The 72,089-nt window shown below is 45.0% G+C and overlaps 1 pseudogene; it reads left to right on the top strand.

Annotated features, from left to right (window-relative positions):
- Positions 1-34,485: 34,485 nt before the first annotated feature.
- Positions 34,486-70,324, top strand: LOC139251824 (histone H2B 1.2-like; annotated as a pseudogene).
- Positions 70,325-72,089: the final 1,765 nt, after the last annotated feature.

The raw sequence follows: 72,089 nt of genomic DNA, 5'->3' as shown, positions 1-72,089 counted from the left end.
ACTACATAAAAAGATTCTGTACAAGGAAATGTTTATATGTCAAATGTAAGATTCGAAGCCACGTCTCCAGAAGAGACTGCAATCTGACTGGAGAGCCTTAAACCGCTCAGCATTCCTGAGTTCATCATCCATACATCACTATCCCTGGATTTACCCCCGAGGTTAATAAAACATATCATTCACTTCGCTAACTGTTGCTGGAAGGCCGAATGGCCAGTATAGAAACTCCCTTGATTTTATGAACCGCAGTGGTCACAGCACAGATCACTGTAGAACAGCACCTCGCATGGTTCACTACAATTACACCCTACTGTTTGTTTACTAATATATAACTAGCTGGCTATCCATTCTTCCATTTCCTTACTTTCTATCAGAGTTTTGCTGCATCTGTCTTTAAAGGGACAACATTTTCTCTTGCCTCTCCTATTCTCTTAATATACTCACATAAACATTTGTTGCTAACTTGTATATTCCTTGCACGTTATTTGACATCTGTTTTTATTACATTTGGCATCCCTTCAAATTGGTCGTACTTTGAGTTAAAAACGTGGTTTCTCACTCCATTATGTCTCTTAAAAACAGTAACAATTGTAATCATATTACCTACATTATTAGCAAGACGTTCAGTTTGATATCTGATTCTGGTCGATTGTACATCATTAAATCTAGTTTGACAGGTTCCTTTTTCGGCTCAAATACCTATTGTAGAAACTGTCCCATCGACATTAAGACATTCATTGCCTTTCCTGCTTAAACTTTTCTGCTTTTCTCAGGCTGTGAAATAAGCATCTCCCATTAACATGAAATAAATTTATCGTGGAGCAAATGTAATATAAATGTGCTACAGACTTAGCGATATTATGACAGATAAAGGAAATGTTTAGGTAATTGAGTTAGGCTAAATGAAGACAAAGTGCCGGCATCTGAAAGGTGATATCCCAGGATCTGAAGGAGATGAGGGAAGAAATTCCCACGGCCCCAGAAACTCTATCTAAGGACTCAAGAGAGTGTGGCTCTATGCTGGGTAATTCGAGTGTGGACAATGTAATAACAATGTTTTAACAGGCAGATAGAACTAAGCTGGTTAATTATAGGACAGTTGCATTAACAACTGCAGTATGGAACCTTTCCGAATCTCTATTTAAGAACGAATTTTCCCCTTGCCGAGATAAAGCGCTATGGGATAGAATTTGTCAATGCGAATTTCATAGGACAGTCATGCATTTCAAACCTCATATAATTCTTTGAGCAGGTTAAAGAAAAACACGGTAGCTGGGGAAATACAGTGGTTGTGATGTAATGGAGTTTAGAAAAAACTTTGACAAGGTACAACACGTGGGATAGTTGTCGACAATGGCGGGTTATGGAGTGAAGAACAGGTTAGAAAACTAGAGTAAAATGGGGTTTGAGGATAGAAAGGAGAATTTAAGAGTTAAGGACAGTTTATCGGGGTGGTTGTGGCTTGTAGAGTCCCATGTTTTCAGTCCTGTAGACTGTGTGTATTGATGAATGGAATATAGACTGAATGTATCAAGATACAGAGCGGTTATCGCCGAAAATTGTAGTCAAAACCAAACTGTCAAACACGAAAACTGCGATAGCAAAAAGTAACAATTTACCTTTATAATCAACAGTGAATTTCTATCCGAGTTAAAAATTATGAAAACTGTGACAAATGTACATATACACTTACACAATTTATATCTAAATATTCCACTCACATTTACACACCGAATGTTTATAATACAACAGTGCACTCCTACATACCGAACTCGTTTATATCTAGCCCATGTTCTGGTTGCAGTTTTGGCCCAAGGCCACACATTGACCATTTGCAATTTCCAGATTCTGTCTGTTCTGTTTTGCATATTCACCATTGGATGTGCTACAGTCCTTGAAATACTCAAAGTCTAAACACTGATCATTTTACTGTTTCCAGATACGGTCGGTCCTGATTTGCATTTTAGGATCGGATATGCTGCAGCCCGCTGAAAACAGGCGGTTAAACCGAGCAAGATTTCGGTTCTGGTGGTGAATGCTGCTTCTGACGGATTTCTAGGTGTCCTGATTGTTGTGGGGATTGGAAACCTCTTGTGTCACACTGAGTAAAAGTGGACGTCACCAATATAAGGAAGTCGCTCATGAATCCAATAGGGAGATCAGGAGAAAGAGAGTTTAGAATGTGGAACTAGCTACCACAGGGAGTAGTTGAGGTGAATAGCAGATAGGCATTTAAGGGGGAACTGGATAGGAACATGAGCGACATGGCAATCGAAGGATATGCTGCTAGACTTAGATGAAGTGGAGTTGGAGAACGATCCTGTGGAGGATAAACGCCTGAAAAGACCAATTGTGGCGAATGGCCTCTTCATGTCCTGTACATCAAGTGTAAAATTTCTGAATACTTCATAGATCCGTAACTGCTTTAGGCTCCAACCCATAATGCAATTATTTTCACGAAAGCCTGTTACTAACCTTATGTTCTTGTCTCTCGACGTCTCAGGTGCAAGGAGCACCTGCCTCAACAACCCACCGCCTCCCCCCTCCCCCGCACCCCCGAAACATCCAACATTTATCAATTCTACAGGAGCACTTATCGCGGGAGCAGCAATTCCTTCATTTTGTGATTTTGAAATAGGACGGTGATACTAATCTGTTTCATTCATTGACCATGTGGTTCGCTATTCTGCCGGTATTCGGGAGAGAGAGAGAGAGAGACGGATGCAAGGGGAGATATACTCTAAGGTTCCCATCCCCCTGCCATACTAGTTTAAACCCTCCCCAACAGCACGAGCAAGCACCGCCTTCCCCCGGCCCACCGCTATGCGAGGTTATTAATTTTGGCTCTGTTGACGTGCAACCCGTCCGGCTTGTACAGGTCCCAACTCCGCCAAATGTCTCAGAAAATTCAACCCTCCCTCCTGCACCATCTCTCCAGCCATGCATTCTCGTCCTCTATCCTCCTATTTCTCGACTCACTAGTTCGTAGCACCTGGAGTATTCCGCACATTACTACCTTTCTGGTTTTACTTTTTAACATCTCTCGTAGCTCCCCAAATTCTGCCTGCAGACCTCACCCGTCTTTCTCCCTATTTCATTGGTAACAGTGTGGACAATGACTTCTGGCTGATCACCCTCCTCCATCAGAATGGCCTGCAGCTGCTCGGTGACATCCTTGCCTCCAGGAATGCAAAATATTATTCTGGTGTCACGTCTGCGGCTGCAGAAACGCCTGTCTGCTCCCCTGATTATTGAAACCCCTCCCATTATAGCTCTTCCATTCTTTTCTCTCCTCCCCTGTGCTGCTGAACCACCTTCGGTGCTGTGGATTTGGATGTGGCTCCATTTGTCAGAGGCACTCTCTCCACACAGGTACTCAGAAGATAATATCTGTTGGCGAGCGAGATGGACTCGGGGGCTCGTGCACTATCTGCCTAGTCCTCCTATTCTGTCTGCTGATCAGCCTCTCCCTCTCGACCTGCACATTCTTAAGCTGCGGGGTGAACACCTCTCGAAGGGAATTGGGTAAATTGTTGATGGCGAACAGTTTGCCGCGCTCTGGGCAAAGGTTATCATTCCATGCTTTTGTGGTGCTACAATCCTCTCTCTCAGTGAGCTTGTATTTTTACCTGTAATCGTCAGTTCACGGATTTAATTCCCGGCCGTGCCGGCAGGGATTTTCTCACATTTAGTGTGCTGGTCTCTTTTTCTCTCTCTATCATTCATTCTATTTCTCTCTGACTCTAACTTTCTTTCCGTGTGTTAGTGTCGCTTTATGTCTATCTCAGTTGCAGTCAATTTCTGTACGCTTTTCTCATTGGTTATCTGTTTATCCGTCCAAAGATGACTTTCTCTCTGTCACTCTCTCCATCGCACCCATATCGGTTTACTCGATAGCTTATGAGTTATTCCTTAAGCGCTGGTTCAGTCTGAGATTGCTGATACTGGGTGGTTGACATGCATTTTAACATTATTCATTCAAAGATGTTCAGTGTTGATGGGAAGATTACATGTTCTGTGGTTAAAGCAAGGGGTTTTGTTGTCCAGTTACGGACGGCCAGTTCAATGCGTTATTTGCCGAAGTGCTGTGTTTTGTCGTTCAGCTTTTCACCGTCCACAGTTTTTACAAGATATATATCCTCCCATGTTTGCAGAATATGCAGCCGTGTAGTTTGCTCTGGGCTAAAAACTAAATTTTGAGTCTCCAAGCGATTTGCCGAATTTTCAAGCACTGCACTGCAGCGTGTCCATGACAAGGATGGCCGAGTTGTTAAGGCGTTGGATTTAATATCCAACTGATGTATGTCTGCGAAGGTTCCAACCCACTCCAAGTAAATGTTCAATCAACTGCTTTGACAATTAGACTTCATGCTTTTTTGTTATTAAAGCGTGGAAGCGGTCCATAAACTCTGCAAATGATATATTTGTAATTCTCCCTTTAAGACAACGTTTCTTTATTTATAACAGATGTTCTGCCAATTGACTGAACATAGGAACAGGATTAGGCTATTTTGCCCCCTGTGCCTATTCGCCATTCTGTTCTTTCTTGGCTGAGCTCTATCATAACTCCATCCATCTGCATTGGCTCCACAACATTTTAACCAGTGTCTAGCAAAAACTATAAATCTAAAATTAACATTTTTAATTGAGCTAGTCTATCCTGCTTTTTTTTGAAGATAAATCCATCACCCTTTGCGTGAAGATTTTCCTAACTTCTCTGCCGTATGGCCTGCCTCTGATTTTAACATTATGTCCTCTTGTCGTAAACTCCCCCACGAACAGTAAAAAAAAGCTTTAACTCTATCTATCTTATCAATTTGTTTCAAAACCTTAAAAATCTCAATAAAATCCCCACGTAACCTTCTATATTCCAGGGAATACAGGCCTAGTTTATGTAATCTCTCCTCATAATTTAACCCGTGGCATCCTGGAAATATTCTGGTGGGTAAATACTGTACACATCCCAACCCAGCCTGTCATTTCTATGTGGCCGTGCCCTTAAGGGAACGAGATATAACGAATAGAAACAGATTATTTCCCTTAACAGAGGGCTCAACAACCAGCGGGCATACATTTATAGTAATTGGCGAAGGTTTACAGAAGATGTGATGGGAAATTTCCACACGCAGATAGTTGTGGTTGTGTAAAACGCACTGCCTAACGAGGGTAGAGGCAGAAACCTTTAGCACATTTAAAAATCATTTGGATGTGCACCTGATGTGCCGTAACGTGCAGAGTTATGGAGCTTAAGGTGGAAAGTCTGATTAGGCTGGACAACCGTGGCGCAGACAGGATGGCCCGAAATTGCCTCGTTCTGTGCTGTAAACTTCTATGAATCTCTTATAAGCTATAACTTAGAGTACTCCAGATATAGTCTAACTACATCTCTGTGCAGTTGAAGAAAAACTTCAGTTGCTTTATAGTCCAACACCGAGTTATAAAGCTTAACGTGCCATTAGTTGTTTCGAATAAATTTGTAACTTGCTACTGCATTTTAGCGGTATGTGCACTTGGACTGCAAACCACTTTGAAACTCCATCCCTCCGAGCTGTGCTCCATTTAATTAGTACTCGGATCTAAACGTTGTAATCTAAAATGGATGGCCACACAATTACCTGTTTGGAATCTATCTGCCACTGAATCGTCCATTCATTTAATCTATCAATATATCTTTATAAGTATACGTTAACGTCTGCACTAATTACGATATCACCAATATTTGCATCATCGGCAAACTGGGATATATGACTGCCTGTTGTGCCTTCTTAATGTTTAAGAAATATAGAATAAAACAATTTTCTGAACTCTGATATTTTAAAACGTGCAATGCTTTTCAGCTCTGATAGGGTCTGTGCGAAGAGTAAGGTAGGAGTAAGATTTCAGCTCGATGATCCATTTGATCCGACAAATACACATCATGCAAGTGTGCGCTGTTTTCAAACAGTAAAGGCACGAGCTTGCATTCCCGTAGCATCTTTCACGAACATAGCATGACCCAACTGCTCGCCGTTGCTCAGTTTGAGCTCCGAAAGGACCCCCAGCCTCCAGACATCATTACAGCCTTAGTCCAAATATGGCCAAAAGTGATTAATTATAAAATGAGGGGAGAGAGATTGTCCTTGACATTAAAGCAGCATTTGGCCGAATGTTTCATCAAGGAGGCTTCTAACGTTAAAGTCATGGCGGGGTGAATCTCCACTGCAGGAGACATACCTAGCCTAAAAGAAGATGGTTCTGGTTGATCGACGCCAATCATGTCAGCCCAGGATATCGCTGCAGGAGTTCATCTTCACCTGCTTCGTCAATGACCTGCCCTTCAACATAAGGTCAGAAGTGGGCATGTTCGTTGAAGATTGATTTTTCCAACTCGAGTATCAACTCCGCAGATAACGAAACAGGAAATATATCGCCTTTCCATTATTGTGGTGTGGTGAAAATCTTGGAACTCCTTCTATAAAAGCACATTGGTAGTAACATCACCTCAGTGACTGAACCATTCAACCATCGAAATTTATAGCACAGAAGGAAACCATTTAGCCCATCATGTCCTTGCTAGTGGACAAATCACCAGGTTTTCAGGGGTGCAGTGTCCAAGTGGTAAGGCGTCGGTCTCGTAAACCAAAGATCAGGGGCTTGACGCCTATCTAGACTTTAACACATTAAAGGTGACATGATAAACCTTTTTTCTTTTAACCGTTAAAACACTTCATAATTTTGAACTTATGTCATAAATCGCCTATAAACGTTTTCTATTCGAAGGAGAAACATCTTTCTGACAGGTTCTAGTCCGATTATCCCAATATATAGGAAAATGTAAATCCCCTATTAAAATCACACTGTCTTGATTACACGCTTTTCTAATCTGTACATTTATATATTCTAGTACTTCACAGCTGCGACTCGAGGGCCGATGCACAACTCCCACTGTTGTCTTAAATCCTTTCCTATCTCTTAATTCTACCCATAAAGTCTCCATGTCTGGCTTACCTGTAGATCCTCGCTTAGACCTGAATCATAGAATCATAGATATTTACAGCACGGAAGAAGGATATTTCGGCCCATCCGGTCAACGCGGCCAACAAAGAGCTATCCAGCGGAATCCCATCTTCCAGCTTTTGGTTCGTAGCCCTGTAGGTTATTGCACTTCAAGGGCATAACCAAGCGCGTTTTAAATGTGGTGAGGGTTTCTGCCTCAACCACTATTTCAGGCAGTGAGTTCCAGACTCCCAACTTGCTCTGGTTGAAGACATTTCCCGTCAAGTCCACTCTAAACTTGCAACCAATGATTTTAAATCTATGTCCCCTGTTTGTTGACCATTCTGCTCAGAAAAATAGGTCCTTCCTGTCCACTCCCTCTATTCACCTCATAATTTTGAACACATCAATAATGTTTCCCCTCAGCTTCCTATGTTCCAATGAAAACAAACCCAGCCTACCGAATCATTACTCATAGCTAAAATTCCCCAGTCCAGGCACATCCTCGTAAATCTCTTTTGAGCCCTCTCTAGTGCAATTACATCTTTCCTGTGATGACGTCTATGCAGTACTCTCGCTGTAGCCAAAGTAATGTTTTATATAGCTCAAGCATAACTTCACTGTTCTTGTACAATATCCCTCGGCTAATAAAGGTAAGTATGCCGCATGCCTTCTCAACTAGCACGTTTTCTTTATAACCTGAAACAGGGAGACAATGATGTAATTCCTACAACAACAACAGCTTGCATTTATGTTGCGCCTTCAACAGAGTAAGACGTCACACGGCGCTCCACAAAAGCTTCAGACAAATGAAATAACGCTGACACGGAGCCACATAAAAGAGCAATTACGGCAGATGCCCAAAAGATTGCTTTTAAGAAGCAGCAATTTAGACATCTTTTTGAAACACACTAGGCCAGGAATATTAATCAGTGTTATTTCCTCCAGGTCTGAAAGTTGTGAGAAGTTGACTTTTGAATTGGACCCATTGGTGTCGATTTCATATGGTTACATAGGATATTCAATGCAAAAACAGGCTATTCAGCCCAACCTGTCAATATCGACGTTTGTGGTCCACTGGTGCATCCTCCCCTCTTTCCACATCCAGCAATATCAGCATAGCCCTCCATTCAGTTCTCTCTCATATATTTATCTAACAGCTACTTACATGCAACTATAATGTTTGATTCAACCACTCTGGTGGTAGCGAGTTCTACATCCTTACCACTCTCTGGCTAAAGAAGATTCTTCTTAATTCTCAATTTGATTTGTTGCTGATTTTTCTTATATTGATGGTCTCTAGTATAAAGAACATAGAACATAAAAATTAGGAACAGGAGTAGGTCATCTAGACCCTCGAGCCTGCTCCGCCACTCAACAAGATCATGGCTGATCTGGCCTTGGACTCAGCTCCATTTACCCGCCCACTCCCAATAACCCTTAATTCCCTTATTGGTTAAGAATCTATCTCTCTGTGATTTGAATACATTCAATCAGCTCGGCTCAACTGCTTCCCTGGGCAGAGAATTCCACAGATTCACAACCCTCTGGGAGCAGAAATTCCTTCTCAACTCGGTTTTAAATTGGCTCCCCCGTATTTTGAGGCTGTGCCCCCGAGTTCCAGTCTCCCCGACCAGTGGAAACAACCTCTCTGCCTCTATCTTGTCTATTCCTTTCATTATTTTAAATGTTTCTATAAGATCACCACTCATCCGACTGAACTCCAACGAGTAAAGATCCAGTCTACCCAATCTATCATCATGGGTAACCCCCTCCTATCCGGAATCAGCCTAGTGAATCGTCCCTGTACCCCCTCCAAAGCTAGTATATCCTTCCTTAAGTAATGTGACCACAACTGCTCGCAGTACTCCAGGAGAGGCCTCATCAGTTCCAGCAGGACCTCCCTGCTTTTGTACTCCATCCCTCTCGCAATGAATGACAACATTCCATTCAACTTCCTGATTACCTGCTGCACATGCAAACTAACTTTTTGGGATTCATGCACAAGGACCCCCCGGTGCCTCTGCACCGCAGCATGTTGTAATTTCTCTCCATTCAAATAATATTCCCTTTTACTGTTTTTTTTCCCAAGGTGGATGACCGCACATTTTCTGACATTGTATTCCATCTGCCAAACCATAGCCCATTCGCTTAACATATCTAAATCTCGTTGCAGCCTCTCTGTGCCCTCTACACAACCCGCTTTTCCACAAAATTTGTGTCATACTTTCCCCACAAGTGGAAACACTCTGTATCTACTCTATCAAAACCTTTCAAGCTATTAAAGAGCTCAATTAGTTCACCCCTCAGACTTCGCGTTTCGCGACACAATAAATTGAGCTTGTCGATACTTTCCTGATAGTAGACCATCTTCTCTGCACTCTATCCAGTGCCTCGCTAGTTTATTTTATAATATGGCTACCAGAATTGCACACAGTACGCCTAATGTTGTCTAAATGTAGAGAGTTCTATATTGGTCGGTTTTGAAACAGCCTTGGCCAGGGTGTCTGGTCTATTTAATAGGGGCCCGCACCTCATCTTTTCAGGAGACAGTTCACAGGCATCATGTAGTAACTGATGGCCGTTTGTTTATAGAAGCTGATTGTACATTTTCAACATTGTCGATCTGGGTGCACGGGCAGGACATGTCGTAAAGGGGACTTGTTGCAGCGTATTTCTGTATGGATGCAAAAAGCCTGAAATGGAATAGCTGAGTCGTGCTAGATGGCAGACGAGAAGTTAAGGCGATGGACTGCAAATCGATTGTGTTAATTGACTTTGTTAAGCGTTTGTTGCTGATAAACCTTCCAAGCATTTGACTGAATATTACATAAATTAAGCTTTGAATTCAAATCTCATCAAAACTGTAATTTCCTGGTAACATTATGGTAAATAGCATAAATAACCACCTTATCCATTATGCTGCGTGCTCACAGACTAAGTCACAGTGATTTCTTAAATTTTTCTTGATATGCCAAATGCATTTACTGACTGGAGGAATTGTATTAACTCCACATGATCGGATCGGCTCATCCTTGGGCCGAATTGCGAGTGGTGCGAGTAAATTCTGCAACTGAGTCATGACTGTTATTTAAGGAAGGGAAAAAGACCATTATACGTCCTGCTATACAAGTGGGCACAGTCCCATTCAACTCTCATGATACTTAATCCCCTCTTAGCGGGACTGGAGAACCATTTTCAAGAAGGAGGCTCATGGTCTGCTCAGCAGAAAGTCAATGTTCTGCATGTTCTTTCAGACAGCTTTCCAACTGGCATCCAACTCCCATGCGAGCATTGCTGACTATTGCAAGTCAACAATATTGGAATGTCTTTACAAAACTAGTTTTGAATACGTGACCTGTATTATCAAATAAGATTTTGAAACATTAAAGCTATATATTGTCTCTGTGTCGGCATCCAATTAAGGCACACTCTACGTTAAGACAACTATATTCGGTGCTGCTTTATTTCACTGCAAACGCGAAGGGACATATCTGTGAAGATATTTGCCCCTTATTTACACCATTCCTGTCCTATAGTCCACGTCTTTTTTGACCCATTGTTGTCCTTGTTGCACGTTATATCAGCCCAGGCCGTCCATTTAAACCTGAGACGTCAATCAGCGAAAACCAGAGAAATACAAGAGGCAGAGATAGGAACAGACAGAAAGAAGCATGCGAAGACAATAACAGAAAAGATCATTGCAGCTTGAGGGGAAATCCTTTTGCTCTCTTGAAATGTTGTAAAAGCATAAAAGATAATTGGGCGACAGTTTAAACGTGCCTCCCGCCCTGGCGGATCTCTCAGGCTCTGAGAGAGGGAAATGCAGCCCGGCAGCTACAGCTCTTTGTTATTCAAGCAGTGAACGGAGCTTTAAACAGTGTAGCGACGAACAGATAAGCCTGAGTAGATTTCAGGCCCAAAACATTAAACATTCCGGATATCGCAGACAGTTGCGGTTTGCTGCAAACAATTACTTTCCAGCCTCCGAACCAGCCAACCCTGTCCTGCAGGGCTATGGGGAAAGGACGGGGGAGTGGGACTAGCTGAGAGCTAGCACACTCTCGATGGGACGAATGGCCTCCTGCTGTGCGGTAACCATTCTATTAATTTACATTTGGACTTTGATGGGACTCGAATCGATAAGTTTGAATGTTTCCATTGAACAGAATCAGCGAGAAGTCCAATGCACGAGCCATTGCAACACGGAGCACAACATTTTTAGCGACATTTTCAGGAAATACTTGTTTCTGTTGAATGTGGTGTAGGAATTATATCGAGATAAACAATGTGTTTAAATATCTTCTCTTTGAAATCGAGTGTATTTCCGGCACATTATTATTTACATCAGAGTTATTAATTAAATGTCAAAACGCCTCCACTCCATACCACAAGTATGTACAATTTTCATCCTCCGTTGCAATATTTTGTGCTGGAATAAAACAGTGAATATATAGGTAAGGTTTAGGGATACATCAATTGCACCTTCGACTACTGTCGAAATGTCACAAGCAAAGCCATCAGCTATATTAGGGGAGGCGCGAGCTCACAACCTCGGCCTTCCTGGGTGCTTACACTGTCATGTAAGTACTGCGCGCTATCAAATTCCGTCGCTGGAACTGCATGCGAATGCTGTATGGTATCTGTACTCCCATCATACAGCTGCCTATTCCACCTGTCTTATAATTCCTCCTCTAAAAATCTATCAACGTTGGGGTCAATTGACATTTTCAAGTTTCACATTGATCGATTTTTGCTAGGCAAGGATACGAAGATTTATGGAATCATCGCAGGCAAATGGAATTAAGAATTATGTAAAAGGGACAGAAACGGAAACAGCTGCAAACAAACGTTGCATTTTATTCATATTTAACAGCAACAATATCCGTGCCGTGCGCAACAATTCTGTGGTCAGAGACAAATACGCTTAGCTTCCGAAACTCCCTTGGCTTTTCTGTGGCTCTCTTTCCTCTATTCCTTTCCTCCTGCAAGCTGCCAGTTTTTAAACCTTGTTTTAAATATTGGTCTGGGCGAGGGCATTCCACATTCTCAGAACCATCTCTACCGTTTCATTGCTTGATTGCTGTGTTTATTAATTATGAAACTCCTTGAGCTACAATGGTAGCGCTTACGACAATACATTAAAAGGCAGCTATTGGAAACCGTTGTGATCATAGTTTCGTTTTGTACAGAATTGAACCTCTATCACTCAAGAGGGAATGTTATATTTACAATAAATGTTGGTTCATTCGCTCCCTCGTGCCAGATGAGGAATTTTTTGATCACCTGATTTATTTCATGTGGGGAACAGGCACGGGTATTCATTCAGAAATAACCCACAGATTCACATTGAGATAACTGCAACGAGAGAGACAGACAGCACCGTGGTACATGGCGGAATGGATGAATAGAAAACGGCCTCAGACTCTGAAAATTACAAACATCACGTACAAAGCATCAGGTGCTCCCGGTGAGGCTCGAACTCACAACTTCAGCATTTCCCAAACAGTGCACTGTCATATAAGTACAACGCACTCACCGATTGCGCCACTAGAGCTGCATATCCAGTAATTTTATTGCTCCCGTCATACAGCTGCTTGTCCTACGTGACTTACAAGGAAGAAGACAAAGAATCATCGAATCATTCAACACAGAAGGAAACTTTTCATCCCATCGTGTCTATGCCGGCTCTCTGCAAGAAGCCTTCAGTTATTGAGACTCCATAGATTCTCGCCGTAGACGTGTTTTATTTTTTGTGCAATGTTTTGTTATTTGTAATGATTTTCAATGTCCATGCGGGAAATTTATAATATATATTTGTGCATCTATCTGTGAGTTGTAAATTAAATTTTGTGGAACATTGATAAACAATTTATTTGTGTTCATATATGTGTTATTATGAATGTATCTCTAAGTACCTCGGTGATATAATTGTATTTACATTTATTTGCGAGGTGTTTACAAGTAACATAGATGCAAAGATGTACACAGAAAATACATTTATAACAAACACATATGCTCCACAATACTATTATAAATAACTATGTTGCATTCAAATACATAAACACTAAAACAGATATACAAAATATATTTATAACCCACAGAACAATTGCAACTGAACACAGAGACACCAAAATATATTTAGAGCTATCGCTGATCAAAGAACATTTTACTCTCTACGGTCCTCAGAAAAGTCTGCTGTGCCTGTGTTTCCGCTGCTTGTGCTCGGTGTAAGGGAAGGTTTTGCCGAGCCGTGGTATATCGTTTCCCAAGGATGGGCTGAAACGCGCTATTTGAGGCCACGTTCACTGCTATAGTTGACATATAATAATCGCCTGGAATTGCGTATTATGCATAATTACAACATCTACAGATGTTTCATCCTGGTACACAAATCCACTGACAAATTAGTTCAACCCATCACCCGCCCCAGTTGTTAAACTTCCCGCGTGGACATTGGTCCAAGCTCTATTGATGTACAACTCCACCTACTGCAACAGGTCCCTCCTGCGCCAGAACTGGTCCCAATGCCCCGGATTCTGTAGCCCAACCTCGTGCACCTTTTATCCAGACATACGTTGTTTTTTTCAACCTCAATAGCGCGGGGCACCGGGAATAATCCATAGAATACCTTTGTGGTCCTGCTCATTATTTTCCTAAATTGCACCTGAAACTCTCACTGAAGGAAATCATCCCCTTGTTTCCTTATGTCAGTGGTTAGCACATAGATCACGGCTTATGCAGCTCCCCTTCGCCCCTCAAAATGTTCTGCACCCACTCAGTGATGTTCTTTATCTGGCAGAAGGGAGGATACACACCACGCATGATTCACGTTTGCCATTGCAGAAAGGTACTGACTTTCGAATCCCCAATGATGTCAACTTATGTTACTGTTTAGTTTCAAAAGCAAAGTACTGCGAATCCTGTAAATCTGAAATGAAATCAGAAAATGTTGGATATACTCAGCCAGTCAGGCAGCATCTCTGGAAAGATTTCTGATGACGGGGTTGTGATTAAATTTGATTGACATGAAGCGTCAACAATGCAATCCAGATACGGTCCAATATTGTAATCCTAAGCGCCAGTTTGTGGGTATTGAAACGAATCCGGATACCACGCATTAATCTGGTAGCTAAATTTTTGTTGTTGTTCTGGTAAAGTCGCAACAGCAGAGGACTGCAATGAAATATCCAAGTCTTTCAGATAAATCATATGTTTTACAATTAATAAAACGAGCCAGTTCCAAATGACATTCAATCTTCAAAACGGTTCTCTTCCGCCGTTTAATTTCCGCCATTTCAGCCGGGGGAAAACACAGGTTTTGGCTGGTTTTTTTTATTGCGGTTCGTTGCTGTTGCGACTAGTTTGCTTTGAACATTCTCCCTTTAAACATTCTCACAGAGGCCGCCTAATTGGTTCTCGAGTTCTTGACATCAACGTTTACTCACCCCTGTGACCGCCACCTAGTGGTTAGGAAGCATCGCTCTCTCCTCGTCGGTAGAGGTTCGATGCCCATTCCGGGATTTATTAAATTAAAATGAAGCTTATTAAATTAATTTCATCACATTCTGTGAAAGATTAATATTTATTGCAATCGCCATTGATAACTTGTCACGTTTGTTTCAGACTGAGGGAAATACATGGCAACAGAGAGCCTGCCAAACTTCCAACAATTGCGGTCTCTAAGGGCACATATGATGTCAGCACACACCCGTCGAGGCCTCTCAAGTGCGCTTCTCAGAGCGCGATGTACGTGCGCTGAAAACCGGCATTGGGAAAGTCAAAATGGCTTTTGACAGATCCAACGCATCCCTGAGAGAAAGGTCATTGCGGTCGGAGATTTGCGCTATTTTACCAACTCTTGCCTAGAAGATCTCCTTCAAAATCTTACGCCTGGTAAAGGTGACAGAGAGATAGATAGGCAGGGGGACACAGTTATATGCATGTCACAGAAAGAGAGAGACAGACAGGTGGTTTTGATGGAGAGGAGACAGTCCGGAGAGACAGAAAGCGAGGCAGACAGATTTTGAAAGAGAGAGAGAGAGAGCGACAGAGTTGGGGGAGGGGGCGGCAAGACCGACCGACATGGTGAGAAACGGATGGAGTCAAACTGGGTGGGTGGGAGATATGATGGGTGACAAAGAGAGAGATAGACGTGGAAGGCAGAAGGGAGGAGGCAGACGGCGGAGACTGATGGAAGGGGAAGTGCGTGACAGACAGGGGAGGCAGAAAGGGAAGACTGACAGAAGGCAAAAAGAGAGCGACAGACAGGGGCAGACGGGTTTGCATGGTGGAAGGGGACAGTAATTGACAGACAGTGGAGGCAGACGGGGGTTAGCCAGAAATATAACACACTGGGCTGAGATAGAGATAAAGAGAGAGAGACAGACGGTAGGCTGAGGCAGTGAGAGTGAGAGAGAGGGGTGAGACAGACTTGTAAGAGACAGATAAATAAAGAGTTTGGTGAAACAATCGGGGCAAACAGGGCAAAACGGCGAGAGATTCAGATGGGGCAGACAGCGACGGCAGACAGATGAGGAGACAGAGACAGAGAGAGAGGCATACAGGTGAGACAGGACCAGAAAGACATAGGAGGAGGCAGAATGATAGAGACATACGGCGGATCAGAGCGAGAGACAGAACCGGGTAGGTGAGCGGGGAGAGAGATAGAGGGATGGAGACAAGCGGTGGAAAAAGACAGATGGCAAGAGAGAGGCAGGTGGGGGAGAAAGAAGGAGGAGACAGACCGGGAAAACAGAGAAAGAGAGCGAGAGAAACCATACCGTAGCAGAGTGGGAATGTTACTGAAGTACTAATCCACAAGCCTGGTCTGAAGATCGCCGAGATGTAATTTCAAATCCTGCCACGGCAGCTGAAGAATTTAAATTGAGTTAATTACATGAATCTTGATTTAAAGAGCTTGTATCAGGAATGACCATGATAATACTGGATTGTCGTAATAATCCATCTTGTTCACTAATGTCCTTTTGGGGATGAAATATGCCGTCCTTTCCTGGTCTGGGCGATACGTGATTCCAGACGCAGAGCAATGTGGTTGACACTTCAATGCCCTCTACAATGGCCCAGCGAAACACTCAGTTGAATCAAACTGCAGCGACAAAGTCGATACTGTGGGAGTTCCTTCACCACACGGACTGTAGCGGTTACAAATAGTCTGCTCACCACCACCTTCTCCGGGGCAGTTTCAAAAGGGCAATAAAGGAAGGAAGGCCTCGGTAGCGACGCCCAAATTTTGATTTAATTAAAAAAAAAACCTTGGAGACAGGGAAAGAGGTCGACAGAGAGAGGTATAGAGACAGAGGAAGACGGTGGGGTAATCGATGGGTCAGAAAGAGTGAGAGTGATGAAGAGACAGCAGGGAGGTCGACGTGGTGAGAAAGAGGGAGAGAACCAGAAGGCGGAGTCAGATAGTCAGATCGGCGAGGTAAAGAGAGATAAACATTTGGCGGTGACAGAGAGAATGAGAGATGGGGATACAGCTGTGGATAGACAGAAGTGAATACACGTGTGGAGGGTTAGAGTGGGACAGACGTGGGAGAGAATTGGGCAGAAAACAGACCCGGAAAGTCATGGAGAAAACGACGTGGTAGACAAAGAAAACGAGGTGGGGGAGCGAGAGACAGAGAGAGAGAGAGAGCAACAAATTGGGTGTGGTGGGATAGAGATTGCCTGGAAGAATGGTGCATTGCGACAGGCTGCGGTAGATAGATGATATGTTACAAAGACAAAGGCAGAGACGGTGCCAGACGGGAACAGGCATACTGGTGAGCCAGAGGGGCAGCAGAGAGAGTGAGAGAAAGACAGGCGAGATATAGGAAGGAGACAGAGATGAGGTGTGGAGGGGGGTGGGCGGACAGAGAGAGATGACACACACAGGAGGTGATAGAGAGAGAGCGACAGACCGTGTGATGGAGATAACCGACTGGAAATGTAAAAGAAGGAGACAGAGTGGGTGAGGCTGATGGTGGTAGAAAGACGGGAGGATGTAGAAGGGGAGAGAGATACAGCAGAGGGAAACGGGGAAGACAGAAATAGAACAGACGATTCAGACAAACACAGAAAAGTTAGGGAGAGAGAGAGCCAGAATGGGGAGACCGAGAGGGTGACAATCGTCGGAGTTAAACAGGAGGGAGTCAGGGAGATAACGACAGATACAGACAGTGAGAGTGAAAGGTTGACAGATTGCGGGGCCAGATGGACTGAGAACTGCAAGGGACAGACTCGAGAGACAGAGGCAGAGGGCTGGAAGGGGATAGACTGATGGGCACAGATGGGGAGACAGAAATAGAGATAACAGCAGAGGAAAGTAAAAGACAATGGGAGTCAGACGGAGAGACAGGCGGGAGGGGCACAGAGAAAGACAGACGGGGGTTACACAAGTGGCGAGAAAGACCGCGGAGTGATAGGTTGGGCAAGAGAGTTTTGGAAACAGAAGGGGAGACAGAAAGAAAGACAGACGTGAGGAGAAAGAGAAAGAAAAATAAACGGGGAGACTCTTTTCAGTCCTGCTCTCGTCCAATTTTAGTGAATAAAAATGTAACTGGCAATGTAAATAGTGTCGTGGAACATAAAGTTGCAAAGAGACGCTTATTAAGTGTTTGTGAAAATAACTATGCAGATATAGGTCCCAGTGACGAAGTGTAAATTATTTCATATTGAACCTAAGAAAGATGAATCAGAGTATATTATATTAAAAACTGTGCCTGACAATGATATTTAGGTGTGCAAGTACTGAAATCTCTCCTAATCCCCCACTTTTGGTGGTCATAATTTACCTGTCTTTTGAAAACCAAATGCCCCTGTTTCTGAAACTCCTAATTTCCATGTACCCAGAGCTCTGTATTCCCCATGTTTCAAGAACTCCTAATTCCTCTGTTTCAGGAGCTCCTTATTCCTCTGTTTCAGGAGCTCCGAATTCCTCTGTTTCAGCTGCTCCTTATTCCTCTGTTTCAGGAGCTCTGAATTCCTCTGTTTCACGAGTTCCTTCTCCCTCTGTTTACGGAGCTCCTAATTCCTCTGTTTCTGGAGCTCCTTATCCCTCTGTTTCAGGAGCTCCGAAACCCACTGTTTCTGGAGCTCCTTATCCCTCTGTTTCAGGAGCTCCGAATTCCTCTGTTTCAGCTGCTCCTTATTTATCTGTTTCAGGAGCTCCGAATTCCTCTGTTTCACGAGCTCCTTCTCCCTCTGTTTACGGAGCTCCTAATTCCTCTGTTTCTGGAGCTCCTTATCCCTCTGTTTCGGGTACTCCTGATTCCCCTGTTTCAGGAACTCTTTATCGCACTGTTTCTGGAGCTCCTAATTCAGCTGTTTCTGGGGCTCCTTATCCCTCTGTTTCAGGAGCTCCTTATCGCTATGTTTCTGGAGCTCCGAATTCTCTATTTTATTGCATACCTCATTTTTCTATTTCAGCAGCTGCTAATTGTCCAGTTGCAGGTGCTCCTTATTTCTCTGTGTCAGGAACTCCAGATTACCCTCTTTCTGGCGCTCCAATTACCCTGTTTCTGCAGCTCCTCCTTCTAATGTTTCAGTCGCATCTTTCTCCCATGTTTTGGAGTAAATAATGCCCCTGTCACTGGAGCTCATAATTCCCCTGTATCATATGATCCTATTTCACCTCTTTCTTTAACTGCTAACTCTCTTTTTCTGCTGCTCCTAATGCCCCTGCTTTATAAGGTAAAGTACTGGAGCTCTTAAGTTTCCTCTTCCCTAATTACTCTATTTCTGGCGCTCCTACTTTCCCTGATTATGATGCCCTCTCCTAACTTCCCAGTATTTGGAGCTAAGAATTCCATTGTAACTGTAGCTATCTCGTAATTTCCCTGTTTATGGAGCTCTCTACTAATTTTCAGGTTTCTGTTACGGTCTCCTAATTCCCCCATACCTGGAGGTCCTAATTCCCCTGTTACTGTTGATCCTAATTCCCCGTTTTTCTGGAGATCCTAATTCAACTGTTTCTTGATCCTATTTCCAGTCATTCTCGGGCACTCTCATTCCGTTGTTTCTGGAGATCAACCAATGCTGCTGTTTCTGAAGCTCCTAATTTCCTTGTTTCCGGAGCTCCTAATTCCCCTGTTTCCGGAGTTCTTGGTTCCCCTGTTTCTGCTGCCCATCCCAATTCATTCTTTTTATGAACATTCTAACTCCGCTGTTTCAGCAGCTACTACTTATGCTGTCTCTGGTGCATTTAATTCCTCGTGTGTACACCACCTGATGTAATGAAAGCTGTTTGCGTTAAGAAGCTGTTGGCACATTTTCAACATTGTCGATCTGCTTGCATAGACAGGACTAGCGGTGAAGTGGACATTCTTGCAGAATATTTCTGTTTGGATGCAAAAAGCAGGAAATTGAATGCCTAGCGTTGCTTCAAACGGGAGAGGAGGTGGCCCAGAGTTTAAGGCGAATAACTGCTAATCAATTGTGATCTGCATGCGTGGCTCCGAATCCCATATTCGTCCTTACTGTGTAAAACGTTTGAAGCATCTTGTTGTTTTGTCAATCAATAAAACCTCATGGCCAAATTTGCCTTTTACTGTCAAGGATGCTGTACTTTGGTCATGTCAAATCTCAAATTAATATAGGGCCTGTAATTCCCGCCTCACTGGGTCTGTGCAGAGTACGTACGCAACCGGCAAGGACCCACACAAGCCGTTCTTTGGCTTACGAGGCGCATGCACTGAAAACCAGATTTTCCAATGTCAAATTCTTGCTTGACAGACCCAACGCTTCTTCAGGAGAAGGACATTCACGTGAGAATGCGCTATTCGCCCATCAATTGCCCAGCGAATATCCTCAAATTGCTAGCGCCTGGGAAAAGCAGGTGCACAGCCTACTTTTATCAGCGTAAGAGTTTTAAAACATGTAAAAAATATAAAAACATATAGAAATAAAATGAAATAACATTTTTATGTTTAAAAACAATGTCCACTAATGAAGATTTATTTTAAACCCTAAATATGAAGCTTTTTAAAAAATCCGAAAAATATATTTTTTTCTTACACATTTGTTAACTTGAATTTAAATTAATATTAAATACGTGAGGTGTTTTTTTTTCAATTTTATGTGTGTTTGGGTGATGAGGCGTTTTCATTCGTAATACTGAGAACCCCTACTTACGGAAATGCTATTATTATGAATGATAATACTGTACCTTCATTGGCTGTCCAGAGCCACGTGAATCCAGCATCTCCCTCCGAAGCTCCAAGACCTGAATGCGCTTCGAAGAGCGGGAAGAGAAGGCCTCAGAAGCGGACTGCTGGAGGGCGCAGGAGCAAAAGGTAGGTGTGGAACCTTATTCCTGTGTTCAGCCGAGCGCCTGGTGCAAGCCGAGCACAGTGACTTCAGGCCCAATATATACATCAAAGGGAAAATCTATGTTCGTATGTTCTTATTCCAGGACTATGGAGAGGGGAACTTATACGATCGCTCTCTCAGAGACACAGCACAGCCACGGTGGGCCGAATAGCTTTCTTCACTACCGTCAGAATATGCCGTTTTAATATAGAATGGGTTACGCACTTTACTGTCGGCGGCTCGTTGGTCTAGGTGCATGGTTCTCTCTTTTGGATTTTCACAGTGGAAATGCGAGAGGTCCCGGATCATTCTATGTCGATCTAAATCGATTTGCTGTCAGTCCAGGATCATTCTGTGCCTGTTTCCAAAAGAATTTGCTGTCAGTCCCGGGTCATTCTGGGCCGGTTTAAAATTAAAGAACTCTCAGTCCAAGATCATTCTATATCTGCTTCAGAGGGATTTGCATTCAGTCCCGGAAATTTATGTGTCTGTTTAAAAGCGATAGGCTATCAGTCCCGGATCATTCTGTGTCTGTTTAAAAGGGATGTGCTATCTGTGCCAGATTTCACATTCAAATTTGAAAAACAGCCTTTGGAGTGTGCAGGAATTTAAGTTTGTTGCTGAGTTTGTGTAAGAGAGGAAGAGAGTGCAAACGTGTTGTGCGATCTTGGTGGACATTTAATATCATGTGTGAAAAAAGGCATTACGTGGAAGTGAAGCCATGCCGATTTGATTGAATACTCCTTCGAGGAATATGATACAGAAGAACAACCTGCTGTGGGATCTTGCCATTCCACATCTGAAACATTGCAAAATTCCCAAGTTAGAAACATACGGATTTCAGCCAGGGCTTGCGTGTGGGCTTTGAGACATGATGACCTTAACCACCTTATTTTCAAATTCAAATCCAAACAGGACAAGACAAGACAGGACTCACTGACTGACTTTGTTTATATATATATGTGTGTGTGTGAGTGTATACCTATATACAATGTACACCTCCCCGCTTTTTAAATTTCACAATAAATCTGCTTTTTCTGATCTGTCTGCACTGGAATCTATTGCTTTTGTCCATTTTAACAGCACAAGCAGCTGCTGTCGGATCCTGACATTGCACAACTGAAAAACAGCAGACAGACACACGTCACTTTAAAAGATCACCATTGCATCCCACATCTTCCCTCGTGGCTTGTCTTTCACCATGGGCTGCCTGTGTCTGTCGGTATTTACTGCGTGCACACCCTTATTTACAATGCTAGCCATCCAGTCACACATCCTTCGTTCAATCAAAAAATAAATAGATTATTAATCAATGATATATTTATTTAAAACAAATCAAATTCAATTTTTGTTAAATATAATTCATATGTATCATTTTTTTTAAATTATGTATATATATATTAATGAATTGGCTTTTTGTCTGGTTTGGTTTTACGTCCCTCCCTCCTTCCTTCCTGCCTGTCGATCACCTGTGGCTTCAATCACCGTCCCAACCCCGCGTGCTCCTGAGCCCCACGCTCACTCACGCACCGCACAATTGACTTCAGGCATGACCGAAATCTCACTTTATTCTTTAAAATGGAACTGCTGTCAGTCAAGGGTCATTCTGCATCTGGCTAAAAGGGACGTGCTTTCAGTCGCGGGTCATTCTCTGCTTGTTGAAACAGGATGGTTGTCCGTTCCGGTTCATAATCTGTCCCTTTCAGAAGGATTTTCTCATAATCCCGGATCATGTTGTACAGTTTAGAAGGAGTGTGATTTCAGCTGCAATGACCGAATTGTTAAACTGTTGTGTTCCAAATGGGGTTGCTGCGCCGGTGCACACCCAAATCGCAGTGCATCTGTTCATTTGCTCGAAATATGCTCATCTTTTTCGAAATCCATTCCTTAATACAGCAGTTGGCCCGAATTTGCTCCCCATGTACACAACAACACATTTGGCGCAAATGGCAGAGACCGCGTGGCCTAATCGTGAAGTTATCAGAAGATTGCAGGTTTGAGTCCTGCTGCGGTCAATTAGTCCGCTCTGTGAAATTTGTTATTGTTTGCTGGGATTCTGCAAAAAAAACAATCATCTCGCACAGTCACTCATCAGAAGGAAAGGAAGGCTGTTTGCTTTAAGAATCCAATCGCACGTTTTCATCATTGTCGATCTTGTTTCACGGGCAGAGCAAGCTTTAAAGTGGATTTTCTTGCACTTTTTTTCTGTTTGCATACAATAAACGGGAAATTGAATGGCTGAGGCTTAGGTAAGTAAAAGACGAGGTTGCCGAAAGGTTCAGACGATCGACTGTGTTCTGCACGCATGGGTTCGTAATCCCATCCTCGTCGTTATTGTGTTACAACTTTGACCCCCCGGTCGTTTGTCAATCTGTCCCTTTAAGACGGATTCCCCTTTCGCTAACAAGAAAGCTGCACTTTGCTAATGTCATGTATCAAATTAATAATATATTCGTCAAAGGGATGACATGTGTAGGACTATGGAGAGGGGGACTAATTAGATAGATCTGGAGGGAGACGCACGATGCGCCGAATATCTTTTCTCACTACCGTCAGAATCTGAGAGCTGCGCTCTTCACTCTCAAAGGCTCGTTGATCTAGGGGTAGATTCTCGCTTAGCGATGATCACATTTGAAATGCGAGAGGTGCCGGGTCCAAATTCTGGACGAGCCCCGCCAGTTTTTACCCAAAGTTCTGCTTCTCACAGCCGGTCGCCAAATGAAACTTAAATTTAGGTATTTTCTTAAAATGTTTTATATATATTTTTTTTTAATTGGCTTTTTCTCTGGGTTGATTTTACGTCCGTCCATCCTTCCTGCCTGTCAATAACCTCTGGCTGCAATAACCATCCCAGTCCCGCGTGGTCCTGAGCCCCACGCTACTCACGCACTGCAAAATTGCCTTCAGGGATGATTGAAATCTCACTTTATTCTTTTTAAAGTTAACTGCGGTCAGTCAAGGGTCATTCTGTAAGTGGGTCAAATGGATGTGCTTGCAGTCCTGGATCATTCGGTGTCTGCTTAAACGAAATCGTTGTCAGTTCCGGTTCATAATCTGCCCCTTGAAGATAGATTTTCTCATAAACCCAGATCATCCTGTATAGTTTTAAAAGGAGTGTTATTTCAACTGCGATGACCGAATTGTTAAACTGTTGTCTTCCAAGCTGCATTGTGGTTGCCTGAGCCGCTGCTGAGGTCGCAGCGCATCTGTGAAATTACTCAAGACATGCTCATCTTTTCCTAAATCCAATCATTGAAATAGCAGTTGCCCCGAATTTGCTCCCAATATAAACAAAAATAACTACCCCGTTGGCGCGTGGCCTAATGGATAAGGCGCCTGCCTTCGATTATAAGATCGATGTTATCAAACGATTGCAGATTCGTGTCCTGCCGCTGTAAATTATCTCACTGCGTGAAATTTTAACTTCTTCGTTGTTAGTCTGCCGTAAAACCAGCCATCTCGTACAGTCACTCATCTGAAATAAAGGGAGGCTGTTTGCTTTAAGAAGCTAATGGCACATTTTCATCATTGTCGATCTGGCTGCACGTGGACAACAAGCGATGAAGTAGACTTTTTTGCACATTATGTCTGTTTGGATGCAAAACGTAGAGGACTGTATGGCTGACGTTGCTGTAAATAGGAGACAAGGTGGCAGAGAGGTTCAGGCGATGGACTGTTAACCCATTGTGCTCCCAACCTCGTCGTTATTGTGTTAAACATTTGAACGCTCTGATTGTTTTGTCAATCACATTTAACCTCATGGCCAAATTCACCTTTTACTGACAAGGATGCTGCACTTTGGTCATGTCATGTCTCAAATTAATAATATATTCATCAAAGGAAAACATTAGCAGGACAATGGATAGGGTGACTAATTACGTAGGTCACTGAGAGACACCACAGACACGATGGTCCGAATAATAAACTAACGTTAGAATCGGAGAGCTTCGCTTCTCGAGGTTCGCGGCTCGTTGCTCGAGGGCTGTGAGTCTTGCTTAGGGATTATCGCAATTTAAATGCGAGAAATCACGTGTTCAAATCCCACACGAGCCTCGACATCTTTTATTCAAAGATCCACTTCTCGCAGCAGGTCGACATGTGAGAAAACAGCAATATTTCAAATTAAGTGTGTTATTTCACGCCGTTGTTCCCACAGCGTCCAAATCCCAGAGTTTCACAGGAGCAAAGTGAAATTACCCAAATGAGTAAAGTTAAAATATTTCAGATGTACTCGCGTCTGTGTCTCATTGGACAACCTAAACCCGTGTTTGGTTCCAGAAAATACTTGATCAGCATATATTCCTTTCTGCCGTATGAGCTCACCTCAATTGGGATAAGCAAACATTCAGCGTCAATCTCCGCCTCTGCCCTGAATATGAGTGCGTCCTGTTTCTCGAGAGCCGAAAATATGTGCGAAGCTGGCCTTTGAATTAGTCCCTTCGATGCCGAATTCAAACCGGACAGGAATCAATCCGGGGTGGCAAAGCTGGCTGGTCTGATTAAAAGGCGTTGACACCCTATATTTCGATTAGGCATTTTATAGTCGTCCGGCCTCAACAATACGTTCAACAAATCGGATCATAAGCCTCGCTCCCATTGTCTGGTAATGGTTCTGCTATTCCCACTAACACCTCCTCTGGACCATCCTGTGTTTCTTTATTGCCCGATTGCCACCCACCTTGCCTTTTCCCATTGTGCCATTTATTATTTAATCACTCCTGCACACCACTGTATCACAGGACCTTTTGTCCTTTCTCGTTGCCTATTTTTTCCAGCTGCTAGATTTTTTGAACAAATCTGTAATCTTTAACTTTTTCCTAAAATATCGGAATGATTATCTGACAGAACGTGAAACCGGGTTCTTCACCCACAGAATCTGCATGACCTGCTGAGTTTTGCATAATTATCTGTCTTTTATGCATTCTGTTTCCGTATTCCTTTTACGCGACTGTGCTCTCAGTCCCGGATCATTCCATGCCTGTTTAAAAGGGATGTGCTCTCTCTACCGGATTTCAACTTTGAAATTTCAAAAACTGCCTTTGGAGGATGCAGGAATTTTAGTTTGGTTGTGTGTTTGCGTAAGCCAGGGTGTGTGCAAACGTGCTGTGCGATCTTACTGTCATGTGAGAAAAATGCATTACATGCAACTTGAAGCCATACTGATTTGATTGAACACTCCTTCGTGGACTCTCTGACGGTGCAAGCATCTGCTGTTGGATTTTGCTATTCCACATCTGAAAGAAGGGAAAATAAGGAAGTTAGAAATAAAGCGATTTTAGCCAGGGCTTGCGTGTGGGCTGAGTACATGATGACATCTTCGACCCTTATTTTCCAATGCAAATCAAATAAAATCAAGACATGACAAGACATGACTGACTGACTGACTTTGTGTATACAGATATATAGATATGTGTGTGTTTATTTATATACAATCCCAACTTTTTAACTTTCAAGATAAATGTGCTTTTTCTGTTTCCTGAACTGAGCTCTTTCACACCAGAAACAGCAGCTGTCAGATGTAGCAGAAAGACACTCGCAAGTTTAAAAGATCGCATTTATAGCCCACCTCTTCCCTCCTGGCTTGCCTTCCACCAAGGGCTTACGGTGTTTGGATATTTGCTGACAGCATCTGCTCATTTCCAATGGAATTCTTCCAGTCACGCAGCCTTCGATCAATCAAAACATATCTTGATAATGATCAATTATTTATTTGTTTAAAAGAAACCAAATTCAATTTTTTTCAATACATTTCTTTTTTCTTAAAATGTTAACTGTATATATATTTGTAAATTGGCTTTTTGACTGGCTTGGTTTTACGTCCCTCACCCTTTCCTGACTGTCTCTCACCTGTGGTTTCAATCAGCATCCCAGCCCCGCGAGTTCCTGATCCCCACGCACACTCACTGCACAATTGCATTCAGGGATAATAGAAATATCACTTTATTTTTTTAAAAGGAAACTGCTGTCAGTCAAGGGTCATTCTGCATCTGTGAAAAATGGGTTGTGTTTGCAGTCGCGGATCATTCTGTGTCTGTTTGAATGGGATGGTTGTCAGTTACGGATCATAATCTGTCCCTTTAAAACGAATTTTCTCATAATCTCAGATCATCCTGTATAGTTTGAGAAGGAGTATGATTTCAACTGCAATGACCGAATTGTTAAACTATTGTGTTCCAAGCTACATTGGGGTTGCCTGCGCCGGTGCGAACCCAGATCTCAGTGCATTTGTTAATTTACTCGAAATATGCTCATCTTTTCCAAAATCCACTCCTTCATATCGCAGTTGCCCCGAATTTGGTCCCAATATAAACAACAGCAAATTTTGGACTGATGGGAGAGGTCGTGTAGCCGAACGGATAAGGTGGTTGACTTCCATTACGACCGAGGCGTTATGAGAAAATTGCACGTTCCGTTCGACTCCTGCCGTGGTCAATTAGTACGCTGAATGAAATTTTATATTCTTTGTTGTGATGCTGCCGAAAAACCAACCATCTCTTGCAGTCACTCACCTGAAGTGAAGGAAGGCTGTTTGCTTTAAGAATCTAATGGCACATTTTCATCATTGTCGAACTGTTTGCACAGGCAGAACAAGCTGTGAAGTGGACTTTCTTGCACATTATTTCTCTTTGGATACAAAAAGCAGCAGATTGAATGTGTGACTTCTCAGTAAATAAAAGACGAGGTGGCCGAGTGGTTAATGCGATGAACTGATAATCCATTGTTCTCTGCACGCATTTGTTCCAATCCCATCCTCGTCGTTATTGTGTGACAGTTTTGATCCCCTCTCGTCGATTGTCAATCACATTCAACCTCATCGCCAAATTCCCCTTTTGCTAACAAGAATGTTGCACTTTGCAAATGTCATGTCTCAAATTAATAATATATTCGTCAAAGGGATAACATTTGTAGGACTATGGAGAGGAGGACTAATTGCTCGGTCTGGAGGGACAGCACACGCACGATGCGCCGAATATCTTTTCTCACTACCGTCAGAATCTGAGAGCAACGCTCTTCACTGTCGGCGGCTCGTTGGTCTAGGGGTAAGATTCTCGCTTAGCAATGAACACAGTTGAACTGTAAGAGGTCCCGGGTACAAATCCTGTACGAGCCCAGCCAGTTTTTAATGAACATTCCGCTTCTCACAGCCGGTCGACATGAGATAAAATTAAAATATTTCACATTAAAACGTGTGATTTTGCGCCGATGATCCCACAGCGTCCAAATTCCAGAGCAAAGTGAAACTCACCCAACTGAGTAAAGTTAAAGTATCTGAGAGGTACGCGGCTCTGTGTCGAGTTGGATAACCTAAACCTGTGTTGAGTTCCGGTCAATACTTGATCAGTATATATTCCTGACTGTACGCATAACCGCACCTCAACTGGGATAAGCATACACTCAGTGTCAATCTCCAACTCTGCCCTGAATATGAGTGCGTCCTGTTTCTCTCGAGCTGAAAAGATGTGAGAAGCTGGCTTTTGAATTAGTCCCTTGGCTGCCCAATTCAAACCGGACAGGAAAACAATCCGGGTTGGCCAAGCTGCCTGGTCTGATTAAAAGGCGTTGAACCATCGATTGCAGGCATGTTTTTGTCTTCTGGCCTCAACATTAGGTACATATGTATCGGATCATAAGCAGCGTTCTCATTGTCTGGTAATGGTTCTGCAGTTCCCACTAACCCCTCCTCTGGTCCATCCTTTGTTACCTTATTGCCCGATTACCACCCACTTTGCCGTTTCCCATTGTGCCATTAATTACTTAATCACTCCTGCGTTACACTGTATCACAGACGTTTCCTTTAGACCTTTCTCGCTGCGTATTTTTTCCAGGTCCTATTCTTGTTCAAAAAAAATTGTCATCTTTAACATTTCCTAAAATATCGGTATGATTATCCGACAGAACGTGAAACCGGGTTCTTCATCTACAGAATTTGCACGACCTGCTGAGTTTTACACAATTATCTGTTTTTATTCATTCTGTTAGTGTATCCCTTTTAAGGGAATGGGCTGCCTGTCCGGGATCTTTCTCTGTCTGTTTAAAATGGTGTGCTATCAGTCTCGGATCATTCTGTGCCTGTTTAAAAGGGATGTGCTGACTGTCCCGGATTTCACATTTCAAATTTCAAAAACTGCCTTTGGACGGTGCAAGAATTTTAGTTTTTTTGTTTGTTTCTGTAAGCCAGAGTGTGTGCAAATGTGCTGTGCGATCTTACTGTGCATTTCATGTCATGTGAGATACTTGCATTACATGCAATTTGAAGCTATACTGATTTGATTGAACACTCCTTCGTGGACTCTCTGACGGTAAAAGAATCTGCTGTGGGATTTTGCTATTCTGCATCGGAAAGAAGGGAATATACACAGGGCTTGCGTGTGGGCTGTGTGATATGATGACATCCTCCACCAGTATTTTGAAATGCAATTCAAATCAAATCAAGACAAGACAAGACATGACGGACTGACTTTGTGTTTACATGTATAAATATATATATGTATAATTATATACAATTCCAACTTTTTAACTTTCACGACAAATGTGCTTTTTCTGTTCTGCCTGCACTGGGCACGATTACATTTGACCTCTTTCACAGCACAAGCAGCTGCTGTCAGATGCAGCAGAATGACACACGCGACTTTAAAAGATCGCCTTTGTAGCCCACATCTTCCCTCGTGGCTTGCTTTCCACCTTGGGCTTACAGTGTTTTGGTATTTACTGACTGCACCCCGTCATTTCCAATAGAATTCTTCCAGTCACACAGCCTTCGTTCAATCAAAAAATGTCCAGATAATGAATCAATTTAAATAAAATTTAAATATATTTATTTTCGTTAAATGTTAAATATATATATATATTTGTAAATGGCTTTTTGTCTGAGTTGCTTTTACGTCCCTCCCTCCTTCCTGTTTGTTATCACATGTGGCTTCATTCACCATCCCAGCCCCGCATGGTCCTGACCCGCACGCTCACTCACGCACCGCACAATTGCCTTCAGGGATGATCAAAAACTCACTTTATTCTTATCAAAGGGAACAGATGTCAGTCAAGGGTCATTCTGCATCTGTGTACAAGGATTGTGCTTGCAGTCGCGGATCATTCTGTGTCTGTTTAAACGGGATGGTTGTCAGTTCTGGATCATAATTGTCCCTTTAAAACGGATTTTCTCGTAATCCCGGATCATCCTGCAGAGTTTGAGAAGAAATATGATTTATGCTGCAATGACCGAATTGTTAAACTGTTGTGTTCCAAGTTACATTGGCGTTGCCTGCGCCAGTGCGCACCCAGATCGCAGCGCATTTGTTGATTTACTCCAAGTCTGCTCATCCAAACCAAACCCACTCCTTGATATAGCGTTTGCCCCGAGTTTGCACCCTGTCATATATCTCACATTACTGTATATAACTGTATCTTACCATGCTAAACATGACTGTAACTGGATATAACCTGTAACAATAAGCATACCTTACCACCAGGGGTGCACTTGCAGGAGACACTCCATACCTGTCCCACTGAGGTACATAAAGAGAGGTCTCAGGCAAGTGCAGCACAGGAGAGCTGTGAATTAAAGGTGCAGGCCCTGAGTGACCTTGACTTCAGCATGTGTCTCGTGTAAGTCAGTACATTAGACGAGGATGGGGTCACAGAATCCACAGAATGGCTACCAACAGCTCAGATGAGAAATACAATGCTGGAGACAATTGGGATGACTTTATAGAAAGGCTCCAGCAAAGCTTTGTGACCAAAGACTGGCTGGGCGACGATAAGGCAGACACGACAAGAGCCCATCTCCTGACCAGCTGCAGATCGAAAACATATGCTTTAATGAATGACCTGCTGGCACCCAAGAAAGCAGCAAGCAACTCGGTTGAGGAGTTGAGCGCACTGGTGAGAGACCACCTGAAGCCAGCGAACAGCCTGCACATGGCCAGACACATGTTCTACAACTACAAACGCTGTGTGGGCCAAAGCATACCCGACTTCGTGGCGGAACTTCGGAGGCTGGCTAGTTCATGTGAGTTCCCCCATGAAATGAGGAGAGAAATATTGAAATACTTTTTTATTGAAGAAATAGGCCACGCAGGCATATCCCGAAAGCTTACAGAGCCTAAGAACTTGAATCTAAAGGCAGCAACACTGGTCGCTCAGAAGTTCTTGGCAGGGGAAGATAAAACGAGGCTGATCTATACTTCGGGTATGACATACAACTAGGCATCGGAACAAGGGATTCACATTGTGAAACAAACCGCTACCCCCACACACAGACAAAGGCCGGAGAGCAGGCCTTCGACGGCAGATAGTGGCGCCAGAAGCCATCAAAATCAAGGGCCACATGAACGGCCGATCACACCTCATCAACCCACAATGCGAGCAATCAACAACAGATTGAGAGAAGCTCAAGGGAGATTAGCCAGACGCAGCTCATCCTTCGGAAATAATGGAAACGCTCTGCATTGGAGATGTGGGGAAGGCACTCAACCAGGGTGTGTCGATTTCAGCATTCCATTTGCAGAAACTGCAACTACACACAGCACCTAGCTCGTATGTGCAGAAAAACAGCAGCTCGGTTGGTATACGAATTGGAAGGGTCAGAAAGCGGACCAGAAGATGGTTGGAACGTTGCAGGGGACGGCGGCGTACAGCGTGTTAACACGATCAATGTCCACTGTTCTTACACCAAGACGCCTCCAATTATGATGAGGGTTCTACTCAACGGGATACCCGTCAACATGGAACTGGACACGGGGGCCAGTCAATCCCTCGTGAGCGTTCAACAATTTGAACAGCTGTGGCTGCACAAAAGCAACAGACCAAAACTCACAAAGATCGACACCGAACTAAGGACCTATATGTGATGAGGGGAAAGAGACAAGATGAACTGGATCGGCTTCTGCGGGAAGGCATAATTTCTGCCGTGGAATTCAGCGACTGGGCAAGCCTCATCATCGCCGTCCTGAAGCCTGATGGATCCGTACGTATCTGTGGAGATTACAAGTCTACCATAAACAGAGTCTCCCTACAGGACCAATACCCACTGCCCAGAGCGGAGGACCTATTTGCCACGTTGGCTGGAGGAAAACATTTCTGGAAACTTGAACTCACATCTGCCTATATGATGCAAGAACTGACCGAAGAGTCGAAGCTACTCACAACCATCAACACACATCGAGGCCTTTTTGGGTACAATCGATGCCCATTGGGCATCAGGTCGGCGGCTGCTATTTTCCAGCGCTACATGGAGAGTCTGCTCAAGTCTATCGCGGGGTCAGTTGTGTTTCAAGATGACATACACATCACGGGCAGGGACACCGACTCTCATCTCTGTAATCTTGAGGAAATACTCAGTTGATTGGATCGGGTAGGTCGAAGAGTTAAACAAATCCACGTGTCTTTTTCTCGCGCCTGAGATTGCATTTTTGGGCAGAAGGATTGCCGCTGATGGAATCCGCCCAACCGAATCCAAAACCGAAGTGATTCACCTTGCATTCAGGCCCAGGAATGTCTCGTAACTGCGTGCCTTTCTCGGTCGACTCAATTACTTTGGGAACTTTATGCAAAACTTGAGAACGCTGCTGGAGCCTCTCCACATACGACTCAGAAACGGGTGCGATTGGTTTCGAGGGGATGCCAAAGAACGCGACTTCAATAAGACACGCAACCTCCGATGTTCCAAGAGTGTTTTAGCCTTTTTTGACCCAGGCAAAAAGTTAATCCTTACGTGTGATGCGTCAGCGTATGGGGTCGGTTGCGTTTTACAGCACATCAATGATGCGGGAAAATTGCAGCCCGATGCTTATGCCACCAGATCACTTTCGCGGGCAGAGCGCGGGTACGGTATGGTTGTGAAGGAGGCACTTGCATACGTGTATGGTATCAAAAATATGCAGCAATATATTTCCGGGGCCAAGTTTGCGTTAGAAACTGACCACAAATCCCTCACGTCCCTCCAATCCGAGTGCAAGGCAATCAACGGCAAAGCCTCGGCGCGCATTCAGCGGTGGGTACTCATGCTGGCGGCTTACGACTGCATGATGAGGCACAAACCAGGCACAGACAGCTGTGCCGACGCGATTATCTGGCGACCACAGAAGGGTCCAACAAAAGGATTGTGACATGGTCATGGCAATCAATGCCTTTGAATCCACAGGTTCGCCCATGACGGCTCGCCAAATCAGAGCCTGGACGAGCAGCGACCCCACGTTACCTCTCGTTAAAAGATGCCTTTTAACACGTGACTGGGCAGAGGCTCGCGATGCCTGCCCCAAGGAGGTCAAACCCTTCCATAGGTGCATGCATGAACTCTCACTATAGGCACACTGCCTGATTTGGGGCAGCCAAATAGTTATGCCCACACCAGGAAGGGAGGCATTTGTCCGGGAGCTCCATTGCGAGCACCCGGGGATTGTCCTTATGAAGGCCATAGCCAGATCTCATATCTGATGGCCTGGCATTGACGCGGACTTGGGGCTCTGCGTCCGTCGGTGCACCATTTGTGCCCAACTCAGTAATGCCCCCAGGGAGGCCCCCCTAAGCCCCTGGCCCTGGCCCACAAGACCGTGGCCGTGGGTGCATGTAGACTATGCGGGCCCATTCATGGGCAAAATGTTCCTCGTAGTCGTTGATGCATTTTCAAAATGGATCGAGTGCACCATTTTAAACTCGAGCACCACCTCCACCACTGTGAAGAGCCTTAGAATGCACGGCATTCCTGAAATAATGGTCAGTGATAATGGTCCGTGCTTCACCAGCGCAGAATTTCACGATTTTATAGTTCGCTATGGTATAAATCTCGTTAAGACGGCACCTTTCAAGCCGGCCTCCAATGGCCAGGCGGAGCGAGCAGTGCAGGTCATTAAACAAGGCATGCTCAGAATCAAGGTCCCACGTTGCAGAGGCACATGTCGTGACTGCTGCTGGCATGCAGATCTCGTCCGCATTCGTTGACTGGGGTTCCCCCTGCGCAGCTATTGATGAAACGAACCTTAAAGACAAGGCTCTCGTTAATCCTCCCAGACATGCATGAAATTGTTGAGGCTAAGCTTCGAAAGCTGATTGAATACCATGACCGACATTCGAGGGGGAGGTGGAATGAGATAGGGGACAAAGTGTTTGTGCTAAACTTTGGCCGTGGTCCCAAATGACTTGCTGGGACAGTAACAGAGAAAGAGGGAAACAGGCTACTGGTTGTACAAATGGACAATGGCCAAACCTACCGGAGGCATGTCGACCAACTAAAAAGTAGACTCACTGATTACACTGAAGAACCAGAGGCAGACTACAATGTGGAATTCTCACCACACCTGGTGGATAGATAGGTGGAACAACCTGAGGAAAGGGCAGTCTCAACAGACAGCCCAGGCGAGATATCAGCAATCACACCGAACGAAACACAGGCACCAAGAAAACAACGGAACCCCTAGTTATATAGCCTAACATGCGATTAGTTGTTTCGAATATATTTGTAACATGCTACTGCATGTTAGCGGGATGGGCACCTGGACTCCAAACCACTTTGGAATTCCATCCCTCCGAGCTTTCCTCCATTTAATTCGTACTCGGATCTAAACTTTGTGATCTAAAATGGGATGACCACACAATTACCTGTTTGGAAACTATTTGCCACTGAAGCGTCGATTCATATAATCTATCAATATATCTTTATAAGTATACACCTGCCCTATTTACTTAATCACCATTATTTGCATCATCGGAAAACGTAGATATATGGCTGCCTGTTGTGCCTTCTTAATCTTTAAGAAATATAGAATGAAACAATTTTTGTAAAACTGACACTTTAAAACGTGCCATGCTTTGAAGCCCTGGTAGGGTATGTCGGTAGACGAAGGTAGGAGTAAGATTTCAGGTCGATGACCCATTTGATCCTACAAATATACATCATGCAACTGTGCGCTGTTTTCAAACAGTAACAGCACGGGCTTGCATTCCAGTAGCATCTTTCACGAACATAGTATGACCCAATTGCCTGCCGTTGCTCAGTTTGAGTTCCGACAGGACCCCGGGTCTCCATACATCATTACAGCGTTGGTCCAAATATGGTAACAGTGATTAATTCTAAAATGAGGTGAGAGTGATTGTCCTTTAATTCAAAGCAGCATTTGACCGAATGTTTCATCAAGGAGGCTTCGAATGTTGAAGTCATTGCGGGGTTAATCTCCACTGCTGGAGACATACCTAGCCTAAAAGAAGATGTTTATGGTTTTTCGACGCCAATCATCTCAGCACAGGATATCGCTGCAGGAGTTCATCATCACCTGCTTCATTCAGGACCTGCCCACCATCATAAGGTCAGAAGGTGGCATGATCGCTGAAGATTGATTTTTCCAACTCGAGTATCAACTCCACAGATAATGAAACAGAAAATATATCGCATTTCAATTATTGTGGCTGGGTGAAAATCTTGGAAATCCTTCCACAACAGCACATTGGTAGTACCATCACCTAAGTGACTGAATCATAGAACCATAGAAATTTACAGCACAGAAGGAAACCATTTCGCCCATCGCGTCCTTGCTGATGGACAAAGTACTCTCCTGCCAAATCCAATTTCTAGCTCTTGGACCATAGCCATCAAGTGCATATGCAAGTACTGCAGTGGTTCACAAAGTTTGTTCCTCACTACCTTCTCAAACCCAATTAGGGTTGGGCAATGAATGTCAGCCTTGCGAGCTACGCACACATCCACTGAATTCATATTTTATTAAAACGTGCTTTGCAGAAAATGAAGTAGTTCTTGAAGTGTAGTCACTGGATGTACTGCAGCGCAATACGGCAGCCAATTACCACACAGCAAGATCCCATCGATGGTGGGATACAGATATGTGCAGGACACAAAAGAGCATTCCCCACCTCTTAGAATCAAAGAATTGTTGATGTTTGCCGCAGAGAAGGACGGCATCCGTCCGATCCTGTCTCCGCCAATCGAAAGAGCTATCTAGCCTAAACCCACGTTCCAGCTCTTGATCTGTAGCGTTGCAGATTAGGGCAATTCAATCCCTATGCAAGTACTGCTTAATTGTGATGAGGGAAAGTGTCTCCACCAAGATTTCAGTCAGTGAGTTCAAGACTCAAATTCATTCTGGGTGAAAATAGTTCTCCTTGACTCTCGTGTAATCCTTTTATCAATTACTTTAAAACTATGCCCCCTGGTTATTGACCTTTCTGCTCAGGGGTATAGATGTTTCTTATGCACATTACCTCGGCACCGCATAATGTTAAACACCTCAATTATGTCACCCATTATCCTCATCTGTTCCGACGAAAACAACCCCAATCTTTCCCTATAACCAAATCTAACCAGTCCTGAGAACATGTAGAGCACAGCAAAGGAAACAGATGTAAGTGGAGGAGAATTGTTTGTTTTTAAGCTGTGAGTTGTTGTGATCTGTAATGCACTGCCTGAAAGGGTGGTGAACCATAGAGTCATCGATTCATAGAATTGTTACAGCACGGAAGAAGACAATTTGGCCCGTCGAGCCCGTGCTGACTCTCAGCCAGTCTCACCCCCTGTCATTTCCCCGTAGCACTGCAGATTCAATGTTTACCCTCAAAATGAAATTTGATAAATGCTTGAAGAGGCACATTTTGCAGGGCGTTATGGAAAGAGCTGGGTCTAATTGGATAGCTCGTTCATGAGTAAGATTGACCAAGTACTCTCCATCGGTAATGTATGATTTTATGAAATGTTTTATGTTAGTTTCATATAAATTATGCTGATCATTTGCCCGTTCCACAATCCCACTTTATTTTTTTGTATATGCTTCTGTGCTCAGACAACGGAATTGAAATGAATTGGATTCGGTAGCAATGCGACGCAAATGATGTTGCTAATCAGGGAGCGTGTGCCAAGTGGTAAGGTGTCGGTCTCGTAAACCGACGATCATGGGTTCGACCCTCCTCGGCGCTTATTGAGATTTTATCACATTAAATGTGATATTTTCAAGCTTTTTCATTTTTAACTATCAACACACTTCATAATTTTGAACTTATATCATAAATCGCCTCTTAACGTTTTCTATTCGAAGGAGAAAAATCCCAGCTTCTCCAGTCTCTTCGTATTAGTGTGGTTCCCAACTCTGGCAGTATTCTCGTAAATCTATTCTGCACCCTCTCCAAGTGCTTGAATTCTTCCCGAAAGCATTTTGCCCCGAACTGAACGCAATATTCCAGCTAAGACCACATCAGTGTTTTATAATTGTTTGGCATAACTTCCTTGTTTTTATACTCTATTCTTCTATTAACAAAGAAAAAGTTCCCACGTCTTCCAGATCCTCCCCCCTCTTTAAAATTGTACGATTTAGAGCTGGTTAATACAAAACAGGGAGGGTAATCTGACCGGTTTCGGGATCATTGATCTCCAGAGGCAGATGCTAAATAGGGGATTAAAATATTCATATATAAATCTGGCCCCGTTAAAATATTATCATTAATTCATATTGCCTCTCCTCATCCTACCAAAATGTATCACTTCACAATTCTTTGCGTTAACTTACATCTGCTTTGTGTCTGTTCATTTCACCAGTCGGTTATTTTCATACTACCTCTTTGTAGCACTTAATACCTGCTTTGTGCCCCTTTGATTTTCTTTGTAGCTTTCCCATTCACCAGGACCTGTGCTATTTTTTGCATTTGTGTACGCTTTTATTTTTAGTTTAATGTGTTCCCTTACCTCTTTAATCGTCCATGCCTGTTTTCTTTGGGACCCTCAGGGGTATACACTGATTCTGTATCACTTTTAATTATTGTTCACACCTCCTGTCGTTTTACCCATTAACAGATTTTCCCAGTTTATTGTGGACAATATCTGTCTCCACTCTTTGAAGTCGGTCTTACCGAAATCTGGAATGGTAGCCGCTGTTTCGCGTTTCTCCCTGTCAAACGTTACTTTGAAGTCGATCATGTTATGATCGCTATTTCAACTACCCTTGTGCTGTTGAATACATCAAGTTCGTTACCCATTACTAACTGTAAATGGGCATGCCCCTTGTTCGTTCTGGAACATATTGTTGTAGAACTAGCCCGGACACGCTCAGGAAATTCACAATCTTTGTGACAGGTGCTAGTCAGATTATCCCAATACATATGAAAATGTAAATCCCCTATTAAAACCACACTGTCTTGACTACACCCTTGTCTAATCTCTACATTTATATATTCTAGAACTTCACAGCTGCGATTAGAGGGCCTATACACAACTCCTACTATTGTCTTAAATCCTTTCCTTTCTCTCAATTCTACCCATAAAGTCTCCATGTCTGGCTTACCTGTAGTTAGATCCTCGCTTAGAACTGAATCATAGAATCATAGTTATTTACAGCACGGAAGATGGATATTTCGAACCATCCGTTCAACGTCGGCCAACAAAGAGCTTTCCAGCGGAATCCCGTGTTCCAGCTTTTGGGCGGTAGCCCTGTAGGTTATTGCACTTCAATGCAAATCCAAGCGCGTTTTAAATGTGGTTTGGGTTTCCACCTCTACCACACTTTCAGGCAGTGAGTTCCAGACTCACAACTAGCTCTGGTTGAAGACATTTCCAGTCAAATCCCCTCTAAACTTGCTACCAATGATTTTAAATCTATGTTCCCTCGTTGTTGACCATTCTGCTCAGAAAAATAGATCCTTCCTATCCACTCTCTCTCGGCCCCTCATAATTTTGAACACATCAATAATGTTTCCCCTCAGCTGCCTATATTCCAATGAAATAAAACCCAGCCTATCGAATCATTACTCATAGCTAAAATTTTCCAGTCCAGGCAATGACCTCGTAAATCTCTTTTGCACCCTCTCTAGCGCAATTCCATCGTTCCTGTAATGATGTGTACGCAGTATTCTAGTTATGGCCCAACTAATGTTTTATATAACTCGAGCATAACTTCACTGCGCTTGTACAATATACCTCGGCTAATAAAGGTAAGTATGCCGCATGACTTCTCAACTAGCACTTTTTCTTTGAAACCATAAACAGGGAGACAATGATGTAAGTATCAAAACAGTAACAACTTGCATTTATGTAGCACGTTTAAGACGTCACAGGACGCTCCACGAAAGCTTAAGACAAATCAAATACCGCTGAAAACGAGCCACATAAAAGAGAAATTACGGCAGATGCCCTAAATCTTAGTCAACGAGATCGGTTTTAAGTAGCATCAATCTTGAAACACCCTTAGCCAGGAATATTAATAAGTGTTATTTCCTCCAGGTCTAAAAGTTGTGAGAAGTTGGCTTTTGAATTGGACTCATGGGTGTCGAAATCAAACGATTACATAGGATATTCAATGCAAAAACGGCTATTCGGCCCAATCTGTCAATATCGACCTTTGTGGTCCACTGGACATCCTCCCCTCTTTCCGCATCCAGCACTATCAGCAGAGCTCTCCATTCAGTTATCCTTCATATGTTTATTCGACCGCTCCTTAGATGCATCTATAACATTTCATTCAACCACTCTGGTGGTAGCGAGTTCTACATTCTTACCACTCTCTGGCGAAAGAAGATACTTCTTAATGCCCAATTTGATTTGTTGCTGATTTTTCTTATATTGATGGTCTCTAGTAATACTCTTCCCCACAAGTGAAAACAAAACACTGTGTAACTAGCCTATCAAAACCTTTCAAGATATTAAAGCGCTCTATTCGGTCACCCCTCAGACTTCTTGTTTCACGACAAAATACATTGAGCCTGTCGATTCTTTCCTGATAGAATATCATCTTCTCCGCACCCTATCCAGTGCCTTGCTTATCTTCTTTCATAATATGGCGGACAGAATTGCACACAGTACGCCTAATGTGCTCTAACTGTAGAGAGTTCTGCGTTGGTCGGTTTTAAAACGGCGTGTCCAGCTGCCTGGTCTAATTAAAAGGGGTCCGCACCTCATCTTTTGAGGAGACATTTCACAACCATCCTGTCGTAGCTGAAGGCCGTTTGCTTATAGAAGCTGATTATACATTTTCAACATTTTCGATCTGGGCAGGACAGGTCGTGAAGGGGACGTTTTGCAGGGTATTTCTGTATGGATGCAAAAAGCCTGAAATGGAATAGCTGAGTTGTGCTAGATGGCAGCCGAAGGTTAAGGCGATGGACTGCGAATCGATTGTGCTCATTTACTTGGTTGAGCGTTTGTTGCTGATAAACCTTCCAAGCATTTGATTGAATATTACATAAAATAAGCTTTGAATCTAAATCTCCAATTAACTGTCATTTCCTGAAAACATACCTTATCCTTTAAGCTGCGCGCTCACTGACCGAGTCACGGTGATTTCTTATATTTTCTTGATATGCCAACTGAATTTACTGACTGCAGGAATTGTATTTGCCCCACGTGATCGGCTCGGCTCATCCTTGGGCCGAATTGCGATTGGTGCGAGCAAATTCTGCAGCAAAATCTGAAACTGAATCATTACTGTTCTTTAAAGAAGGGAAAATGCCCCCTGCACTTTTGCTGCAGAATTTGCTCGCACCAATCGCAATTCGGCCCAAGGATGAGCCGAGCCGATCACGTGGAGTAAATACAATTCCTCCAGTCAGTAAATTCATGATGCTTAATCCCCTCTTAGCGGGACTGGAGAACCATTTTCAAGAAGGAGGCTCGTGGTCTGTTCAGCAGAAAGTCAATGTTCTGCATGTTGTTTCTGACAGCTTTCCAATTGGACACAGGCATCCAACTGCCGTGCGAGCATTGCTGATTATTCCAAGTCAACAATATTGGAATGTGTTCACAAAACTAATTTTGAATATGTGACCTGTATTATCAAATAAATTTTGCAGTATTAATAGCTTTATATTGTCGTCTGTCTCGGCATCCTCATAATGTACACTCTACCTTAAGACAACTGTAATCGGTGCTGCTTTATTTCACTGTGAACGCGAAGGAACATATCTGTTAAGATATTTGCCCCGAATTTACACCATTCTGCCATATAGTCCACGTCTTTCTTTACCCATTTCTGCCCTTTTTGCAGGATAGATCAGCCCATGCCGTCCATTGAAGCCTGAGAACTCAATCAGCGAAAACCAGAGAAATACCAGAGACAGAGATAGGGAGAGATAGAAAGATGCATGCCAAGACAATAACAGAAAAGGTCATTGCATCTTGAGCGGAAATCCTTTTGATCTCTTGAAATGTTGTAAAAGCGTGAAAGATAATTGGGCGACAGTTTAAACGTGCTTCGCTCCCTGGCGATCTCTCAGGCTCTGAGAGAGGGAAATGTAGCCATTTGCGAGAGCTCTTATTTATTCGAGCAATGAATGGAGCTTTAAAGAGTGTAGTGGCGAGCAGGTAAACTTAAGCGTATATCAGGCCCAAAACATTAAACCTTCTGGCTATCGCAGACAGTTTCGGTTTGCTGCAAACTTTCACTTTCCAGCCTCGGAAACAGCCAACCCTGTTGCAGGGCTATGGGGAAAGGACGGGGGATTGGGACTAGCTGAGAGCTGGCACGCTCTCGATGGGACGAATGGCCTCCTACTGTGCGGTAACCATTCAATTAATTTACGATTAGACTTTTATAGGACTCGAATCGACAAGTTTGAATGTTTCTATAGAACAGAATCAGTGAGAAGTCCAATGCACGAGCCATTGCAACACTGAGCACAACATTATTAACGAAATCCTTGTTTCTGTTGAATATGGTGCAGGATTTATGTGGAGATAACCAATGCGTTTACATATCATTTCTGTGAAATCGAGTGTGTTTCCGGCACTTTATTCTTTACATCAGAGTTCTTGATTAAATGTCAAAACGCCTCCACTCCATCCCATAAATAATTACAATTCTCATCCTCCGTTGCAATATTGTTAGCATGAGGAAACTAAGTGCTGGAATAAAACAGTGAATATGTCGATAACGTTTGGGGATACAGCAATTGTATTTCGATTCCTGTAGAAATGTCATAAGCAAAACCATCAGTTGTTTTAGGTGAGGCTCGAAATCACAACATCGAGTTTTCCGGGGCTGATACGATCACATAAGTACTGCGTGCTATCCGATTCCACCTCTGCATGTGTGCGGATGCTGTGTGTTATTAATGCTTCCATCATACAGCTGCCTATTCCAACTGTCTTATAATTCCTCCCCTAAAAATCTATCGAGACTGAGGGTAATTGACATTTTCAAGTTTCACATTGATCGATTTTTTTTTTAAGTGGGGTGACATTGGCTACCCTCCACTCGATAGGAACTGATTCAGAGTCAATGGAATGTTGGAAAATGACTGTCAATGCATCCGCTATTTCCAAGGCACCTCCTTAAGTACTCTGGGATGCAGTCCATCAGGCCCTGGGGATTTATCGGCCTTCAATCCCATCAATTTCCCCATCACAATTTCCCGACTAATAAGGATTTCCCTCAATTCCTCCTCCTTATTGGACCCTCTGACCCCTTTTATATCCGGAAGGTTGTTTGTGTCCTCCTTCGTGAATACCGAACCAAAGTACTTGTTCAATTGATCCGCCATTTCTTTGTTCCCCGTTATGACTTCCCCTGATTCTGACTGTAGGTGACCTCCGTTTGTCTTTACTAACCTTTTTCTCTTTACATATCTATAGAAACTTTTGCAATCCGTCTTAATGTTCCCTGTAATCATCGCAGGCAAATGGAGTTCTGACATAGTTAGTTAAAAGGCGGAGCATGATTGAATGGCTGAATATCCACCTCCTGTTTCTATTTTCCTATGACTGCAGCAGGTGAGAAATAGAAAGACCTGCAAACGTTGCATTTTATTCATATTTAATAGCAAAAATATCCGTGCCATGCGCAACTATGCTGTGGTCAGAGAAAAGCTCCCTAAGCTTCGGAAACTCCCGTCGCTTTTCTGTGGCTCTCTTTCCTCTCTTCCCTTCATCCTCCACGCTGCCAGTTTTTAAACCTGGTTTTAAATGTTGCTCTGGGCGGCGGCATTCGACAGTCTTAGAACCCTCTCTACCGTTTCATTGCTTGATTTCTATGTTAATTAATTATGAAACTCCTTGAGCTACAATGGTTGCGAGAATACATTAAAAGGCAGCTTATTGGAAACACGTTCTGATCATAGTTTGGTTTTTTATACAATTGAACCTTTATCACTCAAGATTTACAATCAACTATATGTTGTTACAAATGTTGGCTCATTAATTCCCTCGTGTCACACGAGGAATTGTTTGATCCCCTAATTTATTTCATCTGGGAACAGGCACGGGTATTCATTCAGAAATAACCCACAGATTGACACTGAGATGACCGCAGCAAGAGACACAGACAGCACCAGAGAACATGGAGAAGAGACAAGCGAGATGGATAAATACCAAACGGCCTCAGACTCTGAAAAGTTCAAACGTCACATGCAAAGCATCGGCTGCACGAGGTGAGTCTCGAACTCACAACCTCGGCATTTATCCTGCTTGATACTGTCATATAAGTACAGCGCGCTAACCGATTGCGCCACTAGAGCTGCACGTCTTGTGGTTTCAGTGCTCCCATCTTGCAGCTGCCTGTTCCACCTGCCTTGCAACCAAGAAAACAAAGAATCATCGAATCATTCAGCACAGAAGGAAGCTATTCATCCCATCGTGCCTGTGCCGGCTCTCTGCAAGGAGCCTTCAGTTATTGAGACTCCATAGATTTTCGCCATCGATGTGTTATATTTTTGTATTTAATGTTTTGTTATTTCTAATGAAATTGGATGTCCGTGCGGGAAATTTAAAATATATTTGTGTATCTGTCTGTGACATGTAAATACAATTGTGTGGAACCTTGATTATCAAATTATTTGTGTTCATCTCTGCGTTATTATAAATGTATTTGTTTTTATCTCTGTTTTCTTTCTGAATTTATCTCTAAGTATCTCTGTGCTGCTATTGTCTTTGCGTTTATTTGCGAGGTGTTTACAAATAACATAGATACAAAGATAGACACAGAATATACATATATAACACACACAGGTGCTCCACAATTCAATTATAAATAAAGTTGTTGCATTCAAATACTTAAACACTAACACAAATATACAAAATATATTTATATCCCACAGAACAAATTGCAACTTAACACAGAGACATTAAAATATATTTAGAACTATCGCTGATCAAAGAACATTTTGCTCTCTGCGGTCATCAGGAAATTCTGCTGTGCCTGTTTTGCCTGTGCTTGTGCTCGGTGTAAGGGAAGGTTTCTTCGGGCCGTGGTATATCGTTTCCTACGGATGGGCTGCAATGCCCTGTCTGATGCCACGTTCACTGCGATATTTGCTATATAATAATCATCTGGACTTGGGTATACAGTGCAAAATTACAACATCGACAGCTGTTTCATCCTGATACACAAATCCACTGCCAAATTGGTTCAACCCCTCACCCGACCCACGAGGTAATCTTCCCGCGAGTACTTTGGTCCAAGCTCTGTTGATGTCCAACCCGACCTGCGAAAACAGGTCCGTCCTGCGCCAGATCTGGTCCCAATGTCCCAGGTTTCTGTAGCCCAACCTCGTGCACCGTTTATTCTAAACTCAATATCGCAGGGAATTGGTAATAATCCATGGAATGCCTTTGTGGTCCTGCTCATTAATTTCCTTAATTACACCTGAAACTCTGACTGAAGGAATTCATCCCTTTATCTCCTTATGTCATTGTTTAGCACATAGATCACGGCTTATGCTGCTCCCCTTCACCTCTCAAAATGTTCCTCACCACTCAGTGATGTTCTGTACCTGTCAGCAGGGAGGATGCACACCACGCACGTCTCACGTTTGCCGTTGAATAAACGCCCTGACTTTCGAATCCCCAATGACGTCAAATTACATAACTTTTTAGTTTCAAAAGCAAAGTACTGCGAAGCCTGTAAATCTGAAATGACATCAGAAAATGTTAGATATACTCAGCCAGCATCTCTGGAAAGATTTATGACGATGAGTTTGTGATTAAATGTCATTGACGTGAAGCGTCAGCAATGCAATCCAGATACTGCCCGATACAATCCCAGTGCGCCAGTTTGCGGGTATTGAAAATAATCCGGATACCACACATCAATCTGGCAGCTAAATTGATGTTGTTGTTCTTGTAAAGTCGCAACAGCAGAGGACTGCAATAAAATATCCAAGTCTTTAAGATAAATCATATGTTTTACAGTTAACAAAACGAGCCAGTTTCAAGGAACATTCAATCTTCAAAACGGTTTAGTTGCGCGGTTTAATGTCCGGCATGTGTGCCAGGGCAAAACACAGGCTTTGGCTGTTTTTTAATAATTGCAGTTCAATGCTGTTGCGACTAGTTTACTTTGAACATTCTCCCTTTGAAGATTCTCACAGAGGCCGTCTGACTGGCTCATGCGTTCTCAGCCTCAACGTTTACTCACCCCGGTGACCGCCACCTAGTGGTTAGGAAGCAGCGCTCTATTCTCGTCGGCACAGGTTCGATGCCCGTTCAGGGATTTATTAAATTAAAATGAAGCTTATTAAATTAATTACATAACTCTCTGTGAAAGATTAATAATTATTGCAATCGTCATTGACAACTTATCAGCACGCAACCGTCGAGGCCCCTCAAGTGCGCTAATCAGAGCGCGATGTGCATGCGCCGAAAATCAGCACTGGAACATTCAAAATGGCTTTTGATAGAACCAACGGATCCCCGAGAGAAGGGTCTTTGCGATCGGAGATTTGCGCTATTTTCCCACCTCTTGACGAGAAGATCTCCTTCAAAATCTTACGCCTGGTAAAGGTGACAGAGAGATGGACAGGCAGGGGGAGACAGTTATGTGCATGTCACAGAAAGAGAGAGACAGACAGAGGGTTGTGATGGAGAGGAGACAGTCCGAAGAGACAGAAAGCGAGACAGACAGATTTTGAAAGAGAGAGAGCGACAATACTGAGGGGAGTGGGCGGCAAGATAGACCGACAGGGTGAGGGACGGATAGACACAAACTGCGGGGGGGGGGGGGGGGGGACATATTGTGGGAGACAAAGACAGAGATAGACGTGGAAGGCAGAAGGGTGTGGTCAGATGTGGGAGAATAATGGAAGGGGGCAGTGCATGACAAACAGGGGAGGCAGACAGGAAAATCTGACAGAACGCAGACAGAGAGCGACAGAGAGTGGCAGACGGGGGTCAATGGTGGAAGCGGCAGTAATTGGCAGACAGGGGAGGCAGAAGTGTGTTAGCCAGAAAGATAGCAGATTGGGCTGAGATAGAGATCGAGAGAGACAGACGGCAGGATGACGCAGTGAGTGAGAGAGAGAGGGGCTGAGATAGACATGTCAGGGACAGAAAAATAAAGAATTGGTTGAAACAATCGGGGCAAACAGAGCGAGATGGCGAGAGATACAGATGGGGCAGACAGCAACGGCAGACAAATGAGGAGACAGAGAAAGAGAGAGATGCATACAGGAGAGACAGGACCAGAAAGACATAGGAGGAGGCAGAATGAGAGAGACATACGGGGGATCAGAGCGACAGACAGATATGGGTAGGAGCGTGGGGAGTGAGATAGAGGGATGGAGACAGGCGGTGGAAAAAGACAGAGGCAAGACAGAGAGAGGCAGGTGGGGGAAAAGGGAGGAGGAGACAGACCGGGAATACACCGAGAGAGAGAACGAGAGAAACCGTACGGTAGCAGAGTGGGAATGTTACTGAACTAATCCAGTGGTCTGGACGAAAGATCCCGAGATGTAAGTTCAAATCCTGCCACCACAGCTGAGGAATTTAGGTTCAGTTAATTACACCAATCTGGATTTAAAAAGCTATTATCAAAAATGACCATGATACTACTGGATCGTGGTAACAATCCATCTGGCTCACTAATGTCCGTAAGAAGATGAAATATGCCGTCCTTTACTGGTCTAGGGTATACGTGACTCCAAATGCATAGCAATGTGGTTGATACTTTAATGCCCTCTACAATGGCCCAGCGAGACACTCAGTTGAATCAAACCGCTGCTACAATGTCAGCATTGTGGGAGTACCTTCACCACACGGACTGCAGCGGTTACAAATAGTCGGCTCACCACCACTCTCTCCAGTGCAGTTTCAGAAGGGCAACAAAGGAAGGAAGGCCTTACTAGCGACGCCCAAATTTCTGAATTAATTAAAAAAAAAAGGGTGGAGACAGTGAAAGAGAGAGATATATAGATAGAGGCAGACGGTGGGGTAATGGATGGGTCAAACAGAGTGAGAAATATAGGGAGACAGACGTGGGGAGAAAGAGGGAGAGAACGAGAAGGCGGAGGCACAGAGAGAGACAGACAGACAGATCGGCGGGGCAATGAGAGACAAACATTTGGGGGTGACAGAGAGAGTGCGAGATGGGGAGACAGCTGTGGATAGACAGGACAGATGGGTTTGATGAAGAAGTGAGTACACGTGAGGCGGGTTAGAATGGGACAGACGTGGGAGTGAAATTGGCAGAAATGAGACCAGGAGAGACAGGGAGAAAACGACGTGATAGACAAAGAAAAAGAGATGGGGGAGCGAGAGACAGAGAGAGAGCAACACATTGGGTGTGTTGGGATACAGATTGACTGGAAGAATGACGGATTGCGGCAGGCTGCGGTACAAAGATGATATGTTACAAAGCCAAAGGCAGAGACGGTGCTAGACGGGACCAGGCAAACTGGTGAGTCAGATGGGGCAACAGAGAGAGTGAGAGAAAAACGGGCGATAGATAGGAAATAGTTCGAGAGGGAGGGACAGAGAGAGCGACACACACAGGAGGTGATCGAGAGAGAGCGACAGACCGTATGGTGGAAATAGTCCAACTGGAAATGTAAAAGAAGGAGACAGAGTGGGTGAGACTGATGGTGGTAGACAGACGGGAGGATGAGAAGGGGAGAGAGATAGAGCAGAGGGAAACGGGGAAGACAGAAATGGAGCGGAGGGATCAGGTAGACACAGGAAAGCAGGGAAGTTAGGGAGAGGGAGAGCCAGAATGGGGAGACAGAGAGGGTGCAAACGAGGAAGTTAAACAGGTGGGAGACAGGGAGGTAACGACAGAGACAGACAGTGAGAGAAATAGGTGGACAGACTGCGGGCCAGACGGACGGAGAACTGCAAGGGACAGACTCGAGAGACAGACGGGAGAGGGATGGAGGGGCAGAGACTTATGGGCACAGACCGGGAGATGGAAATAGAGATAACAGCAGAGGAAAGAAAAAGACAGTGGGAGTCAGACGGAGAGACAGGCGGGAGGAGCACAGAGAAAGACAGACGGGGCTTACAGAAGTGGCGAGAAAGACGGTGGAGTGATAGGTTGAGCGAGAGAGTGTTGGAAATAGATGGGGAGACAGAAAGAAAGACAGACGTGAGAAGACATAGAAAGAAAAACAAACGGGGAGACTCTTTCCAGTCCCGCTCTCTCATCCAATTTTAGTGAATAACAATGTAACTGGCACTGCAAATAGTGTCGTGGAACATAAAGTTGCAAAGAGTCGTTTATTAAGATTTTGCGAAAATAACTGTGTAGATATACGTCCCTGTGGCGAAGTGAAAATTCTTCCACATTGAACCGAAGAAAGATGGATCAGAGTACATTATATTTAGAAACTGTACCTGACAATGATATTTGGGGGTGCAAGAACTGAAATCTCTCTTAATCGCCCTGTTTTTGGTGGTCATAATTCACCTGTCTTTTGTACACCAAATGCCCCTCTTTGTGAAATTCTGAAAATCCCTGTAGCCGGGGCTCTGAATTCCCGATTTTCAGGAGCTCCTTATCGCTCTGTTTGTGGAGCTCCTTATCCCTCTGTTTCCGAAGCTTCAAATTCCCCTGTTTCAGGCCCTCCTTGTCCCTCTATTTCTGGAGCTCCTTATCCCTCTGTTTCAGGAGCTCTCTATCCCTCTGTTCTGGAGCGCCTTAGACCTCTGCTTCTGGAGCTCCATTTCACTCTTTTTCAGGTGCTCCCTATTCCTCTGTTTCTGGAGTTCCTTACACCTCTGTTTCTGGAGCTCCTAATTCCTCTGTTTCAGGAGCTCCTTATCACTCTGTTTCAGGAGCTCCTTACCCACTGTTGAAGGAGCTTCTACTTCCTCTGTTTCAGGAGCTCCTTATCACTCTGTTTCTGGAGCTTATTATATTTCTGTTTCCGGAGCTCCTTATCCATCTGTTGCAGGAGTTCCTTACCGCCCTGTTTCTGGAACTCCTTATCCCTGTGTTTCAGGAGTTCCTTATCCCTCTGTTTCAGGAGCTCCTAATTCCTCTGTTGCACTAGCTCCTTATCCCTCTGTTTCTGGAGCTCCTTATCCCACTGTTTCAGGAGCTCCTTATCCCTCTGTTGCAAGAGCTCCTAATTCATCTCTTTCAGGAGCTCCTTATCCACCTGTTTCAGGAGCTCCTTATCCCTCTGCTTCAGGAGATCCTTTTCCCTCTGTTTCAGGAGCTCCTTATCCCTCTGTTTGAAGAGCTCCTTATCCCTCTGTTTCAGGAGCTCCTTATCCTCCTGTTTCAGGAGGTCCTTATACCCCTATTTCTGGAGCTCCTTATCCTTCTGTTTCAGGAGCTTCTTAGCCCCCTGTTTCAGGAGCTCCTAATTCCTCTGTTGAAGGCGCTCCTTATCCCTCTGTTTCAGGAGCTCCTAATTCCTCTGTTGAAGGAGCTCCTTATCCCACTGTTTCAGGAGCTCCGTATCCCCCTGTTTCTGGAGCTTATTATATTTCTGTTTCCGAAGCTCCTTATCCAACTGTTATAGGATCTCGTTATCCCTCTTTTTCAGGAGCTGTTTATCCCTCTGTTTCAGGAGCTCCTAATTTCTCTGTTTCAGGAGTTCCTTATCCCGCAGTTTCAGGAGTTCCTTATCCCGCTGTTTCTGGAACTCCTTATCCCTATGTTTCAGGAGCTCCTTGTCGCCCTGTTTCTGGAACTCCTTATCACTCTGTTTCAGGAGCTCCTTATCCCTCTGTTTCAGGATCTCCTAATTCTTCTGTTGCACGAGCTCTTTATCCCTGTATTTCTGGAACTCCTTATCCCTCTGTTTCAGAAGCACCTTATCTCTCTGTTTCAGGAGCTCCTTATCCCACTGTTTCAGGAGCTCCTTATTCCTCTGTTTCAGGAGCTCCTTATCCCTCTTTTTCAGGAGCTCCTTATGCCTCTGTTTCCGAAGCTCCTAATTACTCTGTTTCAGGCGCTCCTTATCCTTCTGTTTCAGGAGCTCCTTAGCCCCCTGTTTCAGGAGCTCCTAATTCCTCTGTTGAAGGAGCTCCTTATCCCTCTGTTTCAGGAGCTCCTAATTCCTCTGTTGAAGGAGCTCCTTATCCCTCTGTTTCAGGAGCTCCGTCTCCCCCTGTTTCTGGAGCTTATTATATTTCTGTTTCCGAAGCTCCTTATCCCACTGTTTCAGGATCTCCTTATCCCTCTTTTTCAGGAGCTGCTTATCCCTCTGTTTCAGGAGCTCCTAATTTCTCTGTTTCAGGAGTTCCTTGTCCCGCAGTTTCAGGAGCTCCTTATCCCCCTGTTTCTGGAACTCCTTATCCCTATGTTTTAGGAGCTCCTTGTCGCCATGTTTCCGGAACTCCTTATCACTCTATTTCAGGAGCTCCTTATCCCGCTGTTTCAGGATCTCCTAATTCTTCTGTTGCACGAGCTCTTTATCCCTGTATTTCTGGAGCTTCTTATCCCTCTGTTTCAGAAGCACCTCATCTCTCTGTTTCAGGAGCTCCTTATTCCACTGTTTCAGGAGCTCCTTATTCCTCTGTTGCCGGAGCTCCTAATTCATCTCTTTCAGGATATCCTTATCCCTCTGTTTCAGGAGCTCCTTACACCCTGTTGCAGGATCTCCTAATTCCCCTGTTTTGGAGCTCCTTTTCCTTCTGTTTCAGGAGCTCCCTATCCCACTGTTTCAGGAGCTCCTTACCCCTCTGTTTCAGGAGCTCCTTATCCCTCTTTTTCAGGAGCTCCTTATGACTCTGTTTCAGGAGCTCCTAATTACTCTCTTTCAGGCGCTCCTTATCCCTCAGTTTCAGGAGCTCCTTATCCTCCTGTTTCAGGAGGTCCTTATCCCCCTATTTCTGGAGCTCCTTATCCTTCTCTTTCAGGAGCTCCTTATCCCTCTGTTTCTGGAGCTCCTTATCCCTCTGTTTCAGGTGCTCCTAATTCCTCTGTTGAAGGAGCTCCTAATTCCTCTGTTGAAGGCGCTCCTTATCCTTCTGTTTCAGGAGCTCCTAATTCCTCTGTTTCTGGAGCTCCTTATCCCTCTGTTTCAGGAGCTCCTTATCCCTCTGTTTGAGGAGCTCCTTATCCCTCTGTTTCTGGAGTTCCTTATCCCTCTGTTTCAGGAGCTCCTTACCCCTTTATTGCAGAAGCTCCTAATTCCTCTATTTCAGGAGCTCCTTATCCTTCTGTTTCAGGAGCTCCTTATCCCTCTGTTTCAGGAGCTCCTAATTCCTCTGTTGAAGGATCTCCTTATCCCTCTGTTTCAGGAGCTCCTAATCCCTCTGTTTCAGGAGCTCCTTATCCCTCTGTTTCAGGAGCTCCTTATCCCTCTGTTTCAGGAGCTCCTAATTCCTCTGTTGAAGGAGCTCCTTATCCCTCTGTTTCAGGAGCTCCTAATTCCTCTGTTTCTGGAGCTCCTTATCCCTCTGTTTCAGGAGCTCCTTATCCCTCTGTTTCTGGAGTTCCTTATCCCTCTGTTTCAGGAGCTCCTAATCCCTCTGTTTCAGGAGCTCCTTATCTCCCTGTTTCTGGAGTTCCTTATCCCTCTGTTTCAGCAGCTCCTTACCCCTTCATTGCAGAAGCTCCTAATTCTTCTATTTCACGAGCTCCTTATCCTTCTGTTTCTAGTGCTCCATTTCCCTCTGTTTCAGGAGCTCCTTATCGCCCTATTTCAGGAGCTCCTAATCCCGCTGTTTCAGGACCTCCTTATCCCTCTGTTTCAGGAGCTCCTAATTCCTCTGTGTCAGGAGTTCCATATCCCCCTGTTTCAGGAGCTCCTTTTCCCACTGTTTTTGGAGCTCTTTATCATTCTGTTTCAGGAGCTCCTTATTGCTCTGTTTCCAGAGCTCCTCATTTCCCTGTTTATGCTGCCCTATTCCAATTCCTTCTTTTTGTGAATATCCTAACTCTGGCAGCTCTTCCTTCTTTTATACCTGGTGCACATAATTCCTCGTGTTTTCAGCCACTCACCTGACGTAATGGAAAGCCGTTTGCTTTAAGAAGCTGATGGCACATTTTAAACATTGTCGATCTGGTTGCATAGGCAGGACAAGTGGTGAAGTGGACATTCTTGCAGAATATTTCTGTTTGGATACAAAAAGCAGGAAATTGAATGCCGAACGTTGCTGCAAACGGGAGAGGAGGTGGTGCAAAGTTTAAAGCGAATAACTGCTAAATCATTGTGATCTGCATGCGTGGGTCCGGATCCCATACTCGTCCTTATTGTGTTAAACGTAGGAATCCTCTTGTTGTTTTGTAAATCACATTAAACCTCATGGCGAAATTTACATTTTACTGTCAAGGATGCTGCACTTTGGTTATGTCATGTCTCAAATTAATATAGGTCCTGTAATTCCGGCCTCACTGGGTCTGTACGGAATAGGTACACAACCGGCAATGACCCACAATAGCCTTTCTTTGGCATACGGGATGCATGCACTGAAAAGCATATTTTCCAATGTCAAATTCTTGCTTGACTGATCCAACGCTTCTTCAGGAGAAGGACATTCGCATGGGGGAGTATGCACTATTTGCCCATCTGTTGCCCAACGAATGTCCTTAAATTTCTTGCGCCTGGGAAAAGCAGGTGCATCGAGTGCTTTTATAAGTGTAAGAGTTTTAAAACATATAAAAAATTTAAAAATATATACAAATGAAATGTAATAACATATTTATGTTAAAAACGCTGTCCACTATGGTAGGTTTATTTTAAACTATAAATAACAAACTTTTTTAAAAATCCGAAAAATATATTGTTTTCGAACACATGTATAAACATTAATTTAAATTAATACGCGAGATGTTGTTTTTTTAATTTTTATGTGTGTTTGGGTGATGAAGCGTTCTCATTCGTAATATTGAGAGCCCGTACTTACGGAGATGCTATTATTATGAATGATAATACTGTACCTTCATTGGCTGTCCAGAGCCACGTGAATCCAGCTTCTCCCTCCGAAGCTCCAAGACCTGAATACGCTGCGAAGGGCGGGACGAGAAGGCCTCAGAAGCGGACTGCTGGAGGGCACAGGACCAAAAGGTAGGTGTGGAACCTTATTCCTGTTTTCAGCCGATCGCCTGGGGGAAGCGTAGCACAGTGACTTCAGGCCCAATATATACATCAAAGGGAAAATCTATGTTTTTATGTTCTTATTTGCAGGACTATGGAGAGGGGGACTAATTTGATTGCTCACTCAGAGACTCAGCACAGCCACGGTGGGCCGAATAGCTTTCTTCAATACCTTCAGATTATGCCGTTTTAATATAGAATGGGTTACGCACTTTACTGTCGGCGGCTCGTTGGTCTAGGTGCATGGTTCTCTCTTTGGGATTTTCACAGTGGAAATGCGAGAGGTCCCGGATCATTCTATGCCGGTCTAAACCGATTTGCTGTCAGTCCAGTATAAATCTGTGTCTGTTTCCAAAGGAATTTACTCTCAGTCCCGGGTCATTCTGGGCCTGTTTAAAATTAAAGAACTCTCAGTCCAAGATATTTCTATATATGTATCAGAGGGATTTGCATTCAGTCCCGGAAATGTCTGTGTCTGTTGAAAAGTGATGTACTGTCTGTGCCAGATTTCAAATTTCAAATTTCAAAAACTGCCTTTGCAGTGTATAGGAATTTAAGTTCGTTGCTGAGTTTGTGTAAGAGAGGGAGAGAGTGCAACCGTGTTGTGCGATCTTGCTGGACAATTAATAAATTAATATCATGTGTGAAAAAAAATATTACGTGGAATTGAAGCCATGCCGATTTGATTGAATACACCTTCGAGGAATATCTAACAGAAGAACAATCTGCTGTGGGATCTTGCCATTCCACATCTGAAAAATTTCAAAAATCCCAAGTTAGAAAAATACGGATTTCAACCAGGGCTCGCGTGTGGCTTTGAAACATGATGACCTTAACCACCTTATTTTCAAATTCAAATCACAACAGGACAAGACAAGACAGGACTCACTGTCTGACTTTGTTTATATATATGTGTGTGTGTGTGTGTGTGTGAGTGTATACCTATATACAATGTATACATCCCCGCTTTTAAATTTCAAAATAAATGTGTTTTTTCTGATCTGCCTGCACTGGAATCTATTGCTTTTGTCCACTTTCACAGCAAAAGCAACTGCTGTCGGATCCTGACATTGCACACCTGAAAAACAGCAGACAGACACAAGTCACTTTAAAAGATCACCATTGCATCCCACATCTTCCCTCGTAGCTTGTCTTCCACCATGGGCTGCCTGTGTCTGTTGGTATTTACTGCGTGCACACCCTTATTTACAATGCTAGCCATCCAGACACACAGCCTTCGTTCAATCAAAAAATAAATAAATTATTAATTAATTATATATTTATTTAAATCAAATCAAATTCAATTTTTGATGAATAAAATTCAGAAATATTCATTTTTTTTTAAATTATGTATATACATTTTATTAAATTGGCTTTTTGTCTGGATTAGTATTACGTCCCTCCCTCCTTCCTGCCTTTCTATCACCTGTGGCTTTAATGACCATCCCAGCCCCGCGTGCTCCGGAGCCCCACGCCCACTCACGCACTGCACAATTGCCTTCAGCGATGATAGAAATCTCACTTTATTCTTTTAAAAGGGAACTGCTGTCAGTCAAGGGTCAGTCTGCATCTGGGTAAAAGGGACGTGCTTGCAGTCGCGGATCATTCTGTGTCTGTTTAAACGGGATGCTTGTCCGTTCCGGTTCATAATCTGTCCCTTTGAGACAGATTTTATGATAATCCCGGATCATGTTGTATAGTTTAGAAAGAGTGTGATTTCAGCTGCAATGACCGAATTGTTAAACTGTTGTGTTCCAAATGGGGTTGCCTGCGCCGGTGCGCACCCAGATCACAGTGCATCTGTTCAGTTACTCGAAATATGCTCATCTTTTTCGAAATCCACTCCTTAATATAGCAGTTGGCCCGAATTTGCTCCCAATGTACACAACAACACATTTGACGCAAATGGCAGAGACCGCGTGGCTTAATCGTGAAGTTATCAGAAGATTGCAGGTTTGAGTCCTGCTGCGGTCAATTTGACTGCTCTGTGAAATTTATATTCTTTGCTGGGATTCTGCCGAAAAACTAACCATCTCGGACAGTCACTCACCAGAAGTAAAGGAAGGCTGTTTGCTTTAAGAATCTAATCGCACCTTTTCATCATTGTCCATCTGGTTTCACGGGCAGAGCAAGATTTGAAGTGGATTTTCCTGCACTTTATTTCTGTTTGCATACAAAAAGCGGGAAATTGAATGGCTGACGCTTCGGTAAGTAAAAGACGAGGTTGCCGAGAGGTTAAGGCGATCGACTGCAATCCGTTGTGTTCTGCACGCATGGGTTCATAATCCCATCCTCGTCGTTATTGTGTTACAAATTTGACCCCCTGGTTTTTGTCAATCACATTTAACCTCATCGCCAAATTCCCCTTTCGCTAACAAGAATGCTGCACTTTGCTAATATCATGTCTCAAATTTATACTATATTCGTCAAAGGGATGACATTTGTAGGACTATGGAGAGGGGGCTAATTAGATAGGTCTGGAGGGACAGCACACGCACGATCCGCCGAATATCATTTCTCACTACCGTCAGAATCTGAGAGCTACGCTCTTCACTCTCAGCGGCTCGTTGGTCTAGGGTACGATTCTCGCTTAGCGATGATCACATTTGAAATGCGAGAGGTGCAGGGTCCAAATCCTGGACCAGCCCCGCCAGTTGTTAGTCAAAGTTGCGCTCCTCACAGCCGGTCGACATGTGAGAAAACAGAAATATTTCATGTTAAAACATGTGATTTTGTGCCAATGATCCCACAGCGTCCAGATCCCAGAGCAAAGTGAAACTCACCCAACTGAGTAAAGTTAAAGTATCTCAGAGGGACTCGGCTCTGTGTCTCATTGGATACCCTAAACCCGTGTTTGGTTCCGGCCCATACTTGATCACTATGTCTTCCTGTCTGTACGCATTACCTCACCTCAACTGGGATAAGCATACATTCAGCGTCAATCTCCAAATCTGCCCTGAATATGAGTGCGTCCTGTTTCTCTAGAGCTGAAAAGATGTGATAAGCTGGGTTTTGAATTAGTCCCTTGGCTGCCGAATTCAAATCGGGCAGGAAATCAATCCGGACTGGCCAAGCTGCCTGGTCTGATTAAAAGGCGTTGAAGCCTATATTTCAGGATGTTATCGTCTTCTGGCCTCAACATGAGGTTCAACGTATCGGATCATAAGCACCGTTCCCATTGTCTGGTAATGGTTCTGCTGTTCCCACTAACACCTCCTCTGGTCCATCCTTTGTTACTTTATTGCCCGATTACCACCCACTTTGCCGTTCCCCATTGTGCCATTTATTGTTTAATCACTCCTGCGCTACACTGTATCACGGACGTTTCTTTTGACCTTTCTCGCTGCGTATTTTTTCCAGGCGCTATTTTTGTTGAAAAAATCTGTAATCTTTAAATTTTCCTAAAATAACGGAATGATTATCCGACAGAACGTGAATCCTGGTTCTTCATCTATACAGATTCTGCACGACCTGCTGAGTTTTACACAAATATCTGTTTTTATTCATTCTGTATCCGTATCCCTTTTAAGGGGATGTGCTGTCCGTCTGGGATCATTCTCTGTCTGTTTAAAATGGTGTGCTATCAGTCCCGGATCATTCTGTGCCGGTTTAAAAGCGATGTGCTGTACATCCCGGATTTCAAATTTCAAATTTTACAGAATGCCTTTGGAGAGTGCAGGAATTTTAATGTGTTTGTGTGTTTGTGTAAACGAGAGAGTGCGTGCAAACGTGCTGTGCGATCTTACTGTGCATTTCATGTCATGTGAGAAAATGCATTAAATGCAACTTGAAGCCATACTGATTTGATTGAACACTCCTTCGTGGACGCTGTGACGGTAGAAGAATCTGCTGTGGGATTTTGCTATTCCACATCTGAAAGATGGGAAAATACACAATTGAAATATAGCGGTTTTAGCCAGGGCTTGCGTGTGGGCTGTGTGACATGATGATATCCTCTACCCGTATTTTGAAATTCAAATCAAATCAAATCAAGACAAGACAAGGCGTGATTCACTGACTGACGTTGTGTATACATGTATAAATAGATATATCTTTAAGTATACATGAATTCAATCTGAACTTTTTAACTTTCACAATAAATGAGCTTTTTCTGTTCTGCCTGCACTGGGCTCTATTACATTTGACCTCTTTCACAGCACAAGCAGCTGCTGTCAGATCCAGCAGAAACACACACACGACTTTAAAAGATCGCCTTTGTAGCCCACATTTTCCCTCGAGGCTTGTCTTCCCCCATGGGCTTACAGTGTTTTGGTATTTACTGACTGCACCCCGTCATTTCCAACGGAATTCTTCCAGTCACACAGCTTTCGTTCAACCAAAAAATACCAAGAAAATAAATTAATTATTTATTTATTTAAAACAAATCAAATTCATTTATTTTAAAATAAAATTTAAATATATTTATTTTCTTAAAATGTTAACTATATATATATTGGTAAATTGGCTTTTTGTCTGAGTTGCTTTTACGTCCCTCCCTCCTTCCTGCCTGTCTATCACATGTGGCTTCAATCACCATCCCAGCCCCGCGTGGTCCTGACCCCCACGCTCACTCACGCACCGATCAATTGTCTTCAGGAATGATAGAAATCTCACTTTATTCTTTTGAAAGGGAACTGCTATCAGTCAAAGGTCAGTCTGCATCTGGGTAAAAGCGACGTGCTTGCAGTCGCGGATCATTCTGTGTCTGTTTAAACGGGATGGTTTTCCGTTCCGGTTAATAATCTGTCCCTTTATGACAGATTTTCTCATAATCCCGGATCATGTTGTATAGTTTAGAAGGAGTGTGATTTCAGCTGCAATGACCGAATTGTTAAACTGTTGTGTTCCAATTGGGGTTGCCTGCGCCGGTGCGCACCCAGATCACAGTGCATCTGTTCAGTTAGTCGAAATATGCTCATCTTTTTCGAAATCAACTCCTTAATATAGCAGTTGGTCCGAATTTGCTCCCAATGCACACACCAACACATTTGACGCAAATGGCAGAGACCGCGTGGCTTAATCGTGAAGTTATCAGAAGATTGCAAGTTTGAGTTCTGCTGCGGTCAATTTGACTGCTCTGTGAAATTTGATATTCTTTGCTGGGATTCTGCCGAAAAACTAACCATCTCGGACAGTCACTCACCAGAAGTAAAGGAAGGCTGTTTGCTTTAAGAATCTAATCGCACCTTTTCATCATTGTCCATCTGGTTTCACGGGCAGAGCAAGATTTGAAGTGGATTTTCCTGCACTTTATTTCTGTTTGCATACAAAAAGCGGGAAATTGAATGGCTGACGCTTCGGTAAGTAAAAGGCGAGGTTGCCGAGAGGTTAAGGCGATCGACTGCAAATCCGTTGTGTTCTGCACGCATGGGTTCATAATCCCATCCTCGTCGTTATTGTGTTACAAATTTGACCCCCTGGTTTTTGTCAATCACATTTAACCTCATCGCCAAATTCCCCTTTCGCTAACAAGAATGCTGCACTTTGCTAATATCATGTCTCAAATTTATACTATATTCGTCAAAGGGATGACATTTGTAGGACTATGGAGAGGGGGCTAATCAGATAGGTCTGGAGGGACAGCACACGCACGATGCGCCGAATATCATTTCTCACTACTGTCAGAATCTGAGAGCTACGCTCTTCACTCTCAGCGGCTCGTTGGTCTAGGGTACGATTCTCGCTTAGCGATGATCACATTTGAAATGCGAGAGGTGCAGGGTCCAAATCCTGGACCAGCCCCGCCAGTTGTTAGTCAAAGTTCCGCTCCTCACAGCCGGTCGACATGTGAGAAAACAGAAATATTTCATGTTAAAACATGTGATTTTGTGCCGATGATCCCACAGCGTCCAGATCCCAGAGCAAAGTGAAACTCACCCAACTGAGTAAAGTTAAAGTATCTCAGAGGTACTCGGCTCTGTGTCTCATTGGATACCCTAAACCCGTGTTTGGTTCCGGCCCATACTTGATCACTATGTCTTCCTGTCTGTACGCATAACCTCACCTCAACTGGGATAAGCATACATTCAGCGTCAATCTCCAACTCTGCCCTAAATATGAGTGCGTCCTGTTTCTCTAGAGCTGAAAAGATGTGATAAGCTGGCTTTTGAATTAGTCCCTTGGCTGCCGAATTCAAATCGGGCAGGAAATCAATCCGGACTGGCCAAGCTGCCTGGTCTGATTAAAAGGCGTTGAAGCCTATATTTCAGGATGTTATGTCTTCTGGCCTCAACATGAGGTTCAACGTATCGGATCATAAGCACCGTTCCCATTGTCTGGTAATGGTTCTGCTGTTCCCACTAACACCTCCTCTGGTCCATCCTTTGTTACTTTATTGCCCGATTACCACCCACTTTGCCGTTCCCCATTGTGCCATTTATTGTTTAATCACTCCTGCGCTACACTGTATCACGGACGTTTCTTTTGACCTTTCTCGCTGCGTATTTTTTCCAGGCGCTATTTTTGTTGAAAAAATCTGTAATCTTTAAATTTTCCTAAAATATCGGAATGATTATCCGACAGAACGTGAATCCTGGTTCTTCATCTCAAGATTCTGCACGACCTGCTGAGTTTTACACAATTATCTGTTTTTATTCATTCTGTATCCGTATCCCTTTTAAGGGGATGTGCTGTCCGTCTGGGATCATTCTCTGTCTGTTTAAAATGGTGTGCTATCAGTCCCGGATCATTCTGTGCCGGTTTAAAAGGGATGTGCTGTATATCCCGGATTTCAAATTTTAAATTTTACAGAATGCCTTTGGAGAGTGAAGGAATTTTAATTTGTTTGTGTGTTTGTGTAAACGAGAGAGTGCGTGCAAACGTGCTGTGCGATCTTACTGTGCATTTCATGTCATGTGAGAAAATGCATTAAATGCAACTTGAAGCCATACTGATTTGATTGAACACTCCATCGTGGGGGCTGTGACGGTAGAAGAATCTGCTGTGAGATTTTGCTATTCCACATCTGAAAGATGGGAAAATACACAATTGAAATATAGAGTTTTAGCCAGGGCTTGCGTGTGGGCTGTGTGACATGATGATAACCTCCACCCGTATTTTGAAATTCAAATCAAATCAAATCAAGACAAGACAAGTCGTGACTCACTGACTGACGTTGTGTATACATGTATAAATAGATATATCTTTAAGTATACATGAATTCAATCTGAACTTTTTAACTTTCACAATAAATGAGCTTTTTCTGCTCTGCCTGCACTGGGCTCTATTACATTTGACCTCTTTCACAGCACAAGCAGCTGCTGTCAGATCGAGCAGAAACACACACGCGACTTTAAAAGATCGCCTTTTAGCCCACATCTTCCCTCGAGGCTTGTCTTCCCCCATGGGCTTACAGTGTTTTGGTATTTACTGACTGCACCCCGTCATTTCCAACGGAATTCTTCCAGTCACACAGCTTTCGTTCAACCAAAAAATACCAAGAAATAAATTAATTATTTATTTATTTAAAACAAATCAAATTCATTTATTTTAAAATAAAATTTAAATATATTTATTTTCTTAAAATGTTAAATATATATATATATTGTTAAATTGGCTTTTTGTCTGAGTTGCTTTTACGTCCCTCCCTCCTTCCTGCCTGTCTATCACATGTGGCTTCAATCACCATCCCAGCCCCGCGTGGTCCTGACCCCCACGCTCACTCACGCAACGATCAATTGTCTTCAGGAATGATAGAAATCTCACTTTATTCTTTTGAAAGGGAACTGCTTTCAGTCAAGGGTCATTCTGCATCTGTGTAAAAGGGATTTGCTTGCAGTCGCGGATCATTCTGTGTCTGTTTAAACGGGATGGTTGTCAGTTCCGGTTCATAACTGTCCCTTGAAAACGGAATTTATCGTAATCCCGGATCATTCTGCAGAGTTTGAGAAGGAGTATGATTTAAGCTGCAATGAGCGAATTGTTAAACTGTTGTGTTCCAAGTTACATTGGGGCAGCCTGCGCCGGGTGCGCACCCAGATCGCAGCGCATTTGTTAATTTACTCGAAATATGCTCATCTTTTCCGAAGCCCACTCCTAGATATAACAGTGGCACCGAATTTGCTCCCAAAGTAATAAACAACAAATTTTTCGTTGATGGCAAAGACCGCGTGGCCAAATGAATAAGACGTCTGACTTCGATTGAAACCATGCCATTATCAGAAGATTGCAGGTTTGAGTCTTGCCTTGGTCAATTAGTTTGTTGCGTGAAATCTTATATTCTTTGATGTGATTCTGCCGAAAAATCAACCATCTATTCCAGTCACTCAGCTGAAGTAAAGGAAGGCTGTTTGCTTTAAGAATCTAATGGCACGTTCTCATCATTGTCCATCTGGTTGCACGGGCAGAGCAAGCTGTGTCGTGGACTTGCTTGCACATTATTTCTGTTTGCACACAAAAAGCAGGAGATTGCATGACTGACAAATGAATTAGGAACAGGAGCAGGCCATCTTGTCCCTCGAGCCTGCTCCGCCACTCAACAATATCATGGCTGATTTGGCCGTGGACTCAGCTCCACTTACCCGCCTTCTACCCATAACCTTCAATTCCCTTATTGGTTAAAAATCTATCTACATTTAAATTGAATATATTATATGCGCAAGCCTCACCTGCTTCCCTGGGCAGAGAATTTCACAGATTCACAACCCTCTGGGAAAAAAATACCTTCACAACTCGGTTTTAAATTGGCTCCCCCGTATTTTGAGGCAGTGCCCCCTAGTTCTAGTCTCCCCGAACATTCAAAACAACCTCTTTGCCTCTATCTTGTCTATCCATTTCATTATTTTAAATGTTTCTATAAGATCACCCCTCATCCTTCTGAACTCCAACGAGTAAAGACCCAGTCTACTCAATCTATCATCATAAAGTAACCGCATCTCCGGAATCAGCCTAGTGAATCGTCTCTGTACCCCCTCCAAAGCTAGTGTATCCTTCCTTAAGTAAGGTGATCAAAACTCCACGCAGTACCCCAGGTGCTGCCTCAACAATACCCTCTACAGTTGCAGAAGGACCTCCCTGCTTTTGTACTCCATCCCTCTCGCAATGAAGGCCAACATTCCATTCGCCTTCCTGATTACCTGCTGCACCTGCAAACTAACCTTATGAGTTTCATGCACAAGGACCAATGGTAGAGCTTTGGAGGCGTGGCCTATTCAGTTGGAGCCTGGAGCAGTGAGGGAAGGAGCTACCTGCTTTTGCTCCTGTTTGGAAGTCCTTTGAGAGCCCTGTGACCAGCCCAGGAAGAGGAGGAAGGGGCTGGCTTACTACCTATTCAACGTCCAGAGGGAGAGGTGGAGAGCTGATCATTTATTATTTAATATAACTACAGAGAGTTGGAGAGAGGGGAAAAAAAAAACAACCTGAGGAAACACCATCCAGTGTGGAAGGAGGGAGAGCCATTTCCACATCTTCGACAGGTCGGTGTGTTTTGGTGCATTCCCCAATAGACTTTGTTGTATCGGTGGGGGGAGCAAAGAAGATAACTTGAGGGCCGGAACATCGCGGGGGGTGTGTGTGTGTGGAAGTGTGAGTGGGGGTCTTGCTTACAGCTAGACCCCACACACCACTGAAGCACCCCTCCCTCATTGCCTAGCCTGGGATAGCTGGAGCTACCTGGCTGAAGAAGTACTAATTACCTCATTAAACACCGTTTGGAGTGTGTGCCTGGGTGGCTCCAGCTACCACAGGTGAAGACATCTTCTCCCCCCATCCAAAGACCACTCTACAAAGAATGTGTTTTTTGCCATCTGGGGAGTGCACCCCAAGAAACACCCACCCACCGCTGTGACGGGAGACCTGCCCTCGCAGCTTCCATCCTTCCCAACCCCTCTCTCTATCTCTCTCTCTCTGTCTCTGCCCTCTCTCTCTGAGAGCCCTTCCTCCCAAGTGAAAATTAAAAAAAAACAATTAAGACAACTGAGCAGAGGGAGCAAGGCCCCTCCCCAATTGCCAATTAGGGTAGAGGAGTGCCTCTTTCAGAGCTCCCGCTGTCAAATACTTAAACGAGGCCACTTAAGACCATTAAGGCCTATGACATTGGGATGGGTATGGCCTTTAAAGGGACCCCGTGATGGCGACCCCATCTACGCCGGTGGCAGGGCCAGCTCGGACATATGCGCAGGCAACGTCCACATCCACGGCGTCTTCTGCGCCTCCTGCTGCCCTGCCACCTTTCAGACTAATTAGAAAAAAACACGGGGTCAAGAGCTACACTCACCGCACAATGAGCATTGAGGAGTTCGTGCGGGCGATGACTGGGGTAGTCGGCCCCTCGGCCATTGTCGCAGCCTCCAAGATGTCTGGGAAGGCCGTGTTCTTCCTGGGGTCGGAGCGGGCGGTGTCCCTGGGCCTCGAAAAGGGGCTCACGGTGGGCGGGACGTTCCTGGCGGTGGATCCTCTCGAGGCCACCTCGCAGAGGGTCATCATTTCAAATGTCCCGCCCTTTGTTCCCGCTGAGATCCTCCTCCCTCACCTACACCAACTGGGGGAGGTAAGATCGGGGATCAAACCCATTCCGCTCGGCCTCAGGGAGAACATACCTGCGCCACGTGTTCTCCTTCCAACGCCAGCTCTTTGTCTGGCTGGCGCAGAAGGAGACGACGGAGGGATATTTTAATGTGGTGCACGAGGGGACTGCCTACCGCGTCTTCTGGACGTCGGACAGCGTGTGTTGCCATGCCTGCAGGGAGGTGCAGCACGTTCGCAGGAACTGCCCCGCCTCCAAAGCCGCCAAACCACCGAAGGCGGCCAAGGCTGGCACCGCCGCCACCCCTCTTCCTAGTAGCGTACGCGTGCCGGGAGCTGTGGGTGCGCAGGCATCGTCGGGGGCCTTTGTTTTCACGGCATCAGGCGGGGGGGAGGGAGAGCGTCCGATCGGAAGGAAGGCGCGTAAGAAGGCGAAACATCTGGAGGCGCGTCCCCTCGGTGCGCCAGACAATCTGTTTATCGCGCTCAGCACAACCCCGTCACCGGCGAGCGCGGGGTGCCCTGAGACCGTGCCCGAGCCCTCGATCAATACCGCAGAGGGATTCGGGCGCGGGCATGATAAGGAAAAGTGGGGAGTGGAGCGGGAGACCTCGGCAGACATGGGGGTCTCCCTGCATCCGCTCCATCCCAGGAACAAAAGGAGGCACCGCTCCAATGATGCGAAGGGGGAACAACGTCCCTCCGTGGAGGAGTCGGTGCCCGCCACGTGTCCCGCGTTCCCTACCAGCGCACCCAAGCTGCGCTGTAGGCGAGTGGAGTCTGTCCCCGGGGAGGGTGAGACAGTCGAGGCTGCCCTGCCACTGCCTCCCGGGGATGGCGTGAAAGATCTGCCTGTCGTGCGGGGCGTGGGACCAGCGGAGGAATGCATTGCCGCCGGGCGGAGCGTCCCGGGGACTGAGGCGGGCGGGGTCGAAAAGGCCGAACCTGAGCCCGCCCAGCTATTAACCAACTTCCCCCGGGTGTCGCTCGGCCCGGAAGAAATGGAAATTTTGAATTTTAATGATTCTGTACACGGTGGGCCGGGGATTGGCGGCGGGGAGAGGGAAGAACAACAACCCTCGCCCCATACTTTGGAGCTGGGGGACTTGGTGGTCCTGGAACATTACGTTGACCAGGTCGTTCCGTGTTCCCCGGTTCCTGGGGCGGAGGAGGATCCCCTTCCACTGTCGCTTCCCGACCCAGCACCAATTTTAAAAGAGCCCAGTGGGGACTCCTCTGCCGACGATCCTGGGGGTGGGATCGGGGCAGAGCCAGTGCCAGATGGAGCGGCCGGGCCGTTTGCCGTACCTCGTGCCGTCGACGGGCCGGCTGCTCGCGGCGACCTCCCAGAGGAGGACGGGGACTCGGTGGAGGACGCGGGTGAAGATCTCGAGTCCATCGCCAGTGAGGCGGTGGATCTCCTCGTGCCCGCCGCTGAGTCCCCCCTCATTCCCGTAGAGGATCTCCGGGACTTTTTGGTCCAGAGCCAGGGTCGCCGCAATCGAACCCATCTGGCCCGGGAAAGATGGTCCGAGCAGGGGCTGCTCATCGCTTCCGTCTGCGCCACCGCTAAAACCATGGCCGCGGGCGGGCCCTTATCAAAGGCGCAAGGCCATGACCTGCGCCGGCTCAAAACGTTCCTCGCTGGGCTGCTGAAGGAGTAGAGGTCAACAAACGACTCCACTCCCCCCCCACAATAGGGTAGGTAGATGTTGCACTATGCTCTAGTCATGAAGATAACCATAGCCAGCCTCAACATCAACGGCGGCAGAGAGGCACGCCGTAGATTTAACAATTTTTCGTTCCTGTGGGAGGGGAAATATGCGGCGTGCTTCTTGCAAGAAATCCACACCGTTCCGGGAGACGAAGCCACGTGACTCATGGAATGGCAAGGAGAGGTCCGCATGAGCCACCTCACCGCCACTTCTAGTGGGGTGGTCATCTTGCTGGCCCTGCATTTTCAGCCGGAGATCTTGGGGGTCGAGGAGCCCGTGCCAGGCCGCTTGTTGCACGTAACGGTTTGCCTGGGGGACGTGCCGCTCCATCTCGTGAACGTGTACGCCCCTCAGCCCGGCCCGCAGCAAACGCGCTTCTTCGAAGAGGTGACCGCTCTTCTTGGCTCCGTCGACGTCGGCGACTGCATTGTCCTCGGGGGGGATTTTAACTGCACCCTCGAGGCGAGGGACCGCTCCGGTGCCCCGCAGAGCATGACGGCAATGGAGAAGTTGAGGGACCTGGTCGGGTCCTTCGACTTGGTGGACGTCTGGCGAAATCTCCATCCCGACTCCAGCGCCTTTACTTGGGTGAGGCCTGGAGTAGGATGGTCCAGAGTCGACCGTCTTTACGTGTCTCGGGCGTACGTTTCCTGTGTGCCGGCGGCCTCCATGCGGCCGGTGCCGTGTTCGGACCACCACCTGGTGTGGGCGGAGCTCGCTTCGCTCCGCGCGAGGACGGGGTCAGCGTACTGACATTTTAGCAACCGGCTGCTGGAGGACTTGCGGTTCCAGGACTCGTTCCGTCGTTTCTGGGCCGACTGGAGAAGGAAGCAGGGGGGATTCCCCTCCTTGAGGCTACGGTGGGACGTGGGCAAGGCTCACGTCCGTGTCTTCTGTCAAGAGTACGCGAGTGGGTCGACCAAGAGGCAGGCGGCCAAGGTCGGGCGCCTAGAAAAAGAGGTGCATGACCTGGAGTCCCGTCTCTGTCAAGTCGTCGGGGAACCGGGCCTGCGGATGATGTATGAAGCGAAGAAGGCCGCGCTGAAGGACCTGCAGCTCGTCGGGTCCCGAGGCGCGTTCGTGAGGTTGCGGCTCCAGTTCCTGCGGGATCTGGACCGCGGCTCCCTCTTCTTCTACTCGCTGGATAAAAGACAGTGTGTCCGTAAGCAGCTCTTGACGCTGCTGGCCGACGACGGCTCTCTCGTCTCGGATCCTGAGGGCGTCAGCAACAGGGCCCGTGAATATTACGGGGCCCTGTTCTCTCCGGAGCCATCCAGCGAGGAAGCGCGTAGAGATTTGTGGGAGGACCTGCCGAAGGTCAGCCCGGAGGGCGCCGAAAATCTGGAAGCTCCGCAAAGCCTGGCAGAGCTGACTGGCGCCCTCGTCCGGCTCTCGAGGGGAAAAGCCCCGGGGCTGGACGGGCTGACCGTGGAGATCCACAGGGCGTTCTGGGACATCCTGGGGGGCGACTACGCGCGGGTCCTGGGGGAAAGTCTGGCGACCGGGGAGATGCCCCTCTCTTGGCGCAGGGCAGTCATCGTCCTGCTGCCTGAGAAGGGCGATCTCCTCCTCCTTAAGAACTGGCGCCCGGTCTCCCTCCTCAGCACGGACTACAATATCTTCGCCAGGGCTATGTATGCTCGCCTTGGCACCGTGCTGGACCACATGATCCACCCCGACCAGTCCTACACGGTCCCGGGCCGGACAATCCACGATAACATCCATCGGGTCCGGGACCTCATCCATTATTCCCAGGAGGCTGGTCTGTCGGTCGCCTTCCTATCCCTCGACAAAGAGAAGGCGGTCGACAGGGTGGATCACGACTATCTGCTCGGAACTCTGCGCGCTTTCGGTTTCGGGACGCATTTCGTCGCCCGGATCCGACTATTGTACGCCGCCGCAAAGTTTCTGATTAAGGTTAACGGGTCCGTGACGGCGCCCCTTCGCTTTGGGAAAGGTGTGCGCCAGGGATGCACCATATCCGGCCAGTTATATGCCGTCTGCGTGGAGACTTTCCTGCGCCTCCTGCGGACGAGGTTGACGGGACTGGCTCTGCAAGGGCCGGACGTGGAGATCGTCCTCTCGGCTTATGCCGATGACCTGCTCCAGATTAGTGGGAAAGCGGGTTGTGTAGAAGAAACAGAGAGGCTGCAGTCCAGTTTATCTCAGAGTGTTGTCGGACTTCACGAACAGATCTCCGATTAACATTCGCTCCCTTCTGTATTGTCCTGTCATTGTAATGCTGTCTATTCGAGTGACTTGAGCCTTTCTAAAATGGAAAATTGTTTTTATAATCCATTTGACTTGCTTGTTAAATTGGGAAAAATTTCAGAATTGTGCAGTGTGACGAAGGTTTTGTTGAAAGGTGGAGCAAAATGTGTTTCAAAATATTCTTTCCAACCCTCCCTCAACCCCCCATTTTCGAACAATCTGCAATACTGACTGGGAAGTTCCCCATTCGGTCCTTGGTCTGGGCTGTTAGTTGATCTCAGCCAAGGCAGCAGTTCAGGGGTTATAATTTTCCTCAGTACCACTGGGCTAAGTATGAGTAAAAATTATCCACTACCCTTGCTCTTGATACTGATCCAGTGACATCAATTTGGAGGTTTGTGGATGTCATTTGGAGGTAGGAATGGATTCGGCTTTGATGCCTACCACGGTGGAAATCCTGCTGACACTCTCTGAGTCGACTGATGGTGAAGCACCAGAGCTTAACAAATTTCTGTGGAATTGCACCCAGCCAGATTTAGCACTTCCTGGAGAAAGTAACTCGCAGTTGATTTTAGACCGTAAGGATGGAGGGAGACTCTCTAAATTAAGGCTATTGCATCTTGGAGGGACAGAGGCGACAGAATGTCCTATAAAATCTAGATTTGTCTATTCTGAATTTATATCCTGTACTTAAAGTAACAACTTTTGTAACCTACATTTGCAGGGTATTAGAATGGGAGGCTCTGCAGCTTGGTAACTCAAACCAAACATCACATCAAGATTTGAGAGATTCACCAGATTTTCAGGATCACCTTATCATCAGCCTTTGGAAAAACACCAATCACAGCGGTGAGAAACAGGACACATGTTCTCTGTGTGAATAGAACTTCAACCATTCGTCAACCTCTGAGGCTCGTGTACCCAGCTGACTAAACACTGTAAATGTGGGGACTGTGGGAATGGATGCAGATGTGCGTTCGGTGGAAACACATCAGGGAGAGGCCATTTACCAGCTGAGTGTGGAAAGTGATTCGGTCTCTCATCTCACCAACTGACATTCGAGGACGTCGATAACAGACTTTCTCCTGTGAATATCGAGCTGTGTTATTGTGCCGTGATGTTTTTACTTGTTCATCTTGTTGACTGTAAACCTTTGCCAATTAGTTGATGTGTTAAGTTTACTTGTAGATATTTTAAAAAATACATTTCCTGAGTGGATTCAAATTTCAATTGAAACCAGCTTTGCAGGGTGATACCCTACTCACACAATGAAGGTGAGAGAGATGCTGTGGACACACGAAAATTCCAGTATCGGTAAGAGATTAACAGACTGGATTTTGTGTTTAGTGATCCAGGGCGTGTTAGCTATCCCTACCCTAGACATCAATGCACTCTGGACGGTATGGGGAACTGGGACTTGACCTGAGAGTAACCAAAGGTCTGAGAACTGAAACAATCTAAAGTTAGAAAGGAGTAAAGGCACAAAATGAAGCAGTCAATAACAGGACATCAATTTGTTTCCTCTTATCATGGAGACATCAAGTATCGACACACTGTGTTATTTGAAATATCAAAATAGTCAACTCCAGCCCAGTTTTAGGGGTGATTAACATCAGCAGAAACAAATGCCAACTCATAGAATGAACACGATTCAGTTAGGATGTGATTAACAGCAGTAATGACAGTAGAACCCAACCCCTGCAGTGACTTGCGAACTCGCAATACAAATGACTGTGTAAATCCCTTCCCACACTTCCCCACTGCGAACTCGCTGGAGTTTCAGCAGACCAGATCACTGAGTGAAACCTTGGCCATGCACAGAGCAGGTGAATGGTCTCTCCCCAGTGTGACTGCGATGATGGATTTCTAGATCAGACGGGAAACTGAATCCCTCCCTACAGTCTCCACATTTCCATGATTTCTCCATGGAGCAGGTGTCCTTGTATCTCTCCAGGTTGGACGATCAGTTGAAGTTTCGACCACACACAGAACACATGTAGTTTCTCCCCGCTGTGAATGGTGCGATGCTTTTCAGGCTGTGTAACTGGTTGAAGCTCTTTCCACAGTCAGTGCGCTGGAATATTCTCAGGCGGAAAGATTATGTGTGTCTCACTGATGTTTGAAATAATTTTCCACAGACAAAACTGAAAAATGTTTCTCCTTCCACATTCAAAGGCAGATGGTATTTATCATTTCCAGTTTACATGGTTGGGTAAGTACGCAAAGTGAGAATAAAATAAATGAGCTGCTGATTTTCTCTGCTGATCACTGGGCATTTTGTGCTGGCCCAATAGGGTGACCCGGGCTTGCCCAATAGGATGCGCCCGTGTACACCAATAGGGTGAGCCCGGGCTGACCCAAGGAGATGAGACTGTTTTGGCCCATTAGGGTGAGCCTGGGCTGGCCCAATAGGGTTAGCTTGGGCTGGTCTGACACAATAGGGTGAGGCGTGCTTGTCCAGGTTCACCAGACAACTATCAGAACAACAAGGCTCCCTTTCAGGGGCCACTGAGGTGGACATAAACATGTGACCAATCAAACTGACAGACATCCTGAAGCCCCGCCCACCCTTTGTCCCTGCACAAAGGACCGTGCATGCGCCATGCGACAGCCCTGACCAATATGGCGGGGCTGAGCACGCTCCCAGCACCTGGGGAAACAATTTTACTCTTTGGTGTTCGAAGGATGAGGGGTGATCTTATAGAAACATTTAAAATAAGGAAAGGGATGGACAAGATAGAGGCAGAGAGGTTGTTTCCACTGGTCGGGTAGACTAGCACTAGGGGGCACAGCCTCAAAATACGGGGGAGCCAATTTAAAATCGAGTTGAGAACGTGTTTCTTCTCCCAAAGGGTTGTGAATCTGTGTAATTCTCTGCCCAAGGAAGCAGTTGAGGCTAGCTGATTGAATGGATTCAAGTCACAGTTAGATAGATTTTTAACCAATAAGGAAATTAAGGGTTACGGGGAGCGGGCGGGTAAGTGGAGCTGAGTCCATGGCCAGATCAGCCATGATCGTGTTGAATGGCGGAGCAGGCTCGAGGGGCTAGATGGCCTACTCTTGTTCCTAATTCTTATGTTCTTATGTTCTTATTAGTTACTGCCAAGAAAGGCACCAAGAAAACGGTCACTAAAGCACCACCGAAGAGCGGGAAGAAGCGCAGAAAGTCGAGGAACGAGAGTTACCCCATTTACATCTACAAAGTAATGAAGCAGGTTCACCCCGACACTGGCATATCCTCCAAGGCCATGGGCATCATGAATTCGGTTGTGAACGATATTTTGGAGCCTATCGCTGGTGAGGCTTCCTGACTGGCCCATTACAACAAGCGCCGCACCATCAGCTCCTAGGAGATCCAGACCGCCGTGCGCCTGCTGCTGCCCGGGGAACTGGCCAATCACGCCGTGTCGGAAGGGACAAAAGCGGTGCGCAAGTTCATCAGCTCCAAGTCAAACTGCACGCTGTCCTGAGAGATCAAACCCAATCACAACGGCTCTTTTAAGAGCCACCCACAACCTCTCTGAAAGAGCTGCACAAACGCATCTCCCTTTAAACTTAACTCACTAATTATAGCCTGAACAATTGTGTGAGAACCTTTGAAGTTCCAGCTGTAGATTTAGTTTTGAATTCTCAGATAAGCAGCTTCACTCTCAGACCTGTTCATTTACACCGCCTGCCGAATTAAAAGCATGTTTAGTGGCTGAGACTCAGATTTCAATCACACATTCACTCCCGCAAGTACTTGTCAAATTTATTTTTCAATTACTGTTGTGTCAGTCCTTTTATTAACCCGACACTCCCCGCAGTATAACAATCCAGAAAGGGAGTTCTTATATCGATTATAACTGGGGCAGTTTGAACACTCTGTCTAATATGTCCTTACTGTACAGTATAAATGCACACGAGGCCCATACTGGAGAGAAGGTCACTCTGTGGTCAGTAACATTTATTAGCCAGCACTGAAGTGATGATAATGGGAGGAGCTTCCCCTTTTATACCTGAAAGTCCAGGTTAGGAGTGTCTCCCACAAGTGCACCCCCTTATGATCAATGTTCTCACGGTGTACAACTTAGGTCAGTTTATACATGGGTTACAATGACAGCTGAATATATGATATCACCTCTCCCAAAGTCTCATTGGGATCATTGGTTAAGTCTCTGGTGGTTTACACTCCATTGCAGAGCGCCTGAGTTGGGGCTCCAGTTTTTGGGCGTTGGCCTGTGTGTCTGCTGCTTGTGGTGCCTCAGGCCTGTCCGGACTGCCCACAGTGACTGGGCTCTCCTCCGCTTGATTCCGATATTCAATCACCTGTGGAGGAATGAACTCGATATCGTGTTCTTCCTCTGCTTCTTCTATGGGGTTGTTGAACCCTATTTTTGTTTAATCCACGTGTTTGCGGCAGATTTGTCCATTGGTAAGTTTAACTATCAGAATCCTATTACCCTCTTTGGCAATCAAAGTGCCTGATAGTTGTTTAAGTCCTGCAGCATAGTTGAGGACAAAGACAGAGTCATTGACATCAATACATCGCGCCCTCGCATTCCCGTCATGGTAGTCCCATTGTGACTGGCGCCTGCTCTCAACAATTTCTTTCATGGTGGGGTGTGTAATGGATAACCTGGTTTTGAGTGTCCTTTTCATTGGCAGCTCTGCGTGTGGAACCCCTTTGAGCGAGTGGGGTCGGGATCTATTGGCCAACAGGAGGCGTGATAAGCGGTTTTGTAGTGAACCCCTTGGATTCTGAGCATCCCCTGTTTGATTATCTGCTCTGCTCGTTCCACCTGACCATTTGAGGCCGGCTTGAATGGTGCCGTTCTGACATGGTTGATACCATTTCCTGCCATGAAGTCCTGGAATTCAATGCTTGTAAAGCACGGGCCATTGTCGCTGACCAAGGCGTCCGGACGACCATGGGCAGAGAACATTGCACGTTGACTTTCTACCTTGGCGGAGGATGTGCTTGAATTGAGAATGTCACACTTGATCCATTTGAAGTATGCGTCTACTGCAACCAAAAACATTTTTTCTCATGAAAGGACCTGCGTAGTCCACATGGATACATGCCCATGGTTTGGCGGGCCAGGGCAAGGGGCTAAGGGGAAACTTCCCTGAGCGCATTGCCCAGCTAGGCACACGTGTTGCATCTGTGAACACAACATTCCTGGTCTGCATCTATCCCTGGCCAAAAAACGTGTGACCTGGCAATTGCCTTCATCATGACAATGCCCGGGTACT

The sequence above is a fragment of the Pristiophorus japonicus genome, unplaced genomic scaffold, assembly GCF_044704955.1.
Source record: "Pristiophorus japonicus isolate sPriJap1 unplaced genomic scaffold, sPriJap1.hap1 HAP1_SCAFFOLD_45, whole genome shotgun sequence".
NCBI lineage: Eukaryota > Metazoa > Chordata > Chondrichthyes > Pristiophoridae > Pristiophorus > Pristiophorus japonicus.
The sequence above is the reverse complement of the archived record's forward strand: the minus strand, read 5'-3'. Positions and strand labels throughout refer to the sequence as shown.